Genomic DNA, 72089 nt, shown 5'->3' with positions numbered 1-72089 from the left:
GGGGACCAAGCACAGCGTGGGGGACCAAGCACAGCCTGGGGGACAAAGAGCAACCAGGGGGACCAAGCACAGCCTGGGGGACCAAGCACAGCCTGGGGGACCAAGCACAGCCTGGGGGACCAAGCAAAGCCTGGGGGACCAAGAGCAGCCAAGGGGACCAAGCACAGCCTGGGGGACCAAGCACAGCCAGGGGGACCAAGCACAGCCTGGGGGACCAAGCACAGCCTGGGGGACCAAGAGCAACCAAGGGGACCAAGCACAGCCTGGGGGACCAAGAGCAACCAGGGGGACCAAGCACAGCCTGGGGGACCAAGCACAGCCTGGGGGACCAAGAGCAACCAGGGGGACCAAGCACAGCCTGGGGGACCAAGCACTGCCTGGGGGACCAAGCACAGCCTGGGGGACCAAGAGCAACCAAGGGGACCAATCACAGCCTGGGGGACCAAGAGCAACCAAGGGGACCAAACACAGCCTGGGGGACCAAGAGCAACCAGGGGGACCAAGCACTGCCTGGGGGACCAAGAGCAACCAAGGGGACCAAGCACAGCCTGGGGGACCAAGCACAGCCTGGGGGACCAATCACAGCCTGGTTTACCAAGAGCAACCAGGGGGACCAAGCTCAGCCTGGGGGACCAAGCATAGCCTGGGGGACCACGAACAACCAAGGGGACCAAGCACAGCCTGGGGGACCAAGAGCAACCAGGGGGACCAAGCACAGCCTGGGGGACCAAGCACAGCCTGGGGGACCAAGCACAGCCTGGGGGACCAAGAGCAACCAGGAGGACCAAGCACAGCCAGGGGGACCAAGCACAGCCTGGGGGACCAAGCACAGCCTGGGGGACCAAGCACAGCCTGGGGGACCAAGAGCAACCAGGGGGACCAAGCACTGCCTGGGGGACCAAGGGCAACCAAGGGGACCAAGCACAGCCTGTGGGACCAAGCACAGCCTGGGGGACCAAGCACAGCCTGGTGGACCAAGAGCAACCAGGGGGACCAAGCTCAGCCTGGGGGACCAAGCATAGCCTGGGGGACCAAGAGCAACCAGGGGGACCAAGCACAGCCTGGGGGACCAAGCACAGCCTGGGGCACCAAGAGCAACCAGGGGGACCAAGCACAGCCAGGGGGACCAAGCACAGCCTGGGGGACCAAGAACAGCCTGGGGGACCAAGCACAGCCTGTGGGACCAAGCACAGCCTGGGGGACCAAGCACAGCCTGGGGGACCAAGCACAGCCTGGGGGACCAAGCACAGCCAGGGGGACCAAGCACAGCCTAGGGGACCAAGCACAGCCAGGGGGACCAAGCACAGCCTGGGGGACCAAGCACAGCCTGGGGGACCAAGCACAGCCTGGGGGACCAATTACAGCCTGGGGGACCAAGAGCAACCAGGGGGACCAAGCACAGCCAGGGGGACCAAGCACAGCCTGGGGGACCAAGCACAGCCTGGGGGACCAAGCACAGCTTGGGGGACCAAGCACAGCCTGGGGGACCAAGCACAGCCTGGGGGACCAAGCACAGCCTGGGGGACCAAGCACAGCCTGGGGGACCAAGAGCAACCAGGAGGACCAAGCACAGCCAGGGGGACCAAGCACAGCCTGGGGGACCAAGCACAGCCTGGGGGACCAAGCACAGCCTGGGGGACCAAGCACAGCCTGGGGGACCAAGAGCAACCAGGGGGACCAAGCACAGCCTGGGGGACCAAGCACAGCCAGGGGGACCAAGCACAGCCTGGGGGACCAAGCACAGCCAGGGGGACCAAGCACAGCCTGGGGGACCAAGCACAGCCTGGGGGACCAAGCACAGCCTGGGGGACCAATTACAGCCTGGGGGACTAAGAGCAACCAGGGGGACCAAGCACAGCCAGGGGGACCAAGCACAGCCTGGGGGACCAAGCACAGCCTGGGGGACCAAGCACAGCTTGGGGGACCAAGCACAGCCTGGGGGACCAAGCACAGCCTGGGGGACCAAGCACAGCCTGGGGGACCAAGAGCAACCAGGGGGACCAAGCACAGCCTGGGGGACCAAGAGCAACCAGGGGGACCAAGCACAGCCTGGGGGACCAAGCACAGCCAGGGGGACCAAGCACAGCCTGGGGGACCAAGCACAGCCTGGGGGACCAAGAGCAACCAGGGGGGCCAAGCACAGCCTGGGGGACCAAGCACAGCCAGGGGGACCAAGCACAGCCTGAGGGACCAAGAGCAACCAAGGGGACCAAGCACAGCCTGGGGGACCAAGAGCAACCAAGGGGACCAAGCACAGCCTGGGGGACCAAGCACAGCATGGGGGGCCAAGAGCAACCAGGGGGACCAAGCACAGCCTGGGGGACCGAGAGCAACCAGGGGGACCAAGCACAGCCTGGGGGACCAAGCACAGCCAGGGGGACCAAGCACAGCCTGTGGGACCAAGCACAGCCTGGGGGACCAAGAGCAACCAAGGGGACCAAGCACAGCCTGGGGGACCAAGCACAGCCTGGGGGACCAAGAGCAACCAGGGGGACCAAGCACAGCCTGGGGGACCAAGAGCAACCAGGGGGACCAAGCACAGACAGGGGGACCAAGCACGCCTGGGGGACCAAGCACAGCCTGGGGGGCCAAGCACAGCCTGGGGGACCAAGAGCAACCAGGAGGACCAAGCACAGCCTGGGGGACCAAGCACAGCCAGGGGGACCAAGCACAGCCTGGGGGACCAAGCACAGCCTGGGGGACCAAGAGCAACCAGGGGGACCAAGCACAGCCTGGGGGACCAAGCACAGCCAGGGGGACCAAGCACAGCCTGGGGGACCAAGCACAGCCTGGGGGACCAAGAGCAACCAAGGGGACCAAGCACAGCCTGGGGGACCAAGCACAGCCTGGGGAACAAAGAGCAACCAAGGGGACCAAGCACAGCCTGGGGGGCCAAGAGCAACCAAGGGGACAAAGCACAGCCTGGGGGACCAAGCACAGCCTGGGGGACCAAGAGCAACCAGGGGGACCAAGCACTGCCTGGGGGACCAAGAGAAACCAGGGGGACCAAGCACAGCCTGGGGGACCAAGCACAGCCAGGGGGACCAAGCACAGCCTGGGGGACCAAGCACAGCCTGGGGGACCAACAGCAACCAGGGGGACCAAGCACAGCCTGGGGGACCAAGCACAGCCAGGGATACCAAGCACAGCCTGGGGGACCAAGCATAGCCAGGGGGACGAAGCAACGGCCTGGGGGACCAAGCACAGCCTGGGGGGACCAAGCACAGCCTGGGGGACCAAGCACAGCCTGGGGGACCAAGAGCAACCAAGGGGACCAAGCACAGCCTGGGGGACCAACCACAGCCTGGGGGACCAAGAGCAACCAAGGGGACCAAGCACAGCCTGGGGGACCAAGCACAGCCTGGGGGACCAAGAGCAACCAAGGGGACCAAGCACAGCCTGGGGGACCAAGCACAGCCTGGGGGGCCAAGAGCAACCAGGGGGACCAAGCACAGCCTGGGAGACCAAGAGCAACCAGGGGGACCAAGCACAGCCTGGGGGACCAAGCACAGCCTGGGGGACCAAGAGCAACCAGGGGGACCAAGCACAGCCTGGGGGACCAAGAGCAACCAGGGGGACCAAGCACAGCCTGGGGGACCAAGCACAGCCTGGGGGACCAAGAGCAACCAGGGGGACCAAGCACAGCCTGGGGGACCAAGCACGCCTGGGGGACCAAGCACAGCCTGGGGGGCCAAGCACAGCCTGGGGGACCAAGAGCAACCAGGAGGACCAAGCACAGCCTGGGGGACCAAGCACAGCCAGGGGGACCAAGCACAGCCTGGGGGACCAAGTGCAACCAGGGGGACCAAGCACAGCCTGGGGGACCAAGCACAGCCAGGGGGGCCAAGCACAGCCTTGGGGAACAAGCACAGCCTGGGGGACCAAGAGCAACCAGGGGGACCAAGCACAGCCTGGGGGAAGAAGCACAGCCAGGGGGACCAAGCACAGCCTGGGGGACCAAGCACAGCCAGGGGGACCAAGCACAGCCTGGGGGACCAAGCACAGCCTGGGGGACCAAGAGCAACCAAGGGGACCAAGCACAGCCTGGGGGACCAAGCACAGTCTGGGGGACCAAGAGCAACCAAGGGGACCAAGCACAGCCTGGGGGGCCAAGAGCAACCAAGGGGACAAAGCACAGCCTGGGGGACCAAGCACAGCCTGGGGGACCAAGAGCAACCAGGGGGACCAAGCACTGCCTGGGGGACCAAGAGAAACCAGGGGGACCAAGCACAGCCTGGGGGACCAAGCACAGCCAGGGGGACCAAGCACAGCCTGGGGGACCAAGCACAGCCTGGGGGACCCAGAGCAACCAGGGGGACCAAGCACAGCCTGGGGGACCAAGCACAGCCAGGGATACCAAGCACAGCCTGGGGGACCAAGCACAGCCAGGGGGACAAAGCAACGGCCTGGGGGACCAAGCACAGCCTGGGGGACCAAGCACAACCTGGGGGACCAAGAGCAACCAAGGGGACCAAGCACAGCCTGGGGGACCAAGCACAGCCTGGGGGACCAAGAGCAACCAAGGGGACCAAGCACAGCCTGGGGGACCAAGCACAGCCTGGGGGACCAAGAGCAACCAAGGGGACCAAGCACAGCCTGGGGGACCAAGCACAGCCTGGGGGACCAAGAGCAACCAGGGGGACCAAGCACAGCCTGGGGGACCAAGAGCAACCAGGGGGACCAAGCACAGCCTGGGGGACCAAGGACAGCCTGGGGGACCAAGCACAGCCTGGGGGACCAAGAGCAACCAGGGGGACCAAGCACAGTCTGGGGGACCAAGAGCAACCAGGGGGACCAAGGACAGCCTGGGGGACCAAGCACAGCCAGGGGGACCAAGCACAGCCTGGGGGACCAGGCACAGCCTGGGGGACCAAGCACAGCCTGGGGGACCAAGAGCAACCAGGGGGACCAAGCACTGCCTGGGGGACCAAGAGCAACCAAGGGGACCAAGCACAGCCTGGGTGACCAAGCACAGCCTGGGGGACCAAGAGCAACCAAGGGGACCAAGCACAGCCTGGGGGACCAAGCACAGCCTGGGGGACCAAGAGCAACCAGGGGGACCAAGCACAGCCTGGGGGACCAAGCACAGCCTGGGGGACCAAGAGCAACCAGGGGGGCTAAGCACAGCCTGGGGGACCAAGCACAGCCTGGGGGACCAAGCACAGCCTGGGGGACCAAGAGCAACCAGGGGGACCAAGCACAGCCTGGGGGCCAAGAGCAACCAAGGGGACCAAGCACAGCCTGGGGGACCAAGCACAGCCTGGGGGACCAAGAGCAACCAGGGGGACCAAGCACAGCCTGGGGGACCAAGCACAGCCTGGGGGACCAAGCACAGCCTGGGGGACCAAGAGCAACCAGGGGGACCAAGCACAGCCTGGGGGACCAAGAGCAACCAAGGGGACCAAGCACAGCCTAGGGTACCAAGCACAGCCTGGGGGACCAAGAGCAACCAAAGGGACCAAGCACAGCCTGGGGGACCAAGCACAGCCTGGGGGACCAAGAGCAACCAGGGAGACCAAGCACAGCCTGGGGGACCAAGAGCAACCAAGGGGACCAAGCACAGGCTGGGGGACCAAGCACAGCCTAGGGGACCAAGCACAGCCTGGGGGACCAAGAGCAACCAAGGGGACCAAGCACAGCCTGGGGGACCAAGCACAGCCTGGGGGACCAAGAGCAACCAGGGAGACCAAGCACAGCCTGGGGGACCAAGAGCAACCAAGGGGACCAAGCACAGCCTGGGGGACCAAGCACAGGCTGGGGGATAAAACACAGCCTGTGGGACCAAGCACAGCCTGGGGGACCAAGAGCAACCAGGGGGACCAAGCACAGCCTGGGGGACCAAGAGCAACCAGGGGGACCAAGCACAGCCTGGGGGACCAAGCACAGCCTGGGGGACCAAGCACAGCCTGGGGGACCAACCACAGCTTGGGGGACCAAGAGCAACCAGGGGGACCAAGCACAGCCTGGGGGACCAAGCACAGCCAGGGGGACCAAGCACAGCCTGGGGGACCAAGCACAGCCTGGGGGACCAAGAGCAACCAGGGGGACCAAGCACAGCCTGGGGGACCAAGCACAGGCTGGGGGACCAAGCACAGACTGGGGGACCAAGAGCAACCAGGGGGACCAAGCACAGCCTGGGGGACCAAGCACAGCCTGGGGGACCAAGAGCAACCAGGGGGACCAAGCACAGCCTGGGGGACAAAGCACAGCCTGGGGGACCAAGCACAGCCTGGGGGACCAAGCACAGCCTGGGGGACCAAGCAAAGCCTGGGGGACCAAGAGCAACCAGGGGGACCAAGCACAGCCTGGGGGACCAAGCACAGCCAGGGGGACCAAGCACAGCCTGGGGGACCAAGCACAGCCTGGGGGACCAAGAGCAACCAAGGGGACCAAGCACAGCCTGGGGGACCAAGAGCAACCAGGGGGACCAAGCACAGCCTGGGGGACGAAGCACAGCCTGGGGGACCAAGAGCAACCAGGGGGACCAAGCACAGCCTGGGGGACCAAGCACAGCCTGGGGGACCAAGAGCAACCAAGGGGTCCAAGCACAGCCTGGGGGACCAAGCACAGCCTGGGGGACCAAGAGCAACCAGGGGGACCAAGCACAGCCTGGGGGACCAAGAACAGCCTGGGGGACCAAGAGCAACCAGGGGGACCAAGCACAGCCTGGGGGACCAAGCAGAGCCAGGGGGACCAAGCACAGCCTGGGGGACCAAGCACAGCCTGGGGGACCAAGAGCAACCAAGGTGACCAAGCACAGCCTGGGGGACCAAAAGCAACCAGGGGGACCAAGCACAGCCTGGGGTACCCAGCACAGCCTGGGGGACCAAGAGCAACCAGGGGGACCAAGCACAACCTGGGGGACCAAGCGCAGCCTGGGGTACCAAGAGCAACAAGGGGTACCAAGCACAGCCTAGGGGACCAAGCACAGCCTGGGGGACCAAGCACAGCTTGGGGGACCAAGAGCAACCAGGCGGACCAAGCACAGCCTGGGGGACCAAGCACAGCCTGGGGGACCAAGCACAGCCTGGGGGACCAAGAGCAACCAGGGGGACCAAGCAGAGCCTGGGGGACCAAGCACAGCCTGGGGGACTAAGCACAGCCTGGGGGACCAAGAGCAACCAGGGGGACCAAGCACAGCCTGGGGGACCAAGCACAGCCTGGGGGACCAAGAGCAACCAGGGGGACCAAGCACAGCCTGGGGGACCAAGCACAGCCTGGGGGACCAAGCACAGCCTGGGGGACCAAGAGCAACCAGGGGGACCAAGCACAGCCTGGGGGACCAAGAGCAACCAGGGGGACCAAGCACAGCCTGGGGGACCAAGCACAGCCAGGGGGACCAAGCACAGCCTGGGGGACCAAGCACAGCCTGGGGGACCAAGAGCAACAAAGAAGACCAAGCACAGCCTGGGGGACCAAGCACAGCCTGGGGGACGAAGAGCAACCAGGGGGACCAAGCACAGCCTGGGGGACCAAGAGCAACCAGGGGGACCAAGCACAGCCTGGGGGACCAAGCACGCCTGGGGGGCCAAGCACAGCCTGGGGGACCAAGAGCAACCAGGAGGACCAAGCACAGCCTGGGGGACCAAGCACAGCCAGGGGGACCAAGCACAGCCTGGGGGACCAAGCACAGCCTGGGGGACCAAGAGCAACCAGGGGGACCAAGCACAGCCTGGGGGACCAAGCACAGCCAGGGGGAAGAAGCACAGCCTGGGGGACCAAGCACAGCCTGGGGGACCAAGCACAGCCAGGGGGACCAAGCACAGCCTGGGGGACCAAGCACAGCCTGGGGGACCAAGAGCAACCAAGGGGACCAAGCACATCCTGGGGGACCAAGCACAGCCTGGGGGACCAAGAGCAACCAAGGGGACCAAGCTAAGCATGGGCGAATTTTGCGAATCTCGCGTTCGCGAATTTTGCGGATTTGCGAACTCGCAATCCGCAAAATCCGCGAATTCTCGCGAATTTGCGGATTTTTTTTTTGTGTTCGCGCGGGTTTCTGCCAGTTCGCGAGGGTTTTGTACAATTTCGCAACACGCGAACTTACCTGTCGGGTCGCAAGTTTCGCGAACTTGTTGTTTGTACGTGTCCAGCCTGTTTGGGACACTCTTCTTCATCACTGCCACTCTCTGTCACCACTGCCACTCTCTGACTACTCATGCCACCCTCTGGCCCACCCATGCCACCCTCTGTTTCATCACAGGACCCTCTGGTTGTCCAGTCAGTGTACATTATTGTGGCAAAGCAAGCACACCTTCCCTGCCTCAAGTGACCTGAATTAATTTGGGGCTGATTAATGTGTCACAGAATATTTTTTTAGCTGGCACCTGCTTCCTTAGTGCTTCCTGATTAGGGATCTTTTGCACTTGCTAAGTGCTTTCATTGTTGCAAAATTAGTTACAACACCTGCCCTGCCCCAACTGACAATAATGAATTAGGGGCTGATTAATGGATTTGAACTTCCAGCCTGGCTCCTGCTTGTCTCCCTTAGCTGTAATTCAGGACCTTTGTGGCATATGTGTAACTATTCTGCGGTTCAGAGCAGGGTCACATAATAGTTGCAACTGGCAACTGAACTCTGGAGGGGCCCCTCAGGAAGCACTACAGGAAATGGCTACTAATGATGAGCCTGAACTTTTGAACCTCGTAAGTAGTTTCAGTTTTGCTAAGATCGTATTTCTGCAATTTTGCGCTTATTCGCGGGGCGCGAAGTTGTACTGGGAAGCCGCGAACTCACGTGAACAGTGCGAGCAAGCCATAAAATCCGCTGCTCGCGGATTTGCGGATTTTGCGGGAGATTCGCGAATCTCGCGGATTGCGAATTTACCGAAAATCCGCAAAATCCGCGAGCGAAACGGATTTTCCGCCCATGCTTAGACCAAGCACAGCCTGGGGGGCCAAGAGCAACCAAGGGGACAAAGCACAGCCTGGGGGACCAAGCACAGCCTGGGGGACCAAGAGCAACCAGGGGGACCAAGCACTGCCTGGGGGACCAAGAGACACCAGGGGGACCAAGCACAGCCTGGGGGACCAAGCACAGCCAGGGGGACCAAGCACAGCCTGGGGGAGCAAGCACAGCCTGGGGGACCAAGAGCAACCAGGGGGACCAAGCACAGCCTGGGGGACCAAGCACAGCCAGGGATACCAAGCACAGCCTGGGGGACCAAGCACAGCCAGGGGGACGAAGCAACGGCCTGGGGGACCAAGCACAGCCTGGGGGACCAAGCACAGCCTGGGGGACCAAGAGCAACCAAGGGGACCAAGCACAGCCTGGGGGACCAAGCACAGCCTGGGGGACCAAGCACAGCCTGGGGGACCAATAGCAACCAAGGGGACCAAGCACAGCCTGGGGGACCAAGCACAGCCTGGAGGACCAAGAGCTACCAAGGGGACCAAGCACAGCCTGGGGGACCAAGCACAGCCTGGGGGACCAAGAGCAACCAGGGGGACCAAGCACAGCCTGGGGACCAAGAGCAACCAGGGGGACCAAGCACAGCCTGGGGGACCAAGCACAGCCTGGGGGACCAAGCACAGCCTGGGGGACCAAGAGCAACCAGGGGGACCAAGCACAGCCTGGGGGACCAAGAGCAACCAGGGGGACCAAGCACAGCCTGGGGGACCAAGCACAGCCAGGGGGACCAAGCACAGCCTGGGGGACCAAGCACAGCCTGGGGGACCAAGCACAGCCTGGGGGACCAAGAGAAACCAGGGGGACCAAGCACTGCCTGGGGGACCAAGAGCAACCAAGGGGACCAAGCACAGCCTGGGGGACCAACCACAGCCTGGGGGACCAAGAGCAACCAAGGGGACCAAGCACAGCCTGGGGGACCAAGCACAGCCTGGGGGACCAAGAGCAACCAAGGGGACCACGCACAGCCTGGGGGACCAAGCACAGCCTGGGGGACCAAGAGCAACCAGGGGGACCAAGCACAGCCTGGGGGACCAAGCACAGCCAGGGGGACCAAGCACAGCCTGGGGGACCAAGCACAGCCAGGGGGACGAAGCACAGCCTGGGGGACCAAGCACAGCCTGGGGGACCAAGCACAGCCTGGGGGACCAAGAGCATTCAGGGGGACCAAGCACAGCCTGGGGGACCAAGCACAGCCTGGGGGACCAAGAGCAACCAGGGGGACCAAGCATAGCCTGGGGGACCAAGAGCAACCAGGGGGACCAAGCACAGCCTGGGGGACCAAGCACAGCCTGGGGGACCAAGCACAGCCTGGGGGACCAAGAGCAACCAGGGGGACCAAGCACAGCCTGGGGGACCAAGAGCAACCAGGGGGACCAAGCACAGCCTGGGGGACCAAGCACAGCCAGGGGGACCAAGCACAGCCTGGGGGACCAAGCACAGCCAGGGGGACCAAGCACAGCCTGGGGGACCAAGCACAGCCTGGGGGACCAAGAGCAACCAGGGAACCAAGCACTGCCTGGGGGACCAAGAGCAACCAAGGGGACCACGCACAGCCTGGGGGACCAAGCACAGCCTGGGGGACCAAGAGCAACCAAGGGGACCAAGCACAGCCTGGGGGACCAAGAGCAACCAAGGGGACCAAGCACAGCCTGGGGGACCAAGCACAGCCTGGGGGACCAAGAGCAACCAGGGGGACCAAGCACAGCCTGGGGGACCAAGCACAGCCTGGGGGACCAAGAGCAACCAGGGGGACCAAGCACAGCCTGGGGGACCAAGCACAGCCTGGGGGACCAAGCACAGCCTGGGGGTCCAAGCACAGCCTGGGTGACCAAGAGCAACCAGGGGGACAAAGCACAGCCTGGGGGACCAAGCACAGCCAGGGGGACCAAGCACAGCCTGGGGGACCAAGCACAGCCTGGGGGACCAAGCACAGCCAGGGGGACGAAGCACAGCCTGGGGGACCAAGCACAGCCTGGGGGACCAAGCACAGCCTGGGGGACCAAGAGCATTCAGGGGGACCAAGCACAGCCTGGGGGACCAAGCACAGCCTGGGGGACCAAGAGCAACCAGGGGGACCAAGCATAGCCTGGGGGACCAAGAGCAACCAGGGGGACCAAGCACAGCCTGGGGGACCAAGCACAGCCTGGGGGACCAAGCACAGCCTGGGGGACCAAGAGCAACCAGGGGGACCAAGCACAGCCTGGGGGACCAAGAGCAACCAGGGGGACCAAGCACAGCCTGGGGGACCAAGCACAGCCAGGGGGACCAAGCACAGCCTGGGGGACCAAGCACAGCCAGGGGGACCAAGCACAGCCTGGGGGACCAAGCACAGCCTGGGGGACCAAGAGCAACCAGGGAACCAAGCACTGCCTGGGGGACCAAGAGCAACCAAGGGGACCACGCACAGCCTGGGGGACCAAGCACAGCCTGGGGGACCAAGAGCAACCAAGGGGACCAAGCACAGCCTGGGGGACCAAGAGCAACCAAGGGGACCAAGCACAGCCTGGGGGACCAAGCACAGCCTGGGGGACCAAGAGCAACCAGGGGGACCAAGCACAGCCTGGGGGACCAAGCACAGCCTGGGGGACCAAGAGCAACCAGGGGGACCAAGCACAGCCTGGGGGACCAAGCACAGCCTGGGGGACCAAGCACAGCCTGGGGGACCAAGCACAGCCTGGGGGTCCAAGCACAGCCTGGGTGACCAAGAGCAACCAGGGGGACAAAGCACAGCCTGGGGGACCAAGCACAGCCAGGGGGACCAAGCACAGCCTGGGGGACCAAGCACAGCCTGGGGGACCAAGCACAGCCTGGGGGACCAAGCACAGCCTGGGGGACCAAGAGCAACCAGGGGGACCAAGCACAGCCTGGGGGACCAAGCACAGCCAGGGGTCCAAGAGCAACCAAGGGGACCAAGCACAGCCTGGGGGACCAAGCACAGCCTGCCTGGGGGACCAAGCACAGCCTGGTGGACCAAGAGCAACCAGGGGGACCAAGCACTGCCTGGGGGACCAAGAGAAACCAGGGGGACCAAGCACAGCCTGGGGGACCAAGAGCAACCAAGGGGTCCAAGCACAGCCTGGGGGACCAAGCACAGCCTGGGGGACCAAGAGCAACCAGGGGGACCAAGCACAGCCTGGGGGACCAAGAACAGCCTGGGGGACCAAGAGCAACCAGGGGGACCAAGCACAGCCTGGGGGACCAAGCAGAGCCAGGGGGACCAAGCACAGCCTGGGGGACCAAGCACAGCCTGGGGGACCAAGAGCAACCAAGGTGACCAAGCACAGCCTGGGGGACCAAAAGCAACCAGGGGGACCAAGCACAGCCTGGGGTACCCAGCACAGCCTGGGGGACCAAGAGCAACCAGGGGGACCAAGCACAACCTGGGGGACCAAGCGCAGCCTGGGGGACCAAGAGCAACAAGGGGTACCAAGCACAGCCTAGGGGACCAAGCACAGCCTGGGGGACCAAGCACAGCTTGGGGGACCAAGAGCAACCAGGCGGACCAAGCACAGCCTGGGGGACCAAGCACAGCCTGGGGGACCAAGCACAGCCTGGGGGACCAAGAGCAACCAGGGGGACCAAGCACAGCCTGGGGGACCAAGCACAGCCTGGGGGACTAAGCACAGCCTGGGGGACCAAGAGCAACCAGGGGGACCAAGCACAGCCTGGGGGACCAAGCACAGCCTGGGGGACCAAGAGCAACCAGGGGGACCAAGCACAGCCTGGGGGACCAAGCACAGCCTGGGGGACCAAGCACAGCCTGGGGGACCAAGAGCAACCAGGGGGACCAAGCACAGCCTGGGGGACCAAGAGCAACCAGGGGGACCAAGCACAGCCTGGGGGACCAAGCACAGCCAGGGGGACCAAGCACAGCCTGGGGGACCAAGCACAGCCTGGGGGACCAAGAGCAACAAAGAAGACCAAGCACAGCCTGGCGGACCAAGCACAGCCTGGGGGACGAAGAGCAACCAGGGGGACCAAGCACAGCCTGGGGGACCAAGAGCAACCAGGGGGACCAAGCACAGCCTGGGGGACCAAGCACGCCTGGGGGACCAAGCACAGCCTGGGGGGCCAAGCACAGCCTGGGGGACCAAGAGCAACCAGGAGGACCAAGCACAGCCTGGGGGACCAAGCACAGCCAGGGGGACCAAGCACAGCCTGGGGGACCAAGCACAGCCTGGGGGACCAAGAGCAACAAGGGGGACCAAGCACAGCCTGGGGGACCAAGCACAGCCAGGGGGAAGAAGCACAGCCTGGGGGACCAAGCACAGCCTGGGGGACCAAGCACAGCCAGGGGGACCAAGCACAGCCTGGGGGACCAAGCACAGCCTTGGGGACCAAGAGCAACCAAGGGGACCAAGCACATCCTGGGGGACCAAGCACAGCCTGGGGGACCAAGAGCAACCAAGGGGACCAAGCTAAGCATGGGCGAATTTTGCGAATCTCGCGTTCGCGAATTTTGCGGATTTGCGAACTCGCAATCCGCAAAATCCGCGAATTCTCGCGAATTTGCGGATTTTTTTTTTTTGTGTTCGCGCGGGTTTCTGCCAGTTCGCGAGGGTTTTGTACAATTTCGCAACACGCGAACTTACCTGTCGGGTCGCAAGTTTCGCGAACTTGTTGTTTGTACGTGTCCAGCCTGTTTGGGACACTCTTCTTCATCACTGCCACTCTCTGTCACCACTGCCACTCTCTGACTACTCATGCCACCCTCTGGCCCACCCATGCCACCCTCTGTTTCATCACAGGACCCTCTGGTTGTCCAGTCAGTGTACATTATTGTGGCAAAGCAAGCACACCTTCCCTGCCTCAAGTGACCTGAATTAATTTGGGGCTGATTAATGTGTCACAGAATATTTTTTTAGCTGGCACCTGCTTCCTTAGTGCTTCCTGATTAGGGATCTTTTGCACTTGCTAAGTGCTTTCATTGTTGCAAAATTAGTTACAACACCTGCCCTGCCCCAACTGACAATAATGAATTAGGGGCTGATTAATGGATTTGAACTTCCAGCCTGGCTCCTGCTTGTCTCCCTTAGCTGTAATTCAGGACCTTTGTGGCATATGTGTAACTATTCTGAGGTTCAGAGCAGGGTCACATAATAGTTGCAACTGGCAACTGAACTCTGGAGGGGCCCCTCAGGAAGCACTACAGGAAATGGCTACTAATGATGAGTGTTGGACTTGGCCCGCAGGGCAGGTTCACCCCTAGACTTTTTGCCTTATTTGTGACCCTGTGTCAGTGATTTTTGGGTCTCTGCGCACTTTCCCCTGAGTCCCAGAGTGAAAGTGCGTGCGTGAAGTATGGCTGGCCTGCCCTCCCATAGGAATGCATGGGGAATGTGTGTGTCCCTAGTAGTTCCTGATGCGTGGGGAGTGCAGGCTCGAGTTTGGTATGCCTGAACTCGTGAGAGCGAATGCTGCAAGATGGTGTCTGCGGCATGTGTGTGTCTAGTTGGGAAGTGCTACTTCTGGACATTGAGATATGTGTGCAGTGAGGGTGCTGGAGCGTGATTGGCTGGAGCTGGCTGGCATGCCAGGCTCCAGGAAGTCTGGATGGGTCTGCCCGGTGGTGAGTGGGAGATTAGCATGAGTGATGTGTGGGAGGAGTGTACCTGGGTCCTGGATGGGCTGGGTTTTCCCCACACAATGCTGGCTCCGCCCCCCTGTGGTGTGTCTAATGACCCTAGCCTCCCCAGTGAAAGAAATGGGTGGTTGGGCCATCAAGAGTGCTCCAGAACCAGCTGCGACTGGTTTTCCCCCCACCCTGCACATTGTAACAAAGGATTTGTTGGTATAAGAAGGGGCTGTGTCCCCACTGAAAATGTTCTTCTTTTGGAATCCTGCCAGAGGGGGCTTGTGCCGCTGCTGGGGCCAGAAGGACCGCCACTTGGGGAGTCTCCCTGCCTGGAGACCCAGTGTGCTGGCTCTGGCCCAGCCTTGCCCCCCCTGCCTGCCTCCAGCCCTGCTGGAGCCCTGTCCTGTCCTCCAGTGCTGGGGAGCACTGAGGACGCCTGCCTACAGCCTGAGAGCGCTGCTCTCTGCCCTTCAGCGCTAGGAGCGCTGAGATCGCCTGCCTAAGCGCTGGAAACGCTGTACTTTTGCTCGAGCGCTGTGAGCGCTGTATCCTGCCCGCTTTGTATAAGGATTCGACGGCGCGGGCGCCACCCCGCTCATTGCCGCGGTACTTTGCCCGGTTTTGATTGATCTACGAGGGCTCTCCTCTCCTCGGATCATCTGGGAGCCCGCCTGCCTGCCTAAAGCGAGCCGCCGCGCTGCCCGCGGCGACCCGGAAGTGAAGGGATTGTCGTCCAATCACCGCGCGGCCCGGGAGAGTTAACCCGGAAGTCCCGCCTCCCTCGCCGAGCCGAGAGAGAGCCTGCCGAGGCTCCCCGAGAGGAGAGGAGAGCCCCGGGACCAGCGGGAGAGACCCGCCGCCGCTGGAAAGCCAGCACCTAGACCGGTGAGTGCCTGCCTGCAGGGGAGGGGGGGAGCGTCGGGACACATTGCCGGTGTTCGCCCCGCCCCCTCTCTGTAGCGCGACCTCGCGCCGGTAGCTGTAGAGAGCCCTGAGGGGCTCTGAGCGCCCCACGAGCACATCGAGTCCCCAGAGGGGGGACTCCCAAAGAGAAGCGCCCGTGTGTTTCGAGCCTGAGGGCTCAGGGGGCATCTCCACGTTTTGGAGCCACGAGGTGCCCCGGGGGCACCAGTTGATTTAGAGCCCAGCGAGGCTCTTAGCCAGCATTATTGCTTTGGGTCCCCAGAGCGAGGGACCCCCCAGCCCAGCGAGGCTGCACCTGCCCAGTGCTGGAGCCCCGAGAGGCTCAGCAGCCCCCCTTACTGGTGAGAGAGCCTAAGAGAGGCTCACCAGTGCCACAGTGGTGGTTCTTTGAGCCCAGAGAGGCTCCAACTTTGTGCTAACTTTCCCTGCTCCAGTTGTCCAGCACTTTGTGGGCAACTGCCACGTTTAGGCCCTGACATTGGGACACCGGGACAGTCACAGGTGGTGACTGGTGAGTTTGGGGACATAGTTAGTGACTTTTACACCTCTGAATGTTACGGCATCATGTGTTTTGCTTTTACATCCCTACAGGTAGTGTGGCATGTAGGTGGTTGTTTTCTCCCTAGTACAGGTGGTGCTAGAGAGGCCCTGTTACCAGTGATTACTGGTTGTATGCTCTACTGTTATATTTTTGTGCTACAGTAATTATTTCTAAAAGTGCTGATACCCTTGACAGTGGTCCAGGTGGCCCTGTCCTGTACAAATATCCCTTGTAAATTCCGCCCGTGCCTGTTGGCACTGTGTAATAAGATGTGTGTTTTATCTGATGTATATTTTTATAATACAAAGGCTATTTTTACATAACCTTGTGTGGAGTGTTTTCTTTGTGGTGGGCCTTGGGTGTTGTTGCTGGGGTGCATGCGCAAATACTTAACTTACATCGCCTCCAAGTTTAGCCTTGACTGCTCACGCCACGTTACCTAGAGGGCGAGTAGGGGTTGCCTTGGTGTGTGACTCCCTTGCCCTGACACTTAGAACTGGCGATCCCTGACTGACCTCGACGCGAGTCTTGGCCGGCCAGGGTCCCGGGTCTAACATTGGCGGCAAGCGGTGAGGATAAGAATTTGTGTTTGCGTTGTACCACAGTAGCAACTGGCCACTACAAAGCTCTGCATTTTAGATGACCACATTTTTGGGGATTATTGTGTTTTTGGTGAAGTTCCATTATTGCTTCTCCTGAAGAGTGTAATTTGATAATTGTGTTCAGTACATTTGTCCCCCGCCCTGCTTCCAGAGTTTGGTACCTGTGTCACATGTGGTCAGGTTGAGAAGTCAGGGGTGGTAGAAACTGCCTTACCGATCCGAGGGGAGGGTGTGCGTGGATGAATGGTGTGGTTTCCTGGACGCATGAGTGAGTTCTTTTTTAAGGAGAGTGGAAGTTTTGGAATTGTGTACTTTTACTTCAGATTGCTAGTTCCCTTGTGTTGCACGTGTCTGTGAGCATCCTGTCAAGATGGAATCTCCTTTTAACCTGTGTGACCTGTCTAAGTACAGTGTGCATGAGTTGGTACGGTTATGTAAGGAGAGAGACATCCCAGTGAGTGAGTCAGACACCCAGTCCAAGCTTAGGGATAACAGGATCCTGTGGCAGAAGAGTGACTGGGAGCGTGAGCACAGTGAGAGGGAGAGGGCCCGGACCGCACACCATGAGGGTGGTGGGTCTGAGGGGAGCCCTGAAGAGTCTGATGTGGAGAGTGAGTTTGACAGCGGATGGGCGCCAGCAGAGAGCGAGTACCCCCTAGATAGGGAGTCCCTTGCTGGGTCCCGTGTCAGATGTAGCCCCCCATACCTTTCCCTGTCCCCAGAGGAGTGGATGGATAGGAGAGAAGAGAGGGAGCACCAGTTGGCCATGGAGAAGCTCAGGTTAGAGTATGCCTGGAGGATGGCGCAGCTGGGTGTGAATGAGCGGATTGCAGAGGCTGAGAGGGCCTGGGCCAGGGAGAAGATAGCCCTAGAGAGTAGGTTATCCCCTGCCCGCAGTCCGAATTTTCTGGATCCCCCAGGGAGGGTGGAGTCCAGTGGTGGCAGCTTTTTAAGTGTTGGTATTGACAGTCCCACTCCCAGTTCCCAGAGTATGGTTCCTGTTTCTCCAGAAGAGGAGTCAAGGTTGAAATTCAGGGGCAGTAGGAGGCTGCCTCACCAGTCTTGGGTAGACTTTGAGGAGGACTGTTGTGTAGCCCTGTGTGATTGGGTACAGGAGCCCACAAAATGTGATTGGGACATATTGTTCGATGTGTTTCTCAGAGAGCAGTTGCTCAGTTGTTGTCCCCCAGGGTTGCGACAACACCTGTTGCGGTGTGGATTGTCGGACCCGTGTGAGCTTGCAAGAGAAGCAGACCGCTGGGAGAGCGCCAGAGGTGCTGCAGAGTCATTAGAGAGTGAGTCCAACAGCAGTGGTACAGGGAGCTTCCAGCCCAGCGTGGTGGAAGAGGTTCAGTGTAGCCCAGCTAGGTCCCAGTATAGTGAGAAGGGTGAAGGGGCTGACTGCCTGGCTCAGTGGAGCAGGAGTCAGGGGGTGGCTGAGAGCACCCAGAGGCCCGAAGCCCTGTCTCAGACCTTGGGTGGTTTCTTAAGGGAACACCAGGTTGGGGACCTAGGCTGTCCTGTTAGTACACTTGAGGAGGATCTCCTAGTGTCTAGGGAACCTGGAGTGTCTGTAACCAGAACTCCAGGGGTTCCAGTGTCCGGCAGCGTCGCTCCAGTTGGGAGGGCACAGAAGTCCGAAGCGAGGAGTGATTGGGGGACGAGTTTCCCAGTGGATGCACCAGTGGACCAGAGACTAGCCAGTTGGGCTAGGTCTTGGGTGGACCCGGGTGGCGCCACTTCTGGTCTGGGGGATCTTTGCGCCCTGTCAGGTGGACAGGAGGCGGGAGATCTGCGCCAGACAGACCGTCACACGACACATGGGTCATGTGTCAGCCTCAGGGGGATTGCGTGTGAGTCCCCAGAAGTCCTGGAGTGCCAGGCAATTATTCCACCAAAGGTTTTAGACCGGAGGTTGGGAGGCCAGGTGCAGGTTCGGCCTGACCTGAAGGGTAGGACGACTGTAAGCAGTGTCCTGACCGGTTCTTCCAGGGGAACTTCTCCAGTTGGGAGAGGGCAGACCTCTGGAAGGGGGTGCAGAGGGTGGGAAAGCCCACCTCTGACCCCGGTGCAACCTGAGGGGTTAAACCCTGGGTTGGAATGGCGTCCTGGGTGTCCCCCTCGCAGGAGGAGGAGGAACCCTGGAAGAAGAGGTAAGGGGAGGAAAGCCTTCTCTGAGACTCCTGGTCCGCCTGAGGTTGTAGGCCAAAGGTTGGTGAACCGGTGGCAGTCTAGTCCTGTCTTGCAGACAGGGAGAGTGGAGAATGGACACTATGTGCCAGGGGTTACTACCCCCCGCTCTGCGAATTGGCAAGGACCGGTGGCACCTGGGTGGCCAAGGGCCGGGTCCTGGCCGCGGACAGCTGAGGAGTACCAGTGGGGTAGCCCAGTTGGTCCTTACAGGAGCTTTAGAAGGAACCCTAGGGGTTCACCGTGGCATAGAACAGGAGAGTGTCCCGGCAGTGGCGGGCCTGCGTCCGTGTTCTATCGCCCCAAGCAGGGAAGTCCATCACGGTGGTGATTGTTCTCCCCTGCGTTTTGGCTGGAAGGGGGTTGTGTTGGACTTGGCCCGCAGGGCAGGTTCACCCCTAGACTTTTTGCCTTATTTGTGACCCTGTGTCAGTGATTTTTGGGTCTCTGCGCACTTTCCCCTGAGTCCCAGAGTGAAAGTGCGTGCGTGAAGTATGGCTGGCCTGCCCTCCCATAGGAATGCATGGGGAATGTGTGTGTCCCTAGTAGTTCCTGATGCGTGGGGAGTGCAGGCTCGAGTTTGGTATGCCTGAACTCGTGAGAGCGAATGCTGCAAGATGGTGTCTGCGGCATGTGTGTGTCTAGTTGGGAAGTGCTACTTCTGGACATTGAGATATGTGTGCAGTGAGGGTGCTGGAGCGTGATTGGCTGGAGCTGGCTGGCATGCCAGGCTCCAGGAAGTCTGGATGGGTCTGCCCGGTGGTGAGTGGGAGATTAGCATGAGTGATGTGTGGGAGGAGTGTACCTGGGTCCTGGATGGGCTGGGTTTTCCCCACACAATGCTGGCTCCGCCCCCCTGTGGTGTGTCTAATGACCCTAGCCTCCCCAGTGAAAGAAATGGGTGGTTGGGCCATCAAGAGTGCTCCAGAACCAGCTGCGACTGGTTTTCCCCCCACCCTGCACATTGTAACAAAGGATTTGTTGGTATAAGAAGGGGCTGTGTCCCCACTGAAAATGTTCTTCTTTTGGAATCCTGCCAGAGGGGGCTTGTGCCGCTGCTGGGGCCAGAAGGACCGCCACTTGGGGAGTCTCCCTGCCTGGAGACCCAGTGTGCTGGCTCTGGCCCAGCCTTGCCCCCCCTGCCTGCCTCCAGCCCTGCTGGAGCCCTGTCCTGTCCTCCAGTGCTGGGGAGCACTGAGGACGCCTGCCTACAGCCTGAGAGCGCTGCTCTCTGCCCTTCAGCGCTAGGAGCGCTGAGATCGCCTGCCTAAGCGCTGGAAACGCTGTACTTTTGCTCGAGCGCTGTGAGCGCTGTATCCTGCCCGCTTTGTATAAGGATTCGACGGCGCGGGTGCCACCCCGCTCATTGCCGCGGTACTTTGCCCGGTTTTGATTGATCTACGAGGGCTCTCCTCTCCTCGGATCATCTGGGAGCCCGCCTGCCTGCCTAAAGCGAGCCGCCGCGCTGCCCGCGGCGACCCGGAAGTGAAGGGATTGTCGTCCAATCACCGCGCGGCCCGGGAGAGTTAACCCGGAAGTCCCGCCTCCCTCGCCGAGCCGAGAGAGAGCCTGCCGAGGCTCCCCGAGAGGAGAGGAGAGCCCCGGGACCAGCGGGAGAGACCCGCCGCCGCTGGAAAGCCAGCACCTAGACCGGTGAGTGCCTGCCTGCAGGGGAGGGGGGGAGCGTCGGGACACATTGCCGGTGTTCGCCCCGCCCCCTCTCTGTAGCGCGACCTCGCGCCGGTAGCTGTAGAGAGCCCTGAGGGGCTCTGAGCGCCCCACGAGCACATCGAGTCCCCAGAGGGGGGACTCCCAAAGAGAAGCGCCCGTGTGTTTCGAGCCTGAGGGCTCAGGGGGCATCTCCACGTTTTGGAGCCACGAGGTGCCCCGGGGGCACCAGTTGATTTAGAGCCCAGCGAGGCTCTTAGCCAGCATTATTGCTTTGGGTCCCCAGAGCGAGGGACCCCCCAGCCCAGCGAGGCTGCACCTGCCCAGTGCTGGAGCCCCGAGAGGCTCAGCAGCCCCCCTTACTGGTGAGAGAGCCTAAGAGAGGCTCACCAGTGCCACAGTGGTGGTTCTTTGAGCCCAGAGAGGCTCCAACTTTGTGCTAACTTTCCCTGCTCCAGTTGTCCAGCACTTTGTGGGCAACTGCCACGTTTAGGCCCTGACATTGGGACACCGGGACAGTCACAGGTGGTGACTGGTGAGTTTGGGGACATAGTTAGTGACTTTTACACCTCTGAATGTTACGGCATCATGTGTTTTGCTTTTACATCCCTACAGGTAGTGTGGCATGTAGGTGGTTGTTTTCTCCCTAGTACAGGTGGTGCTAGAGAGGCCCTGTTACCAGTGATTACTGGTTGTATGCTCTACTGTTATATTTTTGTGCTACAGTAATTATTTCTAAAAGTGCTGATACCCTTGACAGTGGTCCAGGTGGCCCTGTCCTGTACAAATATCCCTTGTAAATTCCGCCCGTGCCTGTTGGCACTGTGTAATAAGATGTGTGTTTTATCTGATGTATATTTTTATAATACAAAGGCTATTTTTACATAACCTTGTGTGGAGTGTTTTCTTTGTGGTGGGCCTTGGGTGTTGTTGCTGGGGTGCATGCGCAAATACTTAACTTACATCGCCTCCAAGTTTAGCCTTGACTGCTCGCGCCACGTTACCTAGAGGGCGAGTAGGGGTTGCCTTGGTGTGTGACTCCCTTGCCCTGACACTTAGAACTGGCGATCCCTGACTGACCTCGACGCGAGTCTTGGCCGGCCAGGGTCCCGGGTCTAACAATGAGCCTGAACTTTTGAACCTCGTAAGTAGTTTCAGTTTTGCTAAGATCGTATTTCTGCAATTTTGCGCTTATTCGCGGGGCGCGAAGTTGTACTGGGAAGCCGCGAACTCACGTGAACAGTGCGAGCAAGCCATAAAATCCGCTGCTCGCGGATTTGCGGATTTTGCGGGAGATTCGCGAATCTCGCGGATTGCGAATTTACCGAAAATCCGCAAAATCCGCGAGCGAAATGGATTTTCCGCCCATGCTTAGACCAAGCACAGCCTGGGGGGCCAAGAGCAACCAAGGGGACAAAGCACAGCCTGGGGGACCAAGCACAGCCTGGGGGACCAAGAGCAACCAGGGGGACCAAGCACAGCCTGGGGGACCAAGCACAGCCTGGGGGACCAAGAGCAACCAGGGGGACCAAGCACAGCCTGGGGGACCAAGCACAGCCTGGGGGACCAAGCACAGCCTGGGGGACCAAGCACAGCCTGGGGGTCCAAGCACAGCCTGGGTGACCAAGAGCAACCAGGGGGACAAAGCACAGCCTGGGGGACCAAGCACAGCCAGGGGGACCAAGCACAGCCTGGGGGACCAAGCACAGCCTGGGGGACCAAGCACAGCCTGGGGGACCAAGCACAGCCTGGGGGACCAAGAGCAACCAGGGGGACCAAGCACAGCCTGGGGGACCAAGCACAGCCAGGGGTCCAAGAGCAACCAAGGGGACCAAGCACAGCCTGGGGGACCAAGCACAGCCTGCCTGGGGGACCAAGCACAGCCTGGTGGACCAAGAGCAACCAGGGGGACCAAGCACTGCCTGGGGGACCAAGAGAAACCAGGGGGACCAAGCACAGCCTGGGGGACCAAGAGCAACCAAGGGGTCCAAGCACAGCCTGGGGGACCAAGCACAGCCTGGGGGACCAAGAGCAACCAGGGGGACCAAGCACAGCCTGGGGGACCAAGAACAGCCTGGGGGACCAAGAGCAACCAGGGGGACCAAGCACAGCCTGGGGGACCAAGCAGAGCCAGGGGGACCAAGCACAGCCTGGGGGACCAAGCACAGCCTGGGGGACCAAGAGCAACCAAGGTGACCAAGCACAGCCTGGGGGACCAAAAGCAACCAGGGGGACCAAGCACAGCCTGGGGTACCCAGCACAGCCTGGGGGACCAAGAGCAACCAGGGGGACCAAGCACAACCTGGGGGACCAAGCGCAGCCTGGGGGACCAAGAGCAACAAGGGGTACCAAGCACAGCCTAGGGGACCAAGCACAGCCTGGGGGACAAAGCACAGCTTGGGGGACCAAGAGCAACCAGGCGGACCAAGCACAGCCTGGGGGACCAAGCACAGCCTGGGGGACCAAGCACAGCCTGGGGGACCAAGAGCAACCAGGGGGACCAAGCACAGCCTGGGGGACCAAGCACAGCCTGGGGGACTAAGCACAGCCTGGGGGACCAAGAGCAACCAGGGGGACCAAGCACAGCCTGAGGGACCAAGCACAGCCTGGGGGACCAAGCACAGCCTGGGGGACCAAGAGCAACCAGGGGGACCAAGCACAGCCTGGGGGACCAAGCACAGCCTGGGGGACCAAGCACAGCCTGGGGGACCAAGAGCAACCAGGGGGACCAAGCACAGCCTGGGGGACCAAGAGCAACCAGGGGGACCAAGCACAGCCTGGGGGACCAAGCACAGCCAGGGGGACCAAGCACAGCCTGGGGGACCAAGCACAGCCTGGGGGACCAAGAGCAACAAAGAAGACCAAGCACAGCCTGGCGGACCAAGCACAGCCTGGGGGACGAAGAGCAACCAGGGGGACCAAGCACAGCCTGGGGGACCAAGAGCAACCAGGGGGACCAAGCACAGCCTGGGGGACCAAGCACGCCTGGGGGACCAAGCACAGCCTGGGGGGCCAAGCACAGCCTGGGGGACCAAGAGCAACCAGGAGGACCAAGCACAGCCTGGGGGACCAAGCACAGCCAGGGGGACCAAGCACAGCCTGGGGGACCAAGCACAGCCTGGGGGACCAAGAGCAACAAGGGGGACCAAGCACAGCCTGGGGGACCAAGCACAGCCAGGGGGAAGAAGCACAGCCTGGGGGACCAAGCACAGCCTGGGGGACCAAGCACAGCCAGGGGGACCAAGCACAGCCTGGGGGACCAAGCACAGCCTGGGGGACCAAGAGCAACCAAGGGGACCAAGCACATCCTGGGGGACCAAGCACAGCCTGGGGGACCAAGAGCAACCAAGGGGACCAAGCTAAGCATGGGCGAATTTTGCGAATCTCGCGTTCGCGAATTTTGCGGATTTGCGAACTCGCAATCCGCAAAATCCGCGAATTCTCGCGAATTTGCGGATTTTTTTTTTTTGTGTTCGCGCGGGTTTCTGCCAGTTCGCGAGGGTTTTGTACAATTTCGCAACACGCGAACTTACCTGTCGGGTCGCAAGTTTCGCGAACTTGTTGTTTGTACGTGTCCAGCCTGTTTGGGACACTCTTCTTCATCACTGCCACTCTCTGTCACCACTGCCACTCTCTGACTACTCATGCCACCCTCTGGCCCACCCATGCCACCCTCTGTTTCATCACAGGACCCTCTGGTTGTCCAGTCAGTGTACATTATTGTGGCAAAGCAAGCACACCTTCCCTGCCTCAAGTGACCTGAATTAATTTGGGGCTGATTAATGTGTCACAGAATATTTTTTTAGCTGGCACCTGCTTCCTTAGTGCTTCCTGATTAGGGATCTTTTGCACTTGCTAAGTGCTTTCATTGTTGCAAAATTAGTTACAACACCTGCCCTGCCCCAACTGACAATAATGAATTAGGGGCTGATTAATGGATTTGAACTTCCAGCCTGGCTCCTGCTTGTCTCCCTTAGCTGTAATTCAGGACCTTTGTGGCATATGTGTAACTATTCTGAGGTTCAGAGCAGGGTCACATAATAGTTGCAACTGGCAACTGAACTCTGGAGGGGCCCCTCAGGAAGCACTACAGGAAATGGCTACTAATGATGAGCCTGAACTTTTGAACCTCGTAAGTAGTTTCAGTTTTGCTAAGATCGTATTTCTGCAATTTTGCGCTTATTCGCGGGGCGCGAAGTTGTACTGGGAAGCCGCGAACTCACGTGAACAGTGCGAGCAAGCCATAAAATCCGCTGCTCGCGGATTTGCGGATTTTGCGGGAGATTCGCGAATCTCGCGGATTGCGAATTTACCGAAAATCCGCAAAATCCGCGAGCGAAACGGATTTTCCGCCCATGCTTAGACCAAGCACAGCCTGGGGGGCCAAGAGCAACCAAGGGGACAAAGCACAGCCTGGGGGACCAAGCACAGCCTGGGGGACCAAGAGCAACCAGGGGGACCAAGCACTGCCTGGGGGACCAAGAGACACCAGGGGGACCAAGCACAGCCTGGGGGACCAAGCACAGCCAGGGGGACCAAGCACAGCCTGGGGGAGCAAGCACAGCCTGGGGGACCAAGAGCAACCAGGGGGACCAAGCACAGCCTGGGGGACCAAGCACAGCCAGGGATACCAAGCACAGCCTGGGGGACCAAGCACAGCCAGGGGGACGAAGCAACGGCCTGGGGGACCAAGCACAGCCTGGGGGACCAAGCACAGCCTGGGGGACCAAGAGCAACCAAGGGGACCAAGCACAGCCTGGGGGACCAAGCACAGCCTGGGGGACCAAGCACAGCCTGGGGGACCAATAGCAACCAAGGGGACCAAGCACAGCCTGGGGGACCAAGCACAGCCTGGGGGACCAAGAGCTACCAAGGGGACCAAGCACAGCCTGGGGGACCAAGCACAGCCTGGGGGACCAAGAGCAACCAGGGGGACCAAGCACAGCCTGGGGGACCAAGAGCAACCAGGGGGACCAAGCACAGCCTGGGGGACCAAGCACAGCCTGGGGGACCAAGCACAGCCTGGGGGACCAAGAGCAACCAGGGGGACCAAGCACAGCCTGGGGGACCAAGAGCAACCAGGGGGACCAAGCACAGCCTGGGGGACCAAGCACAGCCAGGGGGACCAAGCACAGCCTGGGGGACCAAGCACAGCCTGGGGGACCAAGCACAGCCTGGGGGACCAAGAGAAACCAGGGGGACCAAGCACTGCCTGGGGGACCAAGAGCAACCAAGGGGACCAAGCACAGCCTGGGGGACCAACCACAGCCTGGGGGACCAAGAGCAACCAAGGGGACCAAGCACAGCCTGGGGGACCAAGCACAGCCTGGGGGACCAAGAGCAACCAAGGGGACCATGCACAGCCTGGGGGACCAAGCACAGCCTGGGGGACCAAGAGCAACCAGGGGGACCAAGCACAGCCTGGGGGGCCAAGAGCAACCAAGGGGACCAAGCACAGCCTGGGGGACCAAGCACAGCCTGGGGGACCAAGAGCAACCAGGGGGACCAAGCACAGCCTGGGGGACCAAGCACAGCCTGGGGGACCAAGCACAGCCTGGGGGACCAAGAGCAACCAGGGGGACCAAGCACAGCCTGGGGGACCAATAGCAACCAAGGGGACCAAGCACAGCCTAGGGTACCAAGCACAGCCTGGGGGACCAAGAGCAACCAAAGGGACCAAGCACAGCCTGGGGGACCAAGCACAGCCTGGGGGACCAAGAGCAACCAGGGAGACCAAGCACAGCCTGGGGGACCAAGAGCAACCAAGGGGACCAAGCAGAGCCTGGGGGACCAAGCACAGGCTGGGGGACCAAGCACAGCCTAGGGGACCAAGCACAGCCTGGGGGACCAAGAGCAACCAAGGGGACCAAGCACAGCCTGGGGGACCAAGCACAGCCTGGGGGACCAAGAGCAACCAGGGAGACCAAGCACAGCCTGGGGGACCAAGAGCAACCAAGGGGACCAAGCACAGCCTGGGGGACCAAGCACAGGCTGGGGGATAAAACACAGCCTGTGGGACCAAGCACAGCCTGGGGGACCAAGAGCAACCAGGGGGACCAAGCACAGCCTGGGGGACCAAGAGCAACCAGGGGGACCAAGCACAGCCTGGGGGACCAAGCACAGCCTGGGGGACCAAGCACAGCCTGGGGGACCAACCACAGCTTGGGGGACCAAGAGCAACCAGGGGGACCAAGCACAGCCTGGGGGACCAAGCACAGCCAGGGGGACCAAGCACAGCCTGGGGGACCAAGCACAGCCTGGGGGACCAAGAGCAACCAGGGGGACCAAGCACAGCCTGGGGGACCAAGCACAGGCTGGGGGACCAAGCACAGACTGGGGGACCAAGAGCAACCAGGGGGACCAAGCACAGCCCGGGGGACCAAGCACAGCCTGGGGGACCAAGAGCAACCAGGGGGACCAAGCACAGCCTGGGGGACAAAGCACAGCCTGGGGGACCAAGCACAGCCTGGGGGACCAAGCACAGCCTGGGGGACCAAGCAAAGCCTGGGGGACCAAGAGCAACCAGGGGGACCAAGCACAGCCTGGGGGACCAAGCACAGCCAGGGGGACCAAGCACAGCCTGGGGGACCAAGCACAGCCTGGGGGACCAAGAGCAACCAAGGGGACCAAGCACAGCCTGGGGGACCAAGAGCAACCAGGGGGACCAAGCACAGCCTGGGGGACCAAGCACAGCCTGGGGGACCAAGAGCAACCAGGGGGACCAAGCACAGCCTGGGGGACCAAGCACAGCCTGGGGGACCAAGAGCAACCAAGGGGTCCAAGCACAGCCTGGGGGACCAAGCACAGCCTGGGGGACCAAGAGCAACCAGGGGGACCAAGCACAGCCTGGGGGACCAAGAACAGCCTGGGGGACCAAGAGCAACCAGGGGGACCAAGCACAGCCTGGGGGACCAAGCAGAGCCAGGGGGACCAAGCACAGCCTGGGGGACCAAGCACAGCCTGGGGGACCAAGAGCAACCAAGGTGACCAAGCACAGCCTGGGGGACCAAAAGCAACCAGGGGGACCAAGCACAGCCTGGGGTACCCAGCACAGCCTGGGGGACCAAGAGCAACCAGGGGGACCAAGCACAACCTGGGGGACCAAGCGCAGCCTGGGGTACCAAGAGCAACAAGGGGTACCAAGCACAGCCTAGGGGACCAAGCACAGCCTGGGGGACCAAGCACAGCTTGGGGGACCAAGAGCAACCAGGCGGACCAAGCACAGCCTGGGGGACCAAGCACAGCCTGGGGGACCAAGCACAGCCTGGGGGACCAAGAGCAACCAGGGGGACCAAGCAGAGCCTGGGGGACCAAGCACAGCCTGGGGGACTAAGCACAGCCTGGGGGACCAAGAGCAACCAGGGGGACCAAGCACAGCCTGGGGGACCAAGCACAGCCTGGGGGACCAAGCACAGCCTGGGGGACCAAGAGCAACCAGGGGGACCAAGCACAGCCTGGGGGACCAAGCACAGCCTGGGGGACCAAGCACAGCCTGGGGGACCAAGAGCAACCAGGGGGACCAAGCACAGCCTGGGGGACCAAGAGCAACCAGGGGGACCAAGCACAGCCTGGGGGACCAAGCACAGCCAGGGGGACCAAGCACAGCCTGGGGGACCAAGCACAGCCTGGGGGACCAAGAGCAACAAAGAAGACCAAGCACAGCCTGGGGGACCAAGCACAGCCTGGGGGACGAAGAGCAACCAGGGGGACCAAGCACAGCCTGGGGGACCAAGAGCAACCAGGGGGACCAAGCACAGCCTGGGGGACCAAGCACGCCTGGGGGACCAAGCACAGCCTGGGGGGCCAAGCACAGCCTGGGGGACCAAGAGCAACCAGGAGGACCAAGCACAGCCTGGGGGACCAAGCACAGCCAGGGGGACCAAGCACAGCCTGGGGGACCAAGCACAGCCTGGGGGACCAAGAGCAACCAGGGGGACCAAGCACAGCCTGGGGGACCAAGCACAGCCAGGGGGAAGAAGCACAGCCTGGGGGACCAAGCACAGCCTGGGGGACCAAGCACAGCCAGGGGGACCAAGCACAGCCTGGGGGACCAAGCACAGCCTGGGGGACCAAGAGCAACCAAGGGGACCAAGCACATCCTGGGGGACCAAGCACAGCCTGGGGGACCAAGAGCAACCAAGGGGACCAAGCTAAGCATGGGCGAATTTTGCGAATCTCGCGTTCGCGAATTTTGCGGATTTGCGAACTCGCAATCCGCAAAATCCGCGAATTCTCGCGAATTTGCGGATTTTTTTTTTGTATTCGCGCGGGTTTCTGCCAGTTCGCGAGGGTTTTGTACAATTTCGCAACACGCGAACTTACCTGTCGGGTCGCAAGTTTCGCGAACTTGTTGTTTGTACGTGTCCAGCCTGTTTGGGACACTCTTCTTCGTCACTGCCACTCTCTGTCACCACTGCCACTCTCTGACTACTCATGCCACCCTCTGGCCCACCCATGCCACCCTCTGTTTCATCACAGGACCCTCTGGTTGTCCAGTCAGTGTACATTATTGTGGCAAAGCAAGCACACCTTCCCTGCCTCAAGTGACCTGAATTAATTTGGGGCTGATTAATGTGTCACAGAATATTTTTTTAGCTGGCACCTGCTTCCTTAGTGCTTCCTGATTAGGGATCTTTTGCACTTGCTAAGTGCTTTCATTGTTGCAAAATTAGTTACAACACCTGCCCTGCCCCAACTGACAATAATGAATTAGGGGCTGATTAATGGATTTGAACTTCCAGCCTGGCTCCTGCTTGTCTCCCTTAGCTGTAATTCAGGACCTTTGTGGCATATGTGTAACTATTCTGAGGTTCAGAGCAGGGTCACATAATAGTTGCAACTGGCAACTGAACTCTGGAGGGGCCCCTCAGGAAGCACTACAGGAAATGGCTACTAATGATGAGCCTGAACTTTTGAACCTCGTAAGTAGTTTCAGTTTTGCTAAGATCGTATTTCTGCAATTTTGCGCTTATTCGCGGGGCGCGAAGTTGTACTGGGAAGCCGCAAACTCACGTGAACAGTGCGAGCAAGCCATAAAATCCGCTGCTCGCGGATTTGCGGATTTTGCGGGAGATTCGCGAATCTCGCGGATTGCGAATTTACCGAAAATCCGCAAAATCCGCGAGCGAAACGGATTTTCCGCCCATGCTTAGACCAAGCACAGCCTGGGGGGCCAAGAGCAACCAAGGGGACAAAGCACAGCCTGGGGGACCAAGCACAGCCTGGGGGACCAAGAGCAACCAGGGGGACCAAGCACTGCCTGGGGGACCAAGAGACACCAGGGGGACCAAGCACAGCCTGGGGGACCAAGCACAGCCAGGGGGACCAAGCACAGCCTGGGGGAGCAAGCACAGCCTGGGGGACCAAGAGCAACCAGGGGGACCAAGCACAGCCTGGGGGACCAAGCACAGCCAGGGATACCAAGCACAGCCTGGGGGACCAAGCACAGCCAGGGGGACGAAGCAACGGCCTGGGGGACCAAGCACAGCCTGGGGGACCAAGAGCAACCAAGGGGACCAAGCACAGCCTGGGGGACCAAGCACAGCCTGGGGGACCAAGCACAGCCTGGGGGACCAATAGCAACCAAGGGGACCAAGCACAGCCTGGGGGACCAAGCACAGCCTGGAGGACCAAGAGCTACCAAGGGGACCAAGCACAGCCTGGGGGACCAAGCACAGCCTGGGGGACCAAGAGCAACCAGGGGGACCAAGCACAGCCTGGGGGACCAAGAGCAACCAGGGGGACCAAGCACAGCCTGGGGGACCAAGCACAGCCTGGGGGACCAAGCACAGCCTGGGGGACCAAGAGCAACCAGGGGGACCAAGCACAGCCTGGGGGACCAAGAGCAACCAGGGGGACCAAGCACAGCCTGGGGGACCAAGCACAGCCAGGGGGACCAAGCACAGCCTGGGGGACCAAGCACAGCCTGGGGGACCAAGCACAGCCTGGGGGACCAAGAGAAACCAGGGGGACCAAGCACTGCCTGGGGGACCAAGAGCAACCAAGGGGACCAAGCACAGCCTGGGGGACCAACCACAGCCTGGGGGACCAAGAGCAACCAAGGGGACCAAGCACAGCCTGGGGGACCAAGCACAGCCTGGGGGACCAAGAGCAACCAAGGGGACCACGCACAGCCTGGGGGACCAAGCACAGCCTGGGGGACCAAGAGCAACCAGGGGGACCAAGCACAGCCTGGGGGACCAAGCACAGCCAGGGGGACCAAGCACAGCCTGGGGGACCAAGCACAGCCAGGGGGACGAAGCACAGCCTGGGGGACCAAGCACAGCCTGGGGGACCAAGCACAGCCTGGGGGACCAAGAGCATTCAGGGGGACCAAGCACAGCCTGGGGGACCAAGCACAGCCTGGGGGACCAAGAGCAACCAGGGGGACCAAGCATAGCCTGGGGGACCAAGAGCAACCAGGGGGACCAAGCACAGCCTGGGGGACCAAGCACAGCCTGGGGGACCAAGCACAGCCTGGGGGACCAAGAGCAACCAGGGGGACCAAGCACAGCCTGGGGGACCAAGAGCAACCAGGGGGACCAAGCACAGCCTGGGGGACCAAGCACAGCCAGGGGGACCAAGCACAGCCTGGGGGACCAAGCACAGCCAGGGGGACCAAGCACAGCCTGGGGGACCAAGCACAGCCTGGGGGACCAAGAGCAACCAGGGGGACCAAGCACTGCCTGGGGGACCAAGAGCAACCAAGGGGACCACGCACAGCCTGGGGGACCAAGCACAGCCTGGGGGACCAAGAGCAACCAAGGGGACCAAGCACAGCCTGGGGGACCAAGAGCAACCAAGGGGACCAAGCACAGCCTGGGGGACCAAGCACAGCCTGGGGGACCAAGAGCAACCAGGGGGACCAAGCACAGCCTGGGGGACCAAGCACAGCCTGGGGGACCAAGAGCAACCAGGGGGACCAAGCACAGCCTGGGGGACCAAGCACAGCCTGGGGACCAAGCACAGCCTGGGGGACCAAGCACAGCCTGGGGGTCCAAGCACAGCCTGGGTGACCAAGAGCAACCAGGGGGACAAAGCACAGCCTGGGGGACCAAGCACAGCCAGGGGGACCAAGCACAGCCTGGGGGACCAAGAGCAACCAGGGGGACCAAGCACAGCCTGGGGGACCAAGCACAGCCAGGGGTCCAAGAGCAACCAAGGGGACCAAGCACAGCCTGGGGGACCAAGCACAGCCTGCCTGGGGGACCAAGCACAGCCTGGTGGACCAAGAGCAACCAGGGGGACCAAGCACTGCCTGGGGGACCAAGAGAAACCAGGGGGACCAAGCACAGCCTGGGGGACCAAGAGCAACCAAGGGGTCCAAGCACAGCCTGGGGGACCAAGCACAGCCTGGGGGACCAAGAGCAACCAGGGGGACCAAGCACAGCCTGGGGGACCAAGAACAGCCTGGGGGACCAAGAGCAACCAGGGGGACCAAGCACAGCCTGGGGGACCAAGCAGAGCCAGGGGGACCAAGCACAGCCTGGGGGACCAAGCTCAGCCTGGGGGACCAAGAGCAACCAAGGTGACCAAGCACAGCCTGGGGGACCAAAAGCAACCAGGGGGACCAAGCACAGCCTGGGGTACCCAGCACAGCCTGGGGGACCAAGAGCAACCAGGGGGACCAAGCACAACCTGGGGGACCAAGCGCAGCCTGGGGGACCAAGAGCAACAAGGGGTACCAAGCACAGCCTAGGGGACCAAGCACAGCCTGGGGGACCAAGCACAGCTTGGGGGACCAAGAGCAACCAGGCGGACCAAGCACAGCCTGGGGGACCAAGCACAGCCTGGGGGACCAAGAGCAACCAGGGGGACCAAGCACAGCCTGGGGGACCAAGCACAGCCTGGGGGACTAAGCACAGCCTGGGGGACCAAGAGCAACCAGGGGGACCAAGCACAGCCTGGGGGACCAAGCACAGCCTGGGGGACTAAGCACAGCCTGGGGGACCAAGAGCAACCAGGGGGACCAAGCACAGCCTGGGGGACCAAGCACAGCCTGGGGGACCAAGCACAGCCTGGGGGACCAAGAGCAACCAGGGGGACCAAGCACAGCCTGGGGGACCAAGAGCAACCAGGGGGACCAAGCACAGCCTGGGGGACCAAGCACAGCCAGGGGGACCAAGCACAGCCTGGGGGACCAAGCACAGCCTGGGGGACCAAGAGCAACAAAGAAGACCAAGCACAGCCTGGCGGACCAAGCACAGCCTGGGGGACGAAGAGCAACCAGGGGGACCAAGCACAGCCTGGGGGACCAAGAGCAACCAGGGGGACCAAGCACAGCCTGGGGGACCAAGAACGCCTGGGGGACCAAGCACAGCCTGGGGGGCCAAGCACAGCCTGGGGGACCAAGAGCAACCAGGAGGACCAAGCACAGCCTGGGGGACCAAGCACAGCCAGGGGGACCAAGCACAGCCTGGGGGACCAAGCACAGCCTGGGGGACCAAGAGCAACAAGGGGGACCAAGCACAGCCTGGGGGACCAAGCACAGCCAGGGGGAAGAAGCACAGCCTGGGGGACCAAGCACAGCCTGGGGGACCAAGCACAGCCAGGGGGACCAAGCACAGCCTGGGGGACCAAGCACAGCCTGGGGGACCAAGAGCAACCAAGGGGACCAAGCACATCCTGGGGGACCAAGCACAGCCTGGGGGACCAAGAGCAACCAAGGGGACCAAGCTAAGCATGGGCGAATTTTGCGAATCTCGCGTTCGCGAATTTTGCGGATTTGCGAACTCGCAATCCGCAAAATCCGCGAATTCTCGCGAATTTGCGGATTTTTTTTTTTTGTGTTCGCGCGGGTTTCTGCCAGTTCGCGAGGGTTTTGTACAATTTCGCAACACGCGAACTTACCTGTCGGGTCGCAAGTTTCGCGAACTTGTTGTTTGTACGTGTCCAGCCTGTTTGGGACACTCTTCTTCATCACTGCCACTCTCTGTCACCACTGCCACTCTCTGACTACTCATGCCACCCTCTGGCCCACCCATGCCACCCTCTGTTTCATCACAGGACCCTCTGGTTGTCCAGTCAGTGTACATTATTGTGGCAAAGCAAGCACACCTTCCCTGCCTCAAGTGACCTGAATTAATTTGGGGCTGATTAATGTGTCACAGAATATTTTTTTAGCTGGCACCTGCTTCCTTAGTGCTTCCTGATTAGGGATCTTTTGCACTTGCTAAGTGCTTTCATTGTTGCAAAATTAGTTACAACACCTGCCCTGCCCCAACTGACAATAATGAATTAGGGGCTGATTAATGGATTTGAACTTCCAGCCTGGCTCCTGCTTGTCTCCCTTAGCTGTAATTCAGGACCTTTGTGGCATATGTGTAACTATTCTGAGGTTCAGAGCAGGGTCACATAATAGTTGCAACTGGCAACTGAACTCTGGAGGGGCCCCTCAGGAAGCACTACAGGAAATGGCTACTAATGATGAGCCTGAACTTTTGAACCTCGTAAGTAGTTTCAGTTTTGCTAAGATCGTATTTCTGCAATTTTGCGCTTATTCGCGGGGCGCGAAGTTGTACTGGGAAGCCGCGAACTCACGTGAACAGTGCGAGCAAGCCATAAAATCCGCTGCTCGCGGATTTGCGGATTTTGCGGGAGATTCGCGAATCTCGCGGATTGCGAATTTACCGAAAATCCGCAAAATCCGCGAGCGAAACGGATTTTCCGCCCATGCTTAGACCAAGCACAGCCTGGGGGGCCAAGAGCAACCAAGGGGACAAAGCACAGCCTGGGGGACCAAGCACAGCCTGGGGGACCAAGAGCAACCAGGGGGACCAAGCACTGCCTGGGGGACCAAGAGACACCAGGGGGACCAAGCACAGCCTGGGGGACCAAGCACAGCCAGGGGGACCAAGCACAGCCTGGGGGAGCAAGCACAGCCTGGGGGACCAAGAGCAACCAGGGGGACCAAGCACAGCCTGGGGGACCAAGCACAGCCAGGGATACCAAGCACAGCCTGGGGGACCAAGCACAGCCAGGGGGACGAAGCAACGGCCTGGGGGACCAAGCACAGCCTGGGGGACCAAGCACAGCCTGGGGGACCAAGAGCAACCAAGGGGACCAAGCACAGCCTGGGGGACCAAGCACAGCCTGGGGGACCAAGCACAGCCTGGGGGACCAATAGCAACCAAGGGGACCAAGCACAGCCTGGGGGACCAAGCACAGCCTGGAGGACCAAGAGCTACCAAGGGGACCAAGCACAGCCTGGGGGACCAAGCACAGCCTGGGGGACCAAGAGCAACCAGGGGGACCAAGCACAGCCTGGGGGACCAAGAGCAACCAGGGGGACCAAGCACAGCCTGGGGGACCAAGCACAGCCTGGGGGACCAAGCACAGCCTGGGGGACCAAGAGCAACCAGGGGGACCAAGCACAGCCTGGGGGACCAAGAGCAACCAGGGGGACCAAGCACAGCCTGGGGGACCAAGCACAGCCAGGGGGACCAAGCACAGCCTGGGGGACCAAGCACAGCCTGGGGGACCAAGCACATCCTGGGGGACCAAGAGAAACCAGGGGGACCAAGCACTGCCTGGGGGGACCAAGAGCAACCAAGGGGACCAAGCACAGCCTGGGGGACCAACCACAGCCTGGGGGACCAAGAGCAACCAAGGGGACCAAGCACAGCCTGGGGGACCAAGCACAGCCTGGGGGACCAAGAGCAACCAAGCGGACCACGCACAGCCTGGGGGACCAAGCACAGCCTGGGGGACCAAGAGCAACCAGGGGAACCAAGCACAGCCTGGGGGACCAAGAGCAACCAGGGGGACTAAGCACAGCCTGGGGGACCAAGCACAGTCTGGGGGACCAAGCACAGCCTGGGGGACCAAGAGCAACCAGGGGGACCAAGCACAGCCTGGGGGACCAAGCACAGCCAGGGGGACCAAGCACAGCCTGGGGGACCAAGCACAGCCAGGGGGACGAAGCACAGCCTGGGGGACCAAGCACAGCCTGGGGGACCAAGCACAGCCTGGGGGACCAAGAGCATTCAGGGGGACCAAGCACAGCCTGGGGGACCAAGCACAGCCTGGGGGACCAAGAGCAACCAGGGGGACCAAGCATAGCCTGGGGGACCAAGAGCAACCAGGGGGAAGAAGCACAGCCTGGGGGACCAAGCACAGCCTGGGGGACCAAGCACAGCCTGGGGGACCAAGAGCAACCAGGGGGGCCAAGCACAGCCTGGGGGACCAAGAGCAACCAGGGGGACCAAGCACAGCCTGGGGGACCAAGCACAGCCAGGGGGACCAAGCACAGCCTGGGGGACCAAGCACAGCCAGGGGGACCAAGCACAGCCTGGGGGACCAAGCACAGCCTGGGGGACCAAGAGCAACCAAGGGGACCAAGCACTGCCTGGGGGACCAAGAGCAACCAAGGGGACCACGCACAGCCTGGGGGACCAAGCACAGCCTGGGGGACCAAGAGCAACCAAGGGGACCAAGCACAGCCTGGGGGACCAAGAGCAACCAAGGGGACCAAGCACAGCCTGGGGGACCAAGCACAGCCTGGGGGACCAAGAGCAACCAGGGGGACCAAGCACAGCCTGGGGGACCAAGCACAGCCTGGGGGACCAAGAGCAACCAGGGGGACCAAGCACAGCCTGGGGGACCAAGCACAGCCTGGGGGACCAAGCACAGCCTGGGGGACCAAGCACAGCCTGGGGGTCCAAGCACAGCCTGGGTGACCAAGAGCAACCAGGGGGACCAAGCACAGCCTGAGGGACCAAGCACAGCCAGGGGGACCAAGCACAGCCTGGGGGACCAAGCACAGCCTGGGGGACCAAGAGCAACCAGGGGCACCAAGCACAGCCTGGGGGACCAAGCACAGCCAGGGGGACCAAGCACAGCCTGGGGGACCAAGCACAGCCTGGGGGACCAAGAGCAACCAGGGGGACCAAGCACAGCCTGGGGGACCAAGCACAGCCAGGGGTCCAAGAGCAACCAAGGGGACCAAGCACAGCCTGGGGGACCAAGCACAGCCTGCCTGGGGGACCAAGCACAGCCTGGTGGACCAAGAGCAACCAGGGGGACCAAGCACTGCCTGGGGGACCAAGAGAAACCAGGGGGACCAAGCACAGCCTGGGGGACCAAGCACAGCCAGGGGGACCAAGCACAGCCTGGGGGACCAAGAGCAACCAGGGGGACCAAGCACAGCCTGGGGGACCAAGCATAGCCAGGGATACCAAGCACAGCCTGGGGGACCAAGCACAGCCAGGGGGACAAAGCAACGGCCTGGGGGACCAAGCACAGCCTGGGGGACCAAGCACAGCCTGGGGGACCAAGAGCAACCAAGGGGACCAAGCACAGCCTGGGGGACCAAGCACAGCCTGGGGGACCAAGCACAGCCTGGGGGACCAAGAGCTACCAAGGGGACCAAGCACAGCCAGGGGGACCAAGCACAGCCTGGGGGACCAAGAGCAACCAGGGGGACCAAGCACAGCCTGGGGGACCAAGAGCAACCAGGGGGACCAAGCACAGCCTGGGGGACCAAGCACAGCCTGGGGGACCAAGCACAGCCTGGGGGACCAAGAGCAACCAGGGGGACCAAGCACAGCCTGGGGGACCAAGAGCAACCAGGGGGACCAAGCACAGCCTGGGGGACCAAGCACAGCCAGGGGGACCAAGCACAGCCTGGGGGACCAAGCACAGCCTGGGGGACCAAGCACAGCCTGGGGGACCAAGAGCAACCAGGGGGACCAAGCACTGCCTGGGGGACCAAGAGCAACCAAGGGGACCAAGCACAGCCTGGGGGACCAAGAGCAACCAAGGGGACCAAGCACAGCCTGGGGGACCAAGCACAGCCTGGGGGACCAAGAGCAACCAAGGGGACCAAGCACAGCCTGGGGGACCAAGCACAGCCTGGGGGACCAAGAGCAACCAGGGGGACCAAGCACAGCCTGGGGGACCAAGCACAGCCTGGGGGACCAAGAGCAACCAGGGGGACTAAGCACAGCCTGGGGGACCAAGCACAGCCTGGGGGACCAAGCACAGCCTGGGGGACCAAGCACAGCCTGGGGGACCAAGAGCAACCAGGGGGACCAAGCACAGCCTGGGGGACCAAGCACAGCCAGGGGGACCAAGCACAGCCTGGGGGACCAAGCACAGCCAGGGGGACGAAGCACAGCCTGGGGGACCAAGCACAGCCTGGGGGACCAAGCACAGCCTGGGGGACCAAGAGCAACCAGGGGGACCAAGCACAGCCTGGGGGACCAAGCACAGCCTGGGGGACCAAGCACAGCCTGGGGGACCAAGAGCAACCAGGGGGACCAAGCACAGCCTGGGGGACCAAGAGCAACCAGGGGGACCAAGCACAGCCTGGGGGACCAAGCACAGCCAGGGGGACCAAGCACAGCCTGGGGGACCAAGCACAGCCAGGGGACGAAGCACAGCCTGGGGGACCAAGCACAGCCTGGGGGACTAAGCACAGCCTGGGGGACCAAGAGCAACCAGGGGGACCAAGCACTGCCTGGGGGACCAAGAGCAACCAAGGGGACCAAGCACAGCCTGGGGGACCAAGCACAGCCTGGGGGACCAAGAGCAACCAAGGGGACCAAGCACAGCCTTGGGGGACCAAGCCACAGCCTGGGGGACCAAGAGCAACAAAGGGGACCAAGCACATCCTGGGGGACCAAGAGCAACCAGGGGGACCAAGCACAGCCTGGGGCACCAAGAGCAACCAGGGGGACCAAGCACAGCCTGGGGGACCAAGCACAGCCAGGGGGACGAAGCACAGCCTGGGGGACCAAGCACAGCCTGGGGGACCAAGCACAGCCTGGGGGACCAAGAGCATTCAGGGGGACCAAGCACAGCCTGGGGGACCAAGCACAGCCTGGGGGACCAAGAGCAACCAGGGGGACCAAGCATAGCCTGGGGGACCAAGAGCAACCAGGGGGAAGAAGCACAGCCTGGGGGACCAAGCACAGCCTGGGGGACCAAGCACAGCCTGGGGGACCAAGAGCAACCAGGGGGACCAAGCACAGCCTGGGGGACCAAGAGCAACCAGGGGGACCAAGCACAGCCTGGGGGACCAAGCACAGCCAGGGGGACCAAGCACAGCCTGGGGGACCAAGCACAGCCAGGGGGACCAAGCACAGCCTGGGGGACCAAGCACAGCCTGGGGGACCAAGAGCAACAAAGGGGACCAAGCACTGCCTGGGGGACCAAGAGCAACCAAGGGGACCACGCACAGCCTGGGGGACCAAGCACAGCCTGGGGGACCAAGAGCAACCAAGGGGACCAAGCACAGCCTGGGGGACCAAGAGCAACCAAGGGGACCAAGCACAGCCTGGGGGACCAAGCACAGCCTGGGGGACCAAGAGCAACCAGGGGGACCAAGCACAGCCTGGGGGACCAAGCACAGCCTGGGGGACCAAAAGCAACCAGGGGGACCAAGCACAGCCTGGGGGACCAAGCACAGCCTGGGGGACCAAGCACAGCCTGGGGGACCAAGCACAGCCTGGGGGTCCAAGCACAGCCTGGGTGACCAAGAGCAACCAGGGGGACCAAGCACAGCCTGAGGGACCAAGCACAGCCAGGGGGACCAAGCACAGCCTGGGGGACCAAGAGCAACCAGGGGCACCAAGCACAGCCTGGGGGACCAAGCACAGCCAGGGGGACCAAGCACAGCCTGGGGGACCAAGCACAGCCTGGGGGACCAAGAGCAACCAGGGGGACCAAGCACAGCCTGGGGGACCAAGCACAGCCAGGGGTCCAAGAGCAACCAAGGGGACCAAGCACAGCCTGGGGGACCAAGCACAGCCTGCCTGGGGGACCAAGCACAGCCTGGTGGACCAAGAGCAACCAGGGGGACCAAGCACTGCCTGGGGGACCAAGAGAAACCAGGGGGACCAAGCACAGCCTGGGGGACCAAGCACAGCCAGGGGGACCAAGCACAGCCTGGGGGACCAAGAGCAACCAGGGGGACCAAGCACAGCCTGGGGGACCAAGCATAGCCAGGGATACCAAGCACAGCCTGGGGGACCAAGCACAGCCAGGGGGACAAAGCAACGGCCTGGGGGACCAAGCACAGCCTGGGGGACCAAGCACAGCCTGGGGGACCAAGAGCAACCAAGGGGACCAAGCACAGCCTGGGGGACCAAGCACAGCCTGGGGGACCAAGCACAGCCTGGGGGACCAAGAGCTACCAAGGGGACCAAGCACAGCCAGGGGGACCAAGCACAGCCTGGGGGACCAAGAGCAACCAGGGGGACCAAGCACAGCCTGGGGGACCAAGAGCAACCAGGGGGACCAAGCACAGCCTGGGGGACCAAGCACAGCCTGGGGGACCAAGCACAGCCTGGGGGACCAAGAGCAACCAGGGGGACCAAGCACAGCCTGGGGGACCAAGAGCAACCAGGGGGACCAAGCACAGCCTGGGGGACCAAGCACAGCCAGGGGGACCAAGCACAGCCTGGGGGACCAAGCACAGCCTGGGGGACCAAGAGCAACCAGGGGGACCAAGCACTGCCTGGGGGACCAAGAGCAACCAAGGGGACCAAGCACAGCCTGGGGGACCAAGAGCAACCAAGGGGACCAAGCACAGCCTGGGGGACCAAGCACAGCCTGGGGGACCAAGAGCAACCAAGGGGACCAAGCACAGCCTGGGGGACCAAGCACAGCCTGGGGGACCAAGAGCAACCAGGGGGACCAAGCACAGCCTGGGGGACCAAGCACAGCCTGGGGGACCAAGAGCAACCAGGGGGACTAAGCACAGCCTGGGGGACCAAGCACAGCCTGGGGGACCAAGCACAGCCTGGGGGACCAAGCACAGCCTGGGGGACCAAGAGCAACCAGGGGGACCAAGCACAGCCTGGGGGACCAAGCACAGCCAGGGGGACCAAGCACAGCCTGGGGGACCAAGCACAGCCAGGGGGACGAAGCACAGCCTGGGGGACCAAGCACAGCCTGGGGGACCAAGCACAGCCTGGGGGACCAAGAGCAACCAGGGGGACCAAGCACAGCCTGGGGGACCAAGCACAGCCTGGGGGACCAAGCACAGCCTGGGGGACCAAGAGCAACCAGGGGGACCAAGCACAGCCTGGGGGACCAAGAGCAACCAGGGGGACCAAGCACAGCCTGGGGGACCAAGCACAGCCAGGGGGACCAAGCACAGCCTGGGGGACCAAGCACAGCCAGGGGACGAAGCACAGCCTGGGGGACCAAGCACAGCCTGGGGGACTAAGCACAGCCTGGGGGACCAAGAGCAACCAGGGGGACCAAGCACTGCCTGGGGGACCAAGAGCAACCAAGGGGACCAAGCACAGCCTGGGGGACCAAGCACAGCCTGGGGGACCAAGAGCAACCAAGGGGACCAAGCACAGCCTTGGGGGACCAAGCCACAGCCTGGGGGACCAAGAGCAACAAAGGGGACCAAGCACATCCTGGGGGACCAAGAGCAACCAGGGGGACCAAGCACAGCCTGGGGCACCAAGAGCAACCAGGGGGACCAAGCACAGCCAGGGGGACCAAGCACAGCCTGGGGGACCAAGCACAGCCTGGGGGACCAAGCACAGCCTGTGGGACCAAGCACAGCCTGGGGGACCAAGCACAGCCTGGGGGACCAAGAGCAACCAGGGGGACCAAGAACAACCAGGGGGACCAAGCACAGCCTGGGGGACCAAGAGCAACCAGGGGGACCAAGCACAGCCAGGGGGACCAAGCACAGCCTGGGGGTCCAAGCACAGCCTGGGGAGCAAGAGCAACCAGGGGGACCAAGCACAGCCTGGGGGACCAAGAGCAACCAAGGGGACCAAGCACAGCCTGGGGGACCAAGAGCAACCAGGGGGACCAAGAGCAAGCAAGGGGACCAAGCACAACCTGGGGGACCAAGCACAGCCTGGGGGAACAAGAGCAACCAAGGGGACCAAGCACAATGTAATAAATTGATGTCCATAAATCCAGTATATGTAACAATTTAGGTTTATTGTAGAATAAAATCAGGTCAGGTAGATAAATAGAATAAGGTAGTATAATGATAGAAAAGACCCCACCAGGAGCAGATGGCCTTCAGCTCAGCCTCCAGATGTAACTGTTCCAGCTTTCAAGCAAATACAATTGGAACACAGATGACATCATAGAGACATGCAGAGATAGAAATGAGAAACACAAAGGAAGGACAAAGAAGAAATGAAAGCAGGATGTAACACATCTCCCCCTTGACAAAATAAAATAAGATAAGAAAATAAAAGAGAATAAACATTGATAATAGAACATATAGCATATACACAGGAAGAATTATGGTAAAGTAGAACTTTAAAAAATGAAAGCACAATAGAAAATACTGTAACCCTCATGGTACAGAATCCATATCACAGAGCAAAAACATAGCTCTTAAAAACACACAACAATATGAACACCTCTAAACTTAGAGCACTTAAAAGTGGTTCAATAACTAGATAAAAGATAGCGAACACAAGAAATTCTACAAAAGAGCAACCAGCGGCCCTTTAAACATCAAAGATAGCAAACACTTGCTATTCTACAAATGAGCAACCTGCGGCTCTTCACATTGAAAAGAAATGAAACTCCTCTAATATAATAGAGCGCTAAAGCGGTACACATCCTAGTATATAGCAACTTCCACTCTCACAAATTCCGAATACCAGAACACCCCTAACAAAGTTAGAGCACATTGTGGTTCAGCAAAAAAACTAGAACTCTTCAAAATTATGCAATCTCATGAACATGGCTCATCCTAAGATGCAAGCCGTAAACACATAAAAATACAATGAAAAAAATGGAGCACCTCAATAAATGGGCACAAAATGTGCCCCCCCCTTCCAAAATACACATGTACACATCCCATGCACATGTCAAACATGCAATCCACAACGGATTTAAATAAAACAATTGAGCACCTCAAACAACGTTGAGCATAAAAAATGGCTCACTCCATCGAATAACTAACACACCAGAAATCTGAATAGAAATACAGAGCACCTCAACATACGTTGAGCATAAACATGGCTCTCACATTAAGGACGATAATATCTGACTGTAGTATAACTGAACACCTTGCAAAATTAAATACTATCTGACTGTAGTATAACTAAACACCTTGCAAAATTAAAATGATACTATCTCACTATAGTATAACTAAACACCTCAACCATCATGAAACGTGTGTGTTCTTTCAGTTCCAGAACACACATACAAAGTACACACATGCAAAGTACATACATGCAAAGTACACACATGCAAGCAAATCATATGAGAAGCAATACATGGCAATAAAATGATGCGCTGTCCTCCCCAAAAATACATATATGAACACCTCCCTCTGAAACATGAGAAAAGTAGTCAGATGCAGACGCAGCGATGTCTTTCTGCAAACAACAACACTTGAAAAATGTACATCAGCTGTGTACATCAGCGAAGTAATATCTTGTAAAAGAATTGCAGACGTCGAAACAATGAACCAAACTCCCCAAATGGTGAGAAACGATCCTTAGTGTTCCAAAATAAATGTTCCAGAATAATGTTTACACAGATCGTTGTGCCATATCTTCTTACAAAATCTACTTTTTAAATGTGCAGTTCTCTCTTCACAATGTACAAAAACAGTACCTTTTCCTTCAAATTCGTATTTAAATTCGAGTTGCTGTCAGGATATTATTAAACGCGTTGATGCTTCACGACGCGATGTGCAACAAATATGGCCGCCAATGACGTCATACATTGTTGCGTACGCCGTGCTGCGTACACAACGTTGATGACATCAGCTGCTGCCATGGTCGGAGAGAAGACGGAGAGCACAGCGTTGTCAAGGTGATGACCACGCTCAGAAATCGTTGCGAGCGCTCGAGCCATTGCTCCCGTAAGTCGTTGTCATTATTATTTAAAAATTGCCAAAAGAATTGAACAGCAGGAAATGTGCAAAAATCAACACTGGGCCTTAAAACAATACACGGGTTTGAAACATTTGAAAATCCCTTGTCGAAGCCACAGCAGACACCGCACACAGTGCTCTGCTCACAGATGCCAGCGTCAAAAGTACAGCAGACACCGCACTCTGTGCTCCGCACTTAAAATCCAGCATTTATGTTGGAGAGCCCAAAGCAAAACTTTATGTCCATTCTCACGCTGTTCTACTTCTTTAAACGTTTAATACAAATGAATGTTGCACCTCCATTCACCACAGCAGATGGCAAAGGCGTGTCTCTCCCAAACATGGCACACATCTTTCCTTTAAAAAGTTCTTGACAGTTCAGTCCCAATCAGTTTAAATCTTAAAAGTTTTCTTCAAATCATGCAGTTGTAATTCCTTCAGATTTAAGCCAAATCATGCAGAAAAAATTCTAACACCCTAGGGAAACAGGCTGTCCAGATCACACAGGACACTGGTGGGGTTAATCAGGGTGCTCTCATAAAATACCTTTTCCTCCTCTTGGCTTGAAAAATTCTTCAGTTGCAGTAGTTCAAAAAGTCCTTAGTTCCTTATTCTTTAAGTTCCTTAGTTGCAGATCTCCATTAAAACAGTCTTTTTCCACGCACAGGTTCTGTACCTCGTCGCCAAAATTGTAATAAATTGATGTCCATAAATCCAGTATATGTAACAATTTAGGTTTATGTAGAATAAAATCAGGTCAGGTAGATAAATAGAATAAGGTAGTATAATGATAGAAAAGACCCCACCAGGAGCAGATGGCCTTCAGCTCAGCCTCCAGATGTAACTGTTCCAGCTTTCAAGCAAATACAATTGGAACACAGATGACATCATAGAGACATGCAGAGATAGAAATGAGAAACACAAAGGAAGGACAAAGAAGAAATGAAAGCAGGATGTAACACACAACCTGGGGGACCAAACACAGCCTGGGGGACCAAGAGCAACCAAGGGGACCAAGCACAGCCTGGGGGACCAAGCACAGCCTGGGGGACTAAGCACAGCCTCGGGGACCAAGCACAGCCTGGGGCACCAAGAGCAACCAGGGGGACCAAGCACAGCCTGGGGGACCAAGAGCAACCAGGGGGACCAAACACAGCCTGGGGGACCAAGCACAGCCTGGGGGACCAAGCACAGCCTGGGGGACCAAGCAAAGCCTGGGGGACCAAGAGCAACCAGGGGGACCAAGCACAGCCTGGGGGACCAAGCACAGCCAGGGGGACCAAGCACAGCCTGGGGGACCAAGCACAGCCTGGGGGACCAAGAGCAACCAAGGGGACCAAGCACAGCCTGGGGGACCAAGAGCAACCAGGGGGACCAAGCACAGCCTGGGGACCAAGCACAGCCTGGGGGACCAAGAGCAACCAGGGGGACCAAGCACAGCCTGGGGGATCAAGAGCAACCAGGGGGACCAAGCACAGCCTGGGGGACCAAGCACAGCCTGGAGGACTAAGAGCAACCAAGGGGACCAAGCACAGCCTGGGGGACCAAGAGCAACCAGGGGGACCAAGCACAGCCTGGGGGACCAAGCACCGCCTGGGGGACCAAGCACAGCCTGGGGGACCAAGCACAGCCTGGGGGACCAAGTGCAACCAAGGGGACCAAGCACAGCCTGGGGGACCAAGCACAGCCTGGGGGACCAAGAGCAACCAGGGGGACCAAGCACAGCCTGGGGGACCAAGCACAGCCTGGGGGACCAAGCAAAGCCTGGGGGACCAAGAGCAACCAGGGGGACCAAGCACAGCCTGGGGGACCAAGCACAGCCAGGGGGACCAAGCACAGCCTGGGGGACCAAGCAAAGCCTGGGGGACCAAGAGCAACCAAGGGGACCAAGCACAGCCTGGGGGACCAAGCACAGCCTGGTGGACCAAGAGCAACCAAGGGGACCAAGCACAGCCTGGGGGACCAAGAGCAACCAGGGGGACCAAGCACAGCCTGGGGGACCAAGCACAGCCTGGGGGACCAAGCACAGCCTGGGGGACCAAGAGCAACCAGGGGGACCAAGCACAGCCTGGGGGACCAAGCACAGCCTGGGGGAACAAGAGCAACCAGGGGGACCGAGCACAGCATGGGGGACCAAGCACAGCCTGGGGGACCAAGCACAGCCAGGGGGACCAAGAGCAACCAGGGGGACCAAGCACAGCCTGGGGGACCAAGCACAGCCTGGGGGACCAAGCACAGCCTGGGGGACCAAGCACAGCCTGGAGGACCAAGAGCAACCAAGGGGACCAAGCACAGCCAGGGGGACCAAGCACAGCCCGGGGGACCAAGCACAGCCTGGGGGACTAAGAGCAACCAAGGGGACCAAGCACAGCCTGGGGGACCAAGAGCAACCAGGGGGACCAAGCACAGCCTGGGGGACCAAGCACCGCCTGGGGGACCAAGCACAGCCTGGGGGACCAAGCACAGCCTGGGGGACCAAGTGCAACCAAGGGGACCAAGCACAGCCTGGGGGACCAAGCACAGCCTGGGGGACCAAGAGCAACCAGGGGGACCAAGCACAGCCTGGGGGACCAAGAGCAACCAGGGGGACCAAACACAGCCTGGGGGACCAAGCACAGCCTGGGGACCAAGCAAAGCCTGGGGGACCAAGAGCAACCAGGGGGACCAAGCACAGCCTGGGGGACCAAGCACAGCCAGGGGGACCAAGCACAGCCTGGGGGACCAAGCAAAGCCTGGGGGACCAAGAGCAACCAAGGGGACCAAGCACAGCCTGGGGGACCAAGCACAGCCTGGGGGACCAAGAGCAACCAAGGGGACCAAGCACAGCCTGGGGGACCAAGAGCAACCAGGGGGACCAAGCACAGCCTGGGGGACAAAGCACAGCCTGGGGGACCAAGCACAGCCTGGGGGACCAAGAGCAACCAGGGGGACCAAGCACAGCCTGGGGGACCAAGCAAAGCCTGGGGGACCAAGAGCAACCAGGGGGACCAAGCACAGCCTGGGGGACCAAGCACAGCCAGGGGGACCAAGCACAGCCTGGGGGACCAAGAGCAACCAAGGGGACCAAGCACAGCCTGGGGGACCAAGAGCAACCAGGGGGACCAAGCACAGCCTGGGGACCAAGCACAGCCTGAGGGAACAAGAGCAACCAGGGGGACCAAGCACAGCCTGGGGGATCAAGAGCAACCAGGGGGACCAAGCACAGCCTGGGGGACCAAGCACAGCCTGGAGGACTAAGAGCAACCAAGGGGACCAAGCACAGCCTGGGGGACCAAGAGCAACCAGGGGGACCAAGCACAGCCTGGGGGACCAAGCACCGCCTGGGGGACCAAGCACAGCCTGGGGGACCAAGCACAGCCTGGGGGACCAAGTGCAACCAAGGGGACCAAGCACAGCCTGGGGGACCAAGCACAGCCTGGGGGACCAAGAGCAACCAGGGGGACCAAGCACAGCCTGGGGGACCAAGCACAGCCTGGGGGACCAAGCAAAGCCTGGGGGACTAAGAGCAACCAGGGGGACCAAGCACAGCCAGGGGACCAAGCACAGCCAGGGGGACCAAGCACAGCCTGGGGGACCAAGCAAAGCCTGGGGGACCAAGAGCAACCAAGGGGACCAAGCACAGCCTGGGGGACCAAGCACAGCCTGGGGGACCAAGAGCAACCAAGGGGACCAAGCACAGCCTGGGGGACCAAGAGCAACCAGGGGGACCAAGCACAGCCTGGGGGACCAAGCACAGCCTGGGGGACCAAGCACAGCCTGGGGGACCAAGAGCAACCAGGGGGACCAAGCACAGCCTGGGGGACCAAGCACAGCCTGGGGGAACAAGAGCAACCAGGGGGACCAAGCACAGCATGGGGGACCAAGCACAGCATGGGGGACCAAGCACAGCCTGGGGGACCAAGCACAGCCTGGGGGACCAAGAGCAACCAGGGGCACCAAGCACTGCCTGGGGGACCAAGAGCAACCAAGGGGACCAAGCACAGCCTGGGGGACCAAGCACAGCCTGGGGGACCAAGAGCAACCAAGGGGACCAAGCACAGCCTGGGGGACCAAGCACAGCCTGGGGGACCAAGAGCAACCAGGGGGACCAAGCACAGCCTGGGGGACCAAGCACAGCCTGGGGGACCAAGAGCAACCAGGGGGACTAAGCACAGCCTGGGGGACCAAGCACAGCCTGGGGGACCAAGCACAGCCTGGGGGACCAAGCACAGCCTGGGGGACCAAGAGCAACCAGGGGGACCAAGCACAGCCTGGGGGGCCAAGAGCAACCAAGGGGACCAAGCACAGCCTAGGGGACCAAGCACAGCCTGGGGGACCAAGAGCAACCAGGGGGACCAAGCACAGCCTGGGGGACCAAGCACAGCCTGGGGGACCAAGAGCAACCAGGGGGACCAAGCACAGCCTGGGGGACCAAGAGCAACCAAGGGGACCAAGCACAGCCTAGGGTACCAAGCACAGCCTGGGGGACCAAGAGCAACCAAAGGGACCAAGCACAGCCTGGGGGACCAAGCACAGCCTGGGGGACCAAGAGCAACCAGGGAGACCAAGCACAGCCTGGGGGACCAAGAGCAACCAAGGGGACCAAGCAGAGCCTGGGGGACCAAGCACAGGCTGGGGGACCAAGCACAGCCTAGGGGACCAAGCACAGCCTGGGGGACCAAGAGCAACCAAGGGGACCAAGCACAGCCTGGGGGACCAAGCACAGCCTGGGGGACCAAGAGCAACCAGGGAGACCAAGCACAGCCTGGGGGACCAAGAGCAACCAAGGGGACCAAGCACAGCCTGGGGGACCAAGCACAGGCTGGGGGATTAAACACAGCCTGTGGGACCAAGCACAGCCTGGGGGACCAAGAGCAACCAGGGGGACCAAGCACAGCCTGGGGGACCAAGCACAGCCTGGGGGACCAAGCACAGCCTGGGGGACCAACCACAGCTTGGGGGACCAAGAGCAACCAGGGGGACCAAGCACAGCCTGGGGGACCAAGCACAGCCAGGGGGACCAAGCACAGCCTGGGGGACCAAGCACAGCCTGGGGGACCAAGAGCAACCAGGGGGACCAAGCACAGCCTGGGGGACCAAGCACAGGCTGGGGGACCAAGCACAGACTGGGGGACCAAGAGCAACCAGGGGGACCAAGCACAGCCTGGGGGACCAAGCACAGCCTGGGGGACCAAGAGCAACCAGGGGGACCAAGCACAGCCTGGGGGACAAAGCACAGCCTGGGGGACCAAGCACAGCCTGGGGGACCAAGCACAGCCTGGGGGACCAAGCAAAGCCTGGGGGACCAAGAGCAACCAGGGGGACCAAGCACAGCCTGGGGGACCAAGCACAGCCAGGGGGACCAAGCACAGCCTGGGGGACCAAGCACAGCCTGGGGGACCAAGAGCAACCAAGGGGACCAAGCACAGCCTGGGGGACCAAGAGCAACCAGGGGGACCAAGCACAGCCTGGGGGACCAAGCACAGCCTGGGGGACCAAGAGCAACCAGGGGGACCAAGCACAGCCTGGGGGACCAAGAGCAACCAAGGGGTCCAAGCACAGCCTGGGAGACCAAGCACAGCCTGGGGGACCAAGAGCAACCAGGGGGACCAAGCACAGCCTGGGGGACCAAGAACAGCCTGGGGGACCAAGAGCAACCAGGGGGACCAAGCACAGCCTGGGGGACCAAGCACAGCCAGGGGGACCAAGCACAGCCTGGGGGACCAAGCACAGCCTGGGGGACCAAGAGCAACCAAGGTGACCAAGCACAGCCTGGGGGACCAAAAGCAACCAGGGGGACCAAGCACAGCCTGGGGTACCCAGCACAGCCTGGGGGACCAAGAGCAACCAGGGGGACCAAGCACAACCTGGGGGACCAAGCGCAGCCTGGGGGACCAAGAGCAACAAGGGGTACCAAGCACAGCCTAGGGGACCAAGCACAGCCTGGGGGACCAAGCACAGCTTGGGGGACCAAGAGCAACCAGGCGGACCAAGCACAGCCTGGGGGACCAAGCACAGCCTGGGGGACCAAGCACAGCCTGGGGGACCAAGAGCAACCAGGGGGACCAAGCACAGCCTGGGGGACCAAGCACAGCCTGGGGGACTAAGCACAGCCTGGGGGACCAAGAGCAACCAGGGGGACCAAGCACAGCCTGGGGGACCAAGCACAGCCTGGGGGACCAAGCGCAGCCTGGGGGACCAAGAGCAACCAGGGGGACCAAGCACAGCCTGGGGGACCAAGCACAGCCTGGGGGACCAAGCACAGCCTGGGGGACCAAGAGCAACCAGGGGGACCAAGCACAGCCTGGGGGACCAAGAGCAACCAGGGGGACCAAGCACAGCCTGGGGGACCAAGCACAGCCAGGGGGACCAAGCACAGCCTGGGGGACCAAGCACAGCCTGGGGGACCAAGAGCAACAAAGAAGACCAAGCACAGCCTGGGGGACCAAGCACAGCCTGGGGGACGAAGAGCAACCAGGGGGACCAAGCACAGCCTGGGGGACCAAGAGCAACCAGGGGGACCAAGCACAGCCTGGGGGACCAAGCACGCCTGGGGGACCAAGCACAGCCTGGGGGGCCAAGCACAGCCTGGGGGACCAAGAGCAACCAGGAGGACCAAGCACAGCCTGGGGGACCAAGCACAGCCAGGGGGACCAAGCACAGCCTGGGGGACCAAGCACAGCCTGGGGGACCAAGAGCAACCAGGGGGACCAAGCACAGCCTGGGGGACCAAGCACAGCCAGGGGGAAGAAGCACAGCCTGGGGGACCAAGCACAGCCTGGGGGACCAAGCACAGCCAGGGGGACCAAGCACAGCCTGGGGGACCAAGCACAGCCTGGGGGACCAAGAGCAACCAAGGGGACCAAGCACATCCTGGGGGACCAAGCACAGCCTGGGGGACCAAGAGCAACCAAGGGGACCAAGCTAAGCATGGGCGAATTTTGCGAATCTCTCGTTCGCGAATTTTGCGGATTTGCAAACTCGCAATCCGCAAAATCCGCGAATTCTCGCGAATTTGCGGATTTTTTTTTTGTGTTCGCGCGGGTTTCTGCCAGTTCGCGAGGGTTTTGTACAATTTCGCAACACGCGAACTTACCTGTCGGGTCGCAAGTTTCGCGAACTTGTTGTTTGTACGTGTCCAGCCTGTTTGGGACACTCTTCTTCATCACTGCCACTCTCTGTCACCACTGCCACTCTCTGACTACTCATGCCACCCTCTGGCCCACCCATGCCACCCTCTGTTTCATCACAGGACCCTCTGGTTGTCCAGTCAGTGTACATTATTGTGGCAAAGCAAGCACACCTTCCCTGCCTCAAGTGACCTGAATTAATTTGGGGCTGATTAATGTGTCACAGAATATTTTTTTAGCTGGCACCTGCTTCCTTAGTGCTTCCTGATTAGGGATCTTTTGCACTTGCTAAGTGCTTTCATTGTTGCAAAATTAGTTACAACACCTGCCCTGCCCCAACTGACAATAATGAATTAGGGGCTGATTAATGGATTTGAACTTCCAGCCTGGCTCCTGCTTGTCTCCCTTAGCTGTAATTCAGGACCTTTGTGGCATATGTGTAACTATTCTGAGGTTCAGAGCAGGGTCACATAATAGTTGCAACTGGCAACTGAACTCTGGAGGGGCCCCTCAGGAAGCACTACAGGAAATGGCTACTAATGATGAGCCTGAACTTTTGAACCTCGTAAGTAGTTTCAGTTTTGCTAAGATCGTATTTCTGCAATTTTGCGCTTATTCGCGGGGCGCGAAGTTGTACTGGGAAGCCGCGAACTCACGTGAACAGTGCGAGCAAGCCATAAAATCCGCTGCTCGCGGATTTGCGGATTTTGCGGGAGATTCGCGAATCTCGCGGATTGCGAATTTACCGAAAATCCGCAAAATCCGCGAGCGAAACGGATTTTCCGCCCATGCTTAGACCAAGCACAGCCTGGGGGGCCAAGAGCAACCAAGGGGACAAAGCACAGCCTGGGGGACCAAGCACAGCCTGGGGGACCAAGAGCAACCAGGGGGACCAAGCACTGCCTGGGGGACCAAGAGACACCAGGGGGACCAAGCACAGCCTGGGGGACCAAGCACAGCCAGGGGGACCAAGCACAGCCTGGGGGAGCAAGCACAGCCTGGGGGACCAAGAGCAACCAGGGGGACCAAGCACAGCCTGGGGGACCAAGCACAGCCAGGGATACCAAGCACAGCCTGGGGGACCAAGCACAGCCAGGGGGACGAAGCAACGGCCTGGGGGACCAAGCACAGCCTGGGGGACCAAGCACAGCCTGGGGGACCAAGAGCAACCAAGGGGACCAAGCACAGCCTGGGGGACCAAGCACAGCCTGGGGGACCAAGCACAGCCTGGGGGACCAATAGCAACCAAGGGGACCAAGCACAGCCTGGGGGACCAAGCACAGCCTGGGGGACCAAGAGCTACCAAGGGGACCAAGCACAGCCTGGGGGACCAATCACAGCCTGGGGGACCAAGAGCAACCAGGGGGACCAAGCACAGCCTGGGGGACCAAGAGCAACCAGGGGGACCAAGCACAGCCTGGGGGACCAAGCACAGCCTGGGGGACCAAGCACAGCCTGGGGGACCAAGAGCAACCAGGGGGACCAAGCACAGCCTGGGGGACCAAGAGCAACCAGGGGGACCAAGCACAGCCTGGGGGACCAAGCACAGCCAGGGGGACCAAGCACAGCCTGGGGGACCAAGCACAGCCTGGGGGACCAAGCACAGCCTGGGGGACCAAGCACAGCCTGGGGGACCAAGAGAAACCAGGGGGACCAAGCACTGCCTGGGGGACCAAGAGCAACCAAGGGGACCAAGCACAGCCTGGGGGACCAACCACAGCCTGGGGGACCAAGAGCAACCAAGGGGACCAAGCACAGCCTGGGGGACCAAGCACAGCCTGGGGGACCAAGAGCAACCAAGGGGACCACGCACAGCCTGGGGGACCAAGCACAGCCTGGGGGACCAAGAGCAACCAGGGGGACCAAGCACAGCCTGGGGGACCAAGCACAGCCTGGGGGACCAAGAGCAACCAGGGGGACTAAGCACAGCCTGGGGGACCAAGCACAGTCTGGGGGACCAAGCACAGCCTGGGGGACCAAGAGCAACAAGGGGGACCAAGCACAGCCTGGGGGACCAAGCACAGCCAGGGAGACCAAGCACAGCCTGGGGGACCAAGCACAGCCAGGGGGACGAAGCACAGCCTGGGGGACCAAGCACAGCCTGGGGGACCAAGCACAGCCTGGGGGACCAAGAGCATTCAGGGGGACCAAGCACAGCCTGGGGGACCAAGCACAGCCTGGGGGACCAAGAGCAACCAGGGGGACCAAGCATAGCCTGGGGGACCAAGAGCAACCAGGGGGACCAAGCACAGCCTGGGGGACCAAGCACAGCCTGGGGGACCAAGCACAGCCTGGGGGACCAAGAGCAACCAGGGGGACCAAGCACAGCCTGGGGGACCACGAGCAACCAGGGGGACCAAGCACAGCCTGGGGGACCAAGCACAGCCAGGGGGACCAAGCACAGCCTGGGGGACCAAGCACAGCCAGGGGGACCAAGCACAGCCTGGGGGACCAAGCACAGCCTGGGGGACCAAGCACAGCCTGGGGGACCAAGAACAACCAGGGGGACCAAGCACTGCCTGGGGGACCAAGAGCAACCAAGGGGACCACGCACAGCCTGGGGGACCAAGCACAGCCTGGGGGACCAAGAGCAACCAAGGGGACCAAGCACAGCCTGGGGGACCAAGAGCAACCAAGGGGACCAAGCACAGCCTGGGGGACCAAGCACAGCCTGGGGGACCAAGAGCAACCAGGGGGACCAAGCACAGCCTGGGGGACCAAGCACAGCCTGGGGGACCAAGAGCAACCAGGGGGACCAAGCACAGCCTGGGGGACCAAGCACAGCCTGGGGGACCAAGCACAGCCTCGGGGACCAAGCACAGCCTGGGGGACCAAGAGCAACCAGGGGGACCAAGCACAGCCTGGGGGACCAAGAGCAACCAGGGGGACCAAACACAGCCTGGGGGACCAAGCACAGCCTGGGGGACCAAGCACAGCCTGGGGGACCAAGCAAAGCCTGGGGGACCAAGAGCAACCAGGGGGACCAAGCACAGCCTGGGGGACCAAGCACAGCCAGGGGGACCAAGCACAGCCTGGGGGACCAAGCACAGCCTGGGGGACCAAGAGCAACCAAGGGGACCAAGCACAGCCTGGGGGACCAAGAGCAACCAGGGGGACCAAGCACAGCCTGGGGGATCAAGAGCAACCAGGGGGACCAAGCACAGCCTGGGGGACCAAGCACAGCCTGGAGGACTAAGAGCAACCAAGGGGACCAAGCACAGCCTGGGGGACCAAGAGCAACCAGGGGGACCAAGCACAGCCTGGGGGACCAAGCACCGCCTGGGGGACCAAGCACAGCCTGGGGGACCAAGCACAGCCTGGGGGACCAAGTGCAACCAAGGGGACCAAGCACAGCCTGGGGGACCAAGCACAGCCTGGGGGACCAAGAGCAACCAGGGGGACCAAGCACAGCCTGGGGGACCAAGCACAGCCTGGGGGACCAAGCAAAGCCTGGGGGACCAAGAGCAACCAGGGGGACCAAGCACAGCCTGGGGGACCAAGCACAGCCAGGGGGACCAAGCACAGCCTGGGGGACCAAGCAAAGCCTGGGGGACCAAGAGCAACCAAGGGGGCCAAGCACAGCCTGGGGGACCAAGAGCAACCAAGGGGACCAAGCACAGCCTGGGGGACCAAGAGCAACCAGGGGGACCAAGCACAGCCTGGGGGACCAAGCAAAGCCTGGGGGACCAAGCACAGCCTGGGGGACCAAGAGCAACCAGGGGGACCAAGCACAGCCTGGGGGACCAAGCACAGCCTGGGGGAACAAGAGCAACCAGGGGGACCAAGAACAGCATGGGGGACCAAGCACAGCCTGGGGGACCAAGCACAGCCAGGGGGACCAAGAGCAACCAGGGGGACCAAGCACAGCCTGGGGGACCAAGCACAGCCTGGGGGACCAAGCACAGCCTGGGGGACCAAGCACAGCCTGGAGGACCAAGAGCAACCAAGGGGACCAAGCACAGCCAGGGGGACCAAGCACAGCCTGGGGGACCAAGCACAGCCTGGGGGACTAAGAGCAACCAAGGGGACCAAGCACAGCCTGGGGGACCAAGAGCAACCAGGGGGACCAAGCACAGCCTGGGGGACCAAGCACCGCCTGGGGGACCAAGCACAGCCTGGGGGACCAAGCACAGCCTGGGGGACCAAGTGCAACCAAGGGGACCAAGCACAGCCTGGGGGACCAAGCACAGCCTGGGGGACCAAGAGCAACCAGGGGGACCAAGCACAGCCTGGGGGACCAAGCACAGCCTGGGGGACCAAGAGCAACCAGGGGGACCAAACACAGCCTGGGGGACCAAGCACAGCCTGGGGACCAAGCAAAGCCTGGGGGACCAAGAGCAACCAGGGGGACCAAGCACAGCCTGGGGGACCAAGCACAGCCAGGGGGACCAAGCACAGCCTGGGGGACCAAGCAAAGCCTGGGGGACCAAGAGCAACCAAGGGGACCAAGCACAGCCTGGGGGACCAAGCACAGCCTGGGGGAACAAGAGCAACCAAGGGGACCAAGCACAGCCTGGGGGACCAAGAGCAACCAGGGGGACCAAGCACTGCCTGGGGGACAAAGCACAGCCTGGGGGACCAAGCACAGCCTGGGGGACCAAGAGCAACCAGGGGGACCAAGCACAGCCTGGGGGACCAAGCACAGCCTGGGGGAACAAGAGCAACCAGGGGGACCAAGCACAGCATGGGGGACCAAGCACAGCCTGGGGGACCAAGCACAGCCAGGGGGACCAAGAGCAACCAGGGGGACCAAGCACAGCCTGGGGGACCAAGCACAGCCTGGGGGACCAAGAGCAACCAAGGGGACCAAGCACAGCCTGGGGGACCAAGCACAGCCTGGGGGACCAAGCACAGCCTGGGGGACCAAGCACAGCCTGGGGGACCAAGCACAGCCAGGGGGACCAAGCACAGCCTGGGGGACCAAGCACAGCCTGGGCGACCAAGAGCAACCAGGGGGACCAAGCACAGCCTGGGGGACCAATCACAGCCTGGGGGACCAAGCACAGCCTGGGGGACCAAGAGCAACCAGGGGGACCAAGCACAGCCTGGGGGACCAAGAGCAACCAGGGGGACCAAGCACAGCCTGGGCGACCAAGCACAGCCAGGGGGACCAAGCACAGCCTGGGGGACCAAGAGCAACCAGGGGGACCAAGCACAGCCTGGGGGACCAAGCACAGCCTGGGGGACCAAGAGCAACCAGGGGGACCAAGCACTGCCTGGGGGACCAAGAGCAACCAAGGGGACCAATCACAGCCTGGGGGACCAAGCACAGCCTGGGGGACCAAGAGCAACCAAGGGGACCAAGCACAGCCTGGGGGACCAAGCACAGCCTGGGGGACCAAGAGCAACCAGGGGGACCAAGCACAGCCTGGGGGACCAAGCACAGCCTGGGGGACCAAGCAAAGCCTGGGGGACCAAGAGCAACCAGGGGGACCAAGCACAGCCTGGGGGACCAAGCACAGCCAGGGGGACCAAGCACAGCCTGGGGGACCAAGCAAAGCCTGGGGGACCAAGAGCAACCAAGGGGACCAAGCACAGCCTGGGGGACCAAGCACAGCCTGGGGGACCAAGCACAGCCTGGGGGACCAAGCACAGCCTGGGGGACCAAGAGCAACCAGGGGGACCAAGCACAGCCTGGGGGACCAAGCACAGCCAGGGGGACCAAGCACAGCCTGGGGGACCAACCACAGCCTGGGGGACCAAGAGCAACCAAGGGGACCAAGCACAGCCTGGGGGACCAAGCACAGCCTGGGGGACCAAGAGCAACCAAGGGGACCACGCACAGCCTGGGGGACCAAGCACAGCCTGGGGGACCAAGAGCAACCAGGGGGACCAAGCACAGCCTGGGGGACCAAGCACAGCCTGGGGGACCAAGAGCAACCAGGGGGACTAAGCACAGCCTGGGGGACCAAGCACAGTCTGGGGGACCAAGCACAGCCTGGGGGACCAAGAGCAACCAGGGGGACAAAGCACAGCCTGGGGGACCAAGCACAGCCAGGGAGACCAAGCACAGCCTGGGGGACCAAGCACAGCCAGGGGGACGAAGCACAGCCTGGGGGACCAAGCACAGCCTGGGGGACCAAGCACAGCCTGGGGGACCAAGAGCATTCAGGGGGACCAAGCACAGCCTGGGGGACCAAGCACAGCCTGGGGGACCAAGAGCAACCAGGGGGACCAAGCATAGCCTGGGGGACCAAGAGCAACCAGGGGGACCAAGCACAACCTGGGGGACCAAGCACAGCCTGGGGGACCAAGCACAGCCTGGGGGACCAAGAGCAACCAGGGGGACCAAGCACAGCCTGGGGGACCAAGAGCAACCAGGGGGACCAAGCACAGCCTGGGGGACCAAGCACAGCCAGGGGGACCAAGCACAGCCTGGGGGACCAAGCACAGCCAGGGGGACCAAGCACAGCCTGGGGGACAAAGCACAGCCTGGGGGACCAAGCACAGCCTGGGGGACCAAGAACAACCAGGGGGACCAAGCACTGCCTGGGGGACCAAGAGCAACCAAGGGGACCACGCACAGCCTGGGGGACCAAGCACAGCCTGGGGGACCAAGAGCAACCAAGGGGACCAAGCACAGCCTGGGGGACCAAGAGCAACCAAGGGGACCAAGCACAGCCTGGGGGACCAAGCACAGCCTGGGGGACCAAGAGCAACCAGGGGGACCAAGCACAGCCTGGGGGACCAAGCACAGCCTGGGGGACCAAGAGCAACCAGGGGGACCAAGCACAGCCTGGGGGACCAAGCACAGCCTGGGGGACCAAGCACAGCCTCGGGGACCAAGCACAGCCTGGGGGACCAAGAGCAACCAGGGGGACCAAGCACAGCCTGGGGGACCAAGAGCAACCAGGGGGACCAAACACAGCCTGGGGGACCAAGCACAGCCTGGGGGACCAAGCACAGCCTGGGGGACCAAGCAAAGCCTGGGGGACCAAGAGCAACCAGGGGGACCAAGCACAGCCTGGGGGACCAAGCACAGCCAGGGGGACCAAGCACAGCCTGGGGGACCAAGCACAGCCTGGGGGACCAAGAGCAACCAAGGGGACCAAGCACAGCCTGGGGGACCAAGAGCAACCAGGGGGACCAAGCACAGCCTGGGGACCAAGCACAGCCTGGGGGACCAAGAGCAACCAGGGGGACCAAGCACAGCCTGGGGGATCAAGAGCAACCAGGGGGACCAAGCACAGCCTGGGGGACCAAGCACAGCCTGGAGGACTAAGAGCAACCAAGGGGACCAAGCACAGCCTGGGGGACCAAGAGCAACCAGGGGGACCAAGCACAGCCTGGGGGACCAAGCACCGCCTGGGGGACCAAGCACAGCCTGGGGGACCAAGCACAGCCTGGGGGACCAAGTGCAACCAAGGGGACCAAGCACAGCCTGGGGGACCAAGCACAGCCTGGGGGACCAAGAGCAACCAGGGGGACCAAGCACAGCCTGGGGGACCAAGCACAGCCTGGGGGACCAAGCAAAGCCTGGGGGACCAAGAGCAACCAGGGGCACCAAGCACAGCCTGGGGGACCAAGCACAGCCAGGGGGACCAAGCACAGCCTGGGGGACCAAGCAAAGCCTGGGGGACCAAGAGCAACCAAGGGGACCAAGCACAGCCTGGGGGACCAACAGCAACCAAGGGGACCAAGCACAGCCTGGGGGACCAAGAGCAACCAGGGGGACCAAGCACAGCCTGGGGGACCAAGCACAGCCTGGGGGACCAAGCACAGCCTGGGGGACCAAGAGCAACCAGGGGGACCAAGCACAGCCTGGGGGACCAAGCACAGCCTGGGGGAACAAGAACAACCAGGGGGACCAAGAACAGCATGGGGGACCAAGCACAGCCTGGGGGACCAAGCACAGCCAGGGGGACCAAGAGCAACCAGGGGGACCAAGCACAGCCTGGGGGACCAAGCACAGCCTGGGGGACCAAGCACAGCCTGGGGGACCAAGCACAGCCTGGAGGACCAAGAGCAACCAAGGGGACCAAGCACAGCCAGGGGGACCAAGCACAGCCTGGGGGACCAAGCACAGCCTGGGGGACTAAGAGCAACCAAGGGGACCAAGCACAGCCTGGGGGACCAAGAGCAACCAGGGGGACCAAGCACAGCCTGGGGGACCAAGCACCGCCTGGGGGACCAAGCACAGCCTGGGGGACCAAGCACAGCCTGGGGGACCAAGTGCAACCAAGGGGACCAAGCACAGCCTGGGGGACCAAGCACAGCCTGGGGGACCAAGAGCAACCAGGGGGACCAAGCACAGCCTGGGGGACCAAGCACAGCCTGGGGGACCAAGAGCAACCAGGGGGACCAAACACAGCCTGGGGGACCAAGCACAGCCTGGGGACCAAGCAAAGCCTGGGGGACCAAGAGCAACCAGGGGGACCAAGCACAGCCTGGGGGACCAAGCACAGCCAGGGGGACCAAGCACAGCCTGGGGGACCAAGCAAAGCCTGGGGGACCAAGAGCAACCAAGGGGACCAAGCACAGCCTGGGGGACCAAGCACAGCCTGGGGGACCAAGAGCAACCAAGGGGACCAAGCACAGCCTGGGGGACCAAGAGCAACCAGGGGGACCACGCACAGCCTGGGGGACAAAGCACAGCCTGGGGGACCAAGCACAGCCTGGGGGACCAAGAGCAACCAGGGGGACCAAGCACAGCCTGGGGGACCAAGCACAGCCTGGGGGAACAAGAGCAACCAGGGGGACCAAGCACAGCATGGGGGACCAAGCACAGCCTGGGGGACCAAGCACAGCCAGGGGGACCAAGAGCAACCAGGGGGACCAAGCACAGCCTGGGGGACCAAGCACAGCCTGGGGGACCAAGAGCAACCAAGGGGACCAAGCACAGCCTGGGGGACCAAGCACAGCCTGGGGGACCAAGCACAGCCAGGGGGACCAAGCACAGCCTGGGGGACCAAGCACAGCCTGGGCGACCAAGAGCAACCAGGGGGACCAAGCACAGCCTGGGGGACCAATCACAGCCTGGGGGACCAAGCACAGCCTGGGGGACCAAGAGCAACCAGGGGGACCAAGCACAGCCTGGGGGACCAAGAGCAACCAGGGGGACCAAGCACAGCCTGGGCGACCAAGCACAGCCAGGGGGACCAAGCACAGCCTGGGGGACCAAGAGCAACCAGGGGGACCAAGCACAGCCTGGGGGACCAAGCACAGCCTGGGGGACCAAGAGCAACCAGGGGGACCAAGCACTGCCTGGGGGACCAAGAGCAACCAAGGGGACCAATCACAGCCTGGGGGACCAAGCACAGCCTGGGGGACCAAGAGCAACCAAGGGGACCAAGCACAGCCTGGGGGACCAAGCACAGCCTGGGGGACCAAGAGCAACCAGGGGGACCAAGCACAGCCTGGGGGACCAAGCACAGCCTGGGGGACCAAGCAAAGCCTGGGGGACCAAGAGCAACCAGGGGGACCAAGCACAGCCTGCGGGACCAAGCACAGCCAGGGGGACCAAGCACAGCCTGGGGGACCAAGCAAAGCCTGGGGGACCAAGAGCAACCAAGGGGACCAAGCACAGCCTGGGGGACCAAGCACAGCCTGGGGGACCAAGCACAGCCTGGGGGACCAAGAGCAACCAGGGGGACCAAGCACAGCCTGGGGGACCAAGCACAGCCAGGGGGACCAAGCACAGCCTGGGGGACCAAGCACAGCCAGGGGGACCAAGCACAGCCTGGGGGACCAAGCACAGCCTGGGGGACCAAGAGCAACCAGGGGGACCAAGCACAGCCTGGGGGACCAAGCACAGCCTGGGGGACCAAGCACAGCCTGGGGGACCAAGAGCAGCCAGGGGGACCAAGCACAGCCTGGGGGACCAAGAGCAACCAGGGGGACCAAGCACAGCCTGGGGGACCAAGCACAGCCAGGGGGACCAAGCACAGCCTGGGGGACCAAGCACAGCCAGGGGGACGAAGCACAGCCTGGGGGACCAAGCACAGCCTGGGGGACCAAGAGCAACCAGGGGGACCAAGCACAGCCTGGGGGACCAAGCACAGCCTGGGGGACCAAGCACAGCCTGGGGGACCAAGAGCAACCAGGGGGACCAAGCACAGCCTGGGGGACCAAGAGCAACCAGGGGGAGCAAGCACAGCCTGGGGGACCAAGCACAGCCAGGGGGACCAAGCACAGCCTGGGGGACCAAGCACAGCCAGGGGGACGAAGCACAGCCTGGGGGACCAAGCACAGCCTGGGGGACTAAGCACAGCCTGGGGGACCAAGAGCAACCAGGGGGACCAAGCACTGCCTGGGGGACCAAGAGCAACCAAGGGGACCAAGCACAGCCTGGGGGACCAAGCACAGCCTGGGGGACCAAGAGCAACAAAGGGGACCAAGCACAGCCTTGGGGGACCAAGCCACAGCCTGGGGGACCAAGAGCAACAAAGGGGACCAAGCACATCCTGGGGGACCAAGAGCAACCAGGGGGACCAAGCACAGCCTGGGGCACCAAGAGCAACCAGGGGGACCAAGCACAGCCAGGGGGACCAAGCACAGCCTGGGGGACCAAGCACAGCCTGGGGGACCAAGCACAGCCTGTGGGACCAAGCACAGCCTGGGGGACCAAGCACAGCCTGGGGGACCAAGCACAGCCTGGGGGACCAAGAGCAACCAGGGGGACCAAGAACAACCAGGGGGACCAAGCACAGCCTGGGGGACCAAGCACAGCCTGGGGGACCAAGCACAGCCTGGGGGACCAAGAGCAACCAGGGGGACCAAGCACAGCCTGGGGGACCAAGCACAGCCTGGGGGACCAAGAGCAACCAGGGGGACCAAGCACAGCCAGGGGGACGAAGCACAGCCTGGGGGTCCAAGCACAGCCTAGGGGAGCAAGAGCAACCAGGGGGACCAAGCACAGCCTGGGGACCAAGAGCAACCAAGGGGACCAAGAACAGCCTGGGGGACCAAGAGCAACCAGGGGGACCAAGAGCAAGCAAGGGGACCAAGCACAACCTGGGGGACCAAGCACAGCCTGGGGGAACATGAGCAACCAAGGGGACCAAGCACAATGTAATAAATGTATGTCCATAAATCCAGTATATGTAACAATTTAGGTTTATTGTAGAATAAAATCAGGTCAGGTAGATAAATAGAATAAGGTAGTATAATGATAGAAAAGACCCCACCAGGAGCAGATGGCCTTCAGCTCAGCCTCCAGATGTAACTGTTCCAGCTTTCAAGCAAATACAATTGGAACACAGATGACATCATAGAGACATGCAGAGATAGAAATGAGAAACACAAAGGAAGGACAAAGAAGAAATGAAAGCAGGATGTAACACATCCCCCCCCTTGACAAAATAAAATAAGATAAGAAAATAAAAGAGAATAAACATTGATAATAGAACATATAGCATATACACAGGAAGAATTATGGTAAAGTAGAACTTTAAAAAATGAAAGCACAATAGAAAATACTGTAACCCTCATGGTACAGAATCCATATCACAGAGCAAAAACATAGCTCTTAAAAACACACAACAATATGAACACCTCTAAACTTAGAGCACTTAAAAGTGGTTCAATAACTAGATAAAAGATAGCGAACACAAGAAATTCTACAAAAGAGCAACCAGTGGCCCTTTAAACATCAAAGATAGCAAACACTTGCTATTCTACAAATGAGCAACCTGCGGCTCTTCACATTGAAAACAAATGAAACTCCTCTAATATAATAGAGCGCCTAAGCGGTACACATCCTAGTATATAGCAACTTCCACTCTCACAAATTCCGAATACCAGAACACCCCTAACAAAGTTAGAGCACATTGTGGTTCAGCAAAAAAACTAGAACTCTTCAAAATTATGCAATCTCATGAACATGGCTCATCCTAAGATGCAAGCCGTAAACACATAAAAATACAATGAAAAAAATGGAGCACCTCAATAAATGAGCACAAAATGTGCCCCCCCCCTTCCAAAATACACATGTACACATCCCATGCACATGTCAAACATGCAATCCACAACGGATTTAAATAAAACACTTGAGCACCTCAAACAACGTTGAGCATAAAAAATGGCTCACTCCATCGAATAACTAACACACCAGAAATCTGAATAGAAATACAGAGCACCTCAACATACGTTGAGCATAAACATGGCTCTCACATTAAGGACGATACTATCTGACTGTAGTATAACTAAACACCTTGCAAAATTAAATACTATCTGACTGTAGTATAACTAAACACCTTGCAAAATTAAAATGATACTATCTCACTATAGTATAACTAAACACCTCAACCATCATGAAACGTGTGTGTTCTTTCAGTTCCAGAACACACATACAAAGTACACACATGCAAAGTACATACATGCAAAGTACACACATGCAAGCAAATCATATGAGAAGCAATACATGGCAATAAAATGATGCGCAGTCCTCCCCAAAAATACATATATGAACACCTCCCTCTGAAACATGAGAAAAGTAGTCAGATGCAGACGCAGCGATGTCTTTCTGCAAACAACAACACTTGAAAAATGTACATCAGCTGTGTACATCAGCGAAGTAATATCTTGTAAAAGAATTGCAGACGTCGAAACAATGAACCAAACTCCCCAAATGGTGAGAAACGATCCTTAGTGTTCCAAAATAAATGTTCCAGAATAATGTTTACACAGATCGTTGTGCCATATCTTCTTACAAAATCTACTTTTTAAATGTGCAGTTCTCTCTTCACAATGTACAAAAACAGTACCTTTTCCTTCAAATTCGTATTTAAATTCGAGTTGCTGTCAGGATATTATTAAACGCGTTGATGCTTCACGACGCGATGTGCAACAAATATGGCCGCCAATGACGTCATACATTGTTGCGTACGCCGTGCTGCGTACACAACGTTGATGACATCAGCTGCTGCCATGGTCGGAGAGAAGACGGAGAGCACAGCGTTGTCAAGGTGATGACCACGCTCAGAAATCGTTGCGAGCGCTCGAGCCATTGCTCCCGTAAGTCGTTGTCATTATTATTTAAAAATCGCCAAAAGAATTGAACAGCAGGAAATGTGCAAAAATCAACACTGGGCCTTAAAACAATACACGGGTTTGAAACATTTGAAAATCCCTTGTTGAAGCCACAGCAGACACCGCACACAGTGCTCTGCTCACAGATGCCAGCGTCGAAAGTACAGCAGACACCGCACTCTGTGCTCCGCACTTAAAATCCAGCATTTATGTTGGAGAGCCCAAAGCAAAACTTTATGTCCATTCTCACGCTGTTCAACTTCTTTAAACGTTTAATACAAATGAATGTTGCACCTCCATTCACCACAGCAGATGGCAAAGGCGTGTCTCTCCCAAACATGGCACACATCTTTCCTTTAAAAAGTTCTTGACAGTTCAGTCCCAATCAGTTTAAATCTTAAAAGTTTTCTTCAAATCATGCAGTTGTAATTTCTTCAGATTTAAGCCAAATCATGCAGAAAAAATTCTAACACCCTAGGGAAACAGGCTGTCCAGATCACACAGGACACTGGTGGGGTTAATCAGGGTGCTCTCATAAAATACCTTTTCCTCCTCTTGGCTTGAAAAATTCTTCAGTTGCAGTAGTTCAAAAAGTCCTTAGTTCCTTATTCTTTAAGTTCCTTAGTTGCAGATCTCCATTAAAACAGTCTTTTTCCACGCACAGGTTCTGTACCTCGTCGCCAAAATTGTAATAAATTGATGTCCATAAATCCAGTATATGTAACAATTTAGGTTTATTGTAGAATAAAATCAGGTCAGGTAGATAAATAGAATAAGGTAGTATAATGATAGAAAAGACCCCACCAGGAGCAGATGGCCTTCAGCTCAGCCTCCAGATGTAACTGTTCCAGCTTTCAAGCAAATACAATTGGAACACAGATGACATCATAGAGACATGCAGAGATAGAAATGAGAAACACAAAGGAAGGACAAAGAAGAAATGAAAGCAGGATGTAACACACAACCTGGGGGACCAAGCACAGCCTGGGGGACCAAGAGCAACCAAGGGGACCAAGCACAGCCTGGGGGACCAAGCACAGCCTGGGGGACCAAGCACAGCCTCGGGGACCAAGCACAGCCTGGGGGACCAAGAGCAACCAGGGGGACCAAGCACAGCCTGGGGGACCAAGCACAGCCTGGGGGACCAAGAGCAACCAGGGGGACCAAACACAGCCTGGGGGACCAAGCACAGCCTGGGGGACCAAGCACAGCCTGGGGGACCAAGCAAAGCCTGGGGGACCAAGAGCAACCAGGGGGACCAAGCACAGCCTGGGGGACCAAGCACAGCCAGGGGGACCAAGCACAGCCTGGGGGACCAAGAACAGCCTGGGGGACCAAGCACAGCCTGGGGGACCAAGAGCAACCAAGGGGACCAAGCACAGCCTGGGGGACCAAGAGCAACCAGGGGGACCAAGCACAGCCTGGGGACCAAGCACAGCCTGAGGGAACAAGAGCAACCAGGGGGACCAAGCACAGCCTGGGGGATCAAGAGCAACCAGGGGGACCAAGCACAGCCTGGGGGACCAAGCACAGCCTGGAGGACTAAGAGCAACCAAGGGGACCAAGCACAGCCTGGGGGACCAAGAGCAACCAGGGGGACCAAGCACAGCCTGGGGGACCAAGCACCGCCTGGGGGACCAAGCACAGCCTGGGGGACCAAGCACAGCCTGGGGGACCAAGAGCAACCAGGGGGACCAAGCACAGCCTGGGGGACCAAGCACAGCCTGGGGGACCAAGCAAAGCCTGGGGGACCAAGAGCAACCAGGGGGACCAAGCACAGCCAGGGGACCAAGCACAGCCAGGGGGACCAAGCACAGCCTGGGGGACCAAGCAAAGCCTGGGGGACCAAGAGCAACCAAGGGGACCAAGCACAGCCTGGGGGACCAAGCACAGCCTGGGGGACCAAGAGCAACCAAGGGGACCAAGCACAGCCTGGGGGACCAAGAGCAACCAGGGGGACCAAGCACAGCCTGGGGGACCAAGCACAGCCTGGGGGACCAAGCACAGCCTGGGGGACCAAGAGCAACCAGGGGGACCAAGCACAGCCTGGGGGACCAAGCACAGCCTGGGGGAACAAGAGCAACCAGGGGGACCAAGCACAGCATGGGGGACCAAGCACAGCATGGGGGACCAAGTACAGCCAGGGGGACCAAGAGCAACCAGGGGGACCAAGCACAGCCTGGGGGACCAAGCACAGCCTGGGGGACCAAGCACAGCCTGGGGGACCAAGCACAGCCTGGGGGACCAAGAGCAACCAGGGGGACCAAGCACAGCCTGGGGGACCAAGCACAGCCAGGGGGACCAAGCACAGCCAGGGGGACCAAGCACAGCCTGGGGGACCAAGCACAGCCAGTCGGACCAAGCACAGCCTGGGGGACCAAGAGCAACCAGGGGGACCAAGCACAGCCTGGGGGACCAAGAGCAACCAAGGGGACCAAGCACAGCCTGGGGGACCAAGAGCAACCAAGGGGACCAAGCACAGCCTGGGGGACCAAGAGCAACCAGGGGGACCAAGCACAGCCTGGGGGACCAAGCACCGCCTGGGGGACCAAGCACAGCCTGGGGGACCAAGCACAGCCTGGGGGACCAAGTGCAACCAAGGGGACCAAGCACAGCCTGGGGGACCAAGCACAGCCTGGGGGACCAAGAGCAACCAGGGGGACCAAGCACAGCCTGGGGGACCAAGCACAGCCTGGGGGACCAAGAGCAACCAGGGGGACCAAACACAGCCTGGGGGACCAAGCACAGCCTGGGGGACCAAGCAAAGCCTGGGGGACCAAGAGCAACCAGGGGGACCAAGCACAGCCTGGGGGACCAAGCACAGCCAGGGGGACCAAGCACAGCCTGGGGGACCAAGCAAAGCCTGGGGGACCAAGAGCAACCAAGGGGACCAAGCACAGCCTGGGGGACCAAGCACAGCCTGGGGGACCAAGAGCAACCAAGGACACCAAGCACAGCCTGGGGGACCAAGAACAACCAGGGGGACCAAGCACAGCCTGGGGGACAAAGCACAGCCTGGGGGACCAAGCACAGCCTGGGGGACCAAGAGCAACCAGGGGGACCAAGCACAGCCTGGGGGACCAAGCACAGCCTGGGGGAACAAGAGCAACCAGGGGGACCAAGCACAGCATGGGGGACCAAGCACAGCCTGGGGGACCAAGCACAGCCAGGGGGACCAAGAGCAACCAGGGGGACCAAGCACAGCCTGGGGGAACAAGCACAGCCTGGGGGACCAAGAGCAACCAAGGGGACCAAGCACAGCCTGGGGGACCAAGCACAGCCTGGGGGACCAAGCACAGCCTGAGGGACCAAGCACAGCCAGGGGGACCAAGCACAGCCTGGGGGACCAAGCACAGCCTGGGCGACCAAGAGCAACCAGGGGGACCAAGCACAGCCTGGGGGACCAATCACAGCCTGGGGGACCAAGCACAGCCTGGGGGACCAAGAGCAACCAGGGGGACCAAGCACAGCCTGGGGGACCAAGAGCAACCAGGGGGACCAAGCACAGCCTGGGCGACCAAGCACAGCCAGGGGGACCAAGCACAGCCTGGGGGACCAAGAGCAACCAGGGGGACCAAGCACAGCCTGGGGGACCAAGCACAGCCTGGGGGACCAAGAGCAACCAAGGGGATCAAGCAAATCCTGGGGGACCAAGCACAGCCTGGGGGACCAAGAGCAACCAGGGGGACCAAGCACAGCCTGGGGGACCAAGCACAGCCAGGGGGGCCAAGCACAGCCTGGGGGACCAAGCACAGTCTGGGGGACCAAGAGCAACCAGGGGGATCAAGCACTGCCTGGGGGACCAAGAGCAACCAAGGGGACCAAGCACAGCCTGGGGGACCAAGCAGAGCCTGGGGGACAAAGAGCAACCAAGGGGACCAAGCACAGCCTGGGGGACCAAGCACAGCCTGGGGGACCAAGAGCAACCAGGGGGACCAAGCACAGCCTGGGGTACCAAGAGCAACCAGGGGGACCAAGCACAGCCTGGGGGACCAAGCACAGCCTGGGGGACCAAGCACAGCCTGGGGGACCAAGAGCAACCAGGGGGACCAAGCACAGCCTGGGGGACCAAGAGCAACCAGGGGGACCAAGCACAGCCTGGGGGACCAAGCACAGCCTGGGGGACCAAGCACAGCCTGGGGGACCAAGAGCAACCAGGGGGACCAAGCACTGCCTGGGGGACCAAGAGCAACCAAGGGGACCTAGCACAGCCTGGGGGACCAAGCACAGCCTGGGGGACCAAGAGAAACCAAGGGGACCAAGCACAGCCTGGGGGACCAAGAGCAACCAGGGGGACCAAGCACAGCCTGGGGGACCAAGCACAGCCTGGGGGACCAATAGCAACCAGGGGGACCAAGCACAGCCTGGGGGACCAAGCATAGCCTGGGGGACCAAGCACAGCCTGGGGGTCCAAGCACAGCCTGGGGGACCAAGAGCAACCAGGGGGACCAAGCACAGCCTGGGGGACCAAGCATAGCCTGGGGGACCAAGCACAGCCTGGGGGTCCAAGCACAGCCTGGGGGACCAAGAGCAACCAGGGGGACCAAGCACAGCCTGGGGGACCAAGCACAGCCAGGGGGACCAAGCACAGCCTGGGGGACCAAGCACAGCCTGGGGGACCAAGAGCAACCAGGGGGACCAAGCACAGCCTGGGGGACCAAGCACAGCCAGGGGGACCAAGCACAGCCTGGGGGACCAAGCACAGCCTGGGGGACCAAGAGCAACCAGGGGGACCAAGAGCAACCAGGGGGACCAAGCACAGCCAGGGGGACCAAGCACGGCCTGGGGGACCAAGCACAGCCTGGGGGACCAAGCACAGCCTGGGGGACCAAGCACAGCCCGGGGGACCAAGAGAAACCAGGGGGACCAAGCACAGCCTGGGGGACCAAGCACAGCCAGGGGGACCAAGCACAGCCTGGGGGACCAAGCACAGCCAGTCGGACCAAGCACAGCCTGGGGGACCAAGAGCAACCAGGGGGACCAAGCACAGCCTGGGGAACCAAGAGCAACCAAGGGGACCAAGCAAAGCCTGGGGGACCAAGCACAGCCTGGGGGACCAAGAGCAACCAGGGGGACCAAGCACAGCCTGGGGGACCAAGCACAGCCTGGGGGACCAAGAGCAACCAGGGGGACCAAGCACAGCCTGGGGGACCAAGCACAGCCAGGGGGACCAAGCACAGCCTGGGGGACCAAGCACAGCCAGGGGGACCAAGCACAGCCTGGAGGACCAAGCACAGCCTGGGGAACCAAGAGCAACCAGGGGGACCAAGCACTGCCTGGGGGACCAAGAGCAACCAAGGGGACCAAGCACAGCCTGGGGGACCAAGCACAGCCTGGGGGACCAAGAGCAACCAAGGGGACCAAGCACAGCCTGGGGGACCAAGCACTGCCTGGGGGACCAAGAGCAACCAAGGGGACCAAGCACAGCCTGGGGGACCAAGCACAGCCTGGGGGACCAAGAGCAACCAAGGGGACCAAGCACAGCCTGGGGGACCAAGAGCAACCAGGGGGACCAAGCACAGCCTGGGGGACCAAGAGCAACCAGGGGGACCAAGCACAGCCTGGGGGACCAAGCACAGCCTGGGGGACCAAGCACAGCCTGGGGGACCAAGAGCAACCAGTGGGACCAAGCACAGCCTGGGGGACCAAGAGCAACCAGGGGGACCAAGCACACCCTGGGGGACCAAGCACAGCCAGGGGGACCAAGCACAGCCTGGGGGACCAAGCACAGCCTGGGGGACCAAGAGCAACCAGGGGGACCAAGCACAGCCTGGGGGACCAAGCACAGCCTGGGGGACCAAGAGCAACCAGGGGGACCAAGCACAGCCTGGGGGACCAAGCACAGCCTGGGGGTCCAAGCACAGCCTGGGGGACCAAGAGCAACCAGGGGGACCAAGCACAGCCTGGGGGACCAAGCACAGCCAGGGGGACCAAGCACAGCCTGGGGGACCAAGCACAGCCTGGGGGACCAAGAGCAACCAGGGGGACCAAGCACAGCCTGGGGGACCAAGCACAGCCAGGGGGACCAAGCACAGCCAGGGGGACCAAGCACAGCCTGGGGGACCAAGCACAGCCAGTCGGACCAAGCACAGCCTGGGGGACCAAGAGCAACCAGGGGGACCAAGCACAGCCTGGGGGACCAAGAGCAACCAAGGGGACCAAGCAAAGCCTGGGGGGCCAAGCACAGCCTGGGGGACCAAGAGCAACCAGGGGGACCAAGCACAGCCTGGGGGACTAAGCACAGCCAGGGGGACCAAGCACAGCCTGGGGGACCAAGCACAGCCAGGGGGACCAAGCACAGCCTGGGGGACCAAGCACAGCCTGGGGGACCAAGAGCAACCAAGGGGACCAAGCACAGCCTGGGGGACCAAGCACAGCCTGGGGGACCAAGAGCAACCAAGGGGACCAAGCACAGCCTGGGGGACCAAGAGCAACCAAGGGGACCAAGCACAGCCTGGGGGACCAAGCACAGCCTGGGGGACCAAGAGCAACCAGGGGGACCAAGCACTGCCTGGGGGACCAAGAGAAACCAGGGGGACCAAGCATAGCCTGGGGGACCAAGCACAGCCAGGGGGACCAAGCACAGCCTGGGGGACCAAGCACAGCCTGGGGGACCAAGAGCAACCAGGGGGACCAAGCACAGCCTGGGGGACCAAGCACAGCCAGGGGGACCAAGCACAGCCTGGGGGACCAAGCACAGCCAGGGGGACGAAGCACAGCCTGGGGGACCAAGCACAGCCTGGGCGACCAAGAGCAACCAGGGGGACCAAGCACAGCCTGGGGGACCAATCACAGCCTGGGGGACCAAGCACAGCCTGGGGGACCAAGAGCAACCAGGGGGACCAAGCACAGCCTGGGGGACCAAGAGCAACCAGGGGGACCAAGCACAGCCTGGGCGACCAAGCACAGCCAGGGGGACCAAGCACAGCCTGGGGGACCAAGAGCAACCAGGGGGACCAAGCACAGCCTGGGGGACCAAGCACAGCCTGGGGGACCAAGAGCAACCAAGGGGATCAAGCAAATCCTGGGGGACCAAGCACAGCCTGGGGGACCAAGAGCAACCAGGGGGACCAAGCACAGCCTGGGGGACCAAGCACAGCCTGGGGGACCAATCACAGCCTGGGGGACCAAGCACAGCCTGGGGGACCAAGAGCAACCAGGGGGATCAAGCACAGCCTGGGGGACCAAGAGCAACCAGGGGGACCAAGCACAGCCTGGGCGACCAAGCACAGCCAGGGGGACCAAGCACAGCCTGGGGGACCAAGAGCAACCAGGGGGACCAAGCACAGCCTGGGGGACCAAGCACAGCCTGGGGGACCAAGAGCAACCAAGGGGATCAAGCAAATCCTGGGGGACCAAGCACAGCCTGGGGGACCAAGAGCAACCGGGGGACCAAGCACAGCCTGGGGGACCAAGCACAGCCAGGGGGGCCAAGCACAGCCTGGGGGACCAAGCAAAGCCTGGGGGACCAAGAGCAACCAGGGGGATCAAGCACTGCCTGGGGGACCAAGAGCAACCAAGGGGACCAAGCACAGCCTGGGGGACCAAGCAGAGCCTGGGGGACAAAGAGCAACCAAGGGGACCAAGCACAGCCTGGGGGACCAAGAGCAACCAGGGGGACCAAGCACAGCCTGGGGGACCAAGAGCAACCAGGGGGACCAAGCACAGCCTGGGGGACCAAGCACAGCCTGGGGGACCAAGCACAGCCTGGGGGACCAAGAGCAACCAGGGGGACCAAGCACAGCCTGGGGGACTAAGAGCAACCAGGGGGACCAAGCACAGCCTGGGGGACCAAGCACAGCCAGGGGGACCAAGCACAGCCTGGGGGACCAAGCACAGCCTGGGGGACCAAGAGCAACCAGGGGGACCAAGCACTGCCTGGGGGACCAAGAGCAACCAAGGGGACCAAGCACAGCCTGGGGGACCAAGCACAGCCTGGGGGACCAAGAGAAACCAAGGGGACCAAGCACAGCCTGGGGGACCAAGCACAGCCTGGGGGACCAAGAGCAACCAGGGGGACCAAGCACAGCCTGGGGGACCAAGCACAGCCTGGGGGACCAATAGCAACCAGGGGGACCAAGCACAGCCTGGGGGACCAAGCATAGCCTGGGGGACCAAGCACAGCCTGGGGGTCCAAGCACAGCCTGGGGGACCAAGAGCAACCAGGGGGACCAAGCACAGCCTGGGGGACCAAGCACAGCCAGGGGGACCAATCACAGCCTGGGGGACCAAGCACAGCCTGGGGGACCAAGAGCAACCAGGGGGACCAAGCACAGCCCGGGGGACCAAGCACAGCCAGGGGGACCAAGCACAGCCTGGGGGACCAAGCACAGCCTGGGGGACCAAGAGCAACCAGGGGGACCAAGAGCAACCAGGGGGACCAAGCACAGCCAGGGGGACCAAGCACGGCCTGGGGGACCAAGCACAGCCTGGGGGACCAAGCACAGCCTGGGGGACCAAGCACAGCCTGGGGGACCAAGAGAAACCAGGGGGACCAAGCACAGCCTGGGGGACCAAGCACAGCCAGGGGGACCAAGCACAGCCTTGGGGACCAAGCACAGCCAGTCGGACCAAGCACAGCCTGGGGGACCAAGAGCAACCAGGGGGACCAAGCACAGCCTGGGGGACCAAGAGCAACCAAGGGGACCAAGCAAAGCCTGGGGGACCAAGCACAGCCTGGGGGACCAAGAGCAACCAGGGGGACCAAGCACAGCCTGGGGGACCAAGCACAGCCTGGGGGACCAAGAGCAACCAGGGGGACCAAGCACAGCCTGGGGGACC

This window comes from Lissotriton vulgaris, chromosome 10 (assembly GCF_964263255.1).
Source record: "Lissotriton vulgaris chromosome 10, aLisVul1.2, whole genome shotgun sequence".
In the NCBI taxonomy this organism is placed as follows: domain Eukaryota; kingdom Metazoa; phylum Chordata; class Amphibia; order Caudata; family Salamandridae; genus Lissotriton; species Lissotriton vulgaris.
The sequence above is the reverse complement of the archived record's forward strand: the minus strand, read 5'-3'. Positions refer to the sequence as shown.